Source organism: Thamnophis sirtalis, unplaced genomic scaffold, assembly GCF_051295495.1.
Source record: "Thamnophis sirtalis isolate CommonGarterSnake01/CBP01778 unplaced genomic scaffold, rThaSir2_p1.2 scaffold_7, whole genome shotgun sequence".
Taxonomy (NCBI): domain Eukaryota; kingdom Metazoa; phylum Chordata; class Lepidosauria; order Squamata; family Natricidae; genus Thamnophis; species Thamnophis sirtalis.
In genome coordinates this window covers 72,991,229-73,063,317 of record NW_028261387.1, presented here as the reverse complement: position 1 = coordinate 73,063,317, position 72,089 = coordinate 72,991,229, and the positions used below count along the sequence as shown (strand labels likewise).

The following is a 72,089-nucleotide window of genomic DNA, read 5'->3' as shown; positions in this document are numbered from 1 at the left end:
CTTTCTCAGAAATAAGCAGCATCAGTATATTCTAGAATTGAAACATTAGCACAATTCTTAACCAACTGAGTACCCAAGGGTTTAAAACGATTTAAGCAGAGGATGGCTGATGTCAAATTCTCCTTAATTCTGTAACAGATGTGTCTAGGAAAGGAAAACCTGCTGGAGTCAAAATTAGATGACTATTATGAGGTGGGTAAGTGCAGAAACATGTTAAACTAATAGAAAAGTTGATTGAACCCAAATAATCTGGAGTGTCAAGAAATCTATAAAATACAAGAAGATTGCATTTAAAGAATGCAATAGGAAAAACGTGGCACATTTTCTGTATAAAATATGTAAGGGGAGGAAAAAATTGGCTATTGACATATTTTACATATCTTGGAAATAACTGACACAGCTAGGTATCAAAGAAGCCAAACAATTTGTTATTTGCATAAGTTGTCATATCTCCTGTAACTGTTTCCTAGATGGGGCATGCCATGTTTAGCTCATGTGGCAGATTGTAACAGAGGTGGAGAAAACATTTGGCTGCTACAATCTTTTTTGCAACCCTGTCTGCAGGGTTTGGTCAAAAAGATCAAGAAGGCAATCGTAATGGTGCAATCTAAGTTCTGTTTTTTTTTAATGTGCAATTATTTTTTTAAAAAACATCATATTCTCCGTACATCCCAGTTAGCTCTGTTAGCCAATCCCATCAGTACAATTATCTATCCCTTGTTATCTTTTCATCTGCCTCAGAGAAACAACAACAATAACAAAAATCCATATGGACTATTTTTAAAATCCTGCAGTCTTCTCTTCATTCTAATAAGTTTCTTGGTTTGTACAATTTTCTTTCAACGGAATGCTGTAAAATTTCCACTTCTACTGTATTTCTTGGAATGAGGGATTTTATATTTTATTATTTCTGTATTGTTTTCCTCCTGAGGGAATCTCAAATGGTGCATTAAAAAAAGAACAATATTCATTAAAGCAATTCAATATAACAGCTTACTGTCAAAGAGCAATAAAAGTGGAGTGCTAAACTGTATTTAAAAATCATTTCAGATTCAGTTTCATCCTGGAACAATGTCTTACCAGCAAATGAGGAGTGGCTTGATAGTGATGGATGGCATATAAATTTAATAAGTAAATAAATAAATACCCGTGTGAATATGTATTGCTTTATGTTTCTTGAAACAATGCACCAAAAGGGCTGTCTGGCGCTCCCCCTTCTCTTGATTATGCAACTCTTAGAACATATAGAATAATAGAGTTGGGAGGGACCTTGGAGGTGTTCTAGCCCACCCTTCTGCCCGGGCAGGAGACCCCTATATGATTTCATATAAATGATGTCCAATGTCTTTGAAAGCCTCCAGTGACGGAGCACACACAACCTCTGAAGGCAAGCTGTTCCGTTGGTTGATTGCACTCACTGTTAGAAAAGTTCTCCTTAGTTCTAGGTTGCTTCTCTCCTTGGTTAGTGTCCATTCATTGTTTCTCATCTTGCATTTTGGTGCTTTGAAAAATAGTTTCAGCCCCGTGTCTTTGTAAGGTAAAAGTTTCCCTCGCACATATGTGCTAGTTGTTCCCGACTCTAGCGGGCGATGCTGACCTCCGTTTCAAAGCTGAAGAGCTAGTGCTGTCCGAAGACGTCTCCGTGGTCATGTGACCGGCATGACTAGCACGGAACACTGTTACCTTCCCACCAAAGGTGGTTCCTATTTTTCTACTTGCATTTTTTCGTGCTTTTGAACTGCTAGGTTGGCAGAAGCTGGGACAAATAATGGGAGCTCACTCTGTTACGCAGCACTAGGTATTTGAATCACTGAACTAGAGACCTTTCTGATTGACAAGCTCAGCGTCTTAGCACCGAGGAGTCCCTGAAATATTGGAACATTTCAGTCATGTCTCCTCTAAAACAGAATGACGATCCTCTTAGGGCATCACACTGAGACAGTCCTACTAGAAGTCAATTCCAGACTGCTGGAAGGACTACAAGCAGAGGCTTTCCAGAAAACATTGCTTGCAAGGTATTTAAATAAGAAAATATGTTGTTTTTGTTTGGTTTTTTTGCTTTGTTTTTTGCTTTGATTCTACTCAACTCCCCTCTGTCTCCCACAAAGTAGCAAATATATATCCTCTTGTCTCATAACAGGTAGTGAAGTTTATCAAAGCTTAAAGACTACTGCCACCCAGCCAAATGCCCTTTTCAGTTGGCCCCTAACCAGATAGCAATATCACTTAGACTTATATACTGCTTCACAGTACTTTCCAGGCCTCTCTAAGTAGTTTACAGAGTCAGCAGATTGCCCTCAACAATCTGGGTCCTCATTTTACCAACCTTGGAAGGTGGGAAAGCTGAGTCAACATTGAGCCGGTGAGACCCAAACTGCCAAACTGCTGGTAGCCGGTGATCAGCAGAAATAGCCTGCAGTACTGCATTCTAACCACTGAGCCACTGTGGCTCCGTGGGGACCAAGAGATGGTTGTAAGTGGAGTGTGAATAAGGGCCTGAACTGAAGGTCTGTACATACCACTGTAATTCTTTCTTACAATACTTAAATTTACACAGTTAGTCCTAGATTTACAGCCCCAATTGAGCCTGACATTTCTGTTGATAAGGGAGACAGTTGTTAAATAGGTTTTACTCCACTATACAACCTTTTTTTGCTACAGTTATTAAGTGAATCACTGCAGTTGTTAAGTTAGTAACACTCATAGGTGTGGAAAATGGTCAGACGTCGCTTTTTTTCTGTGCTGCAACATTGAATGTTCACTAAATGAAATGTTATAGGTCAAGGGCTACGTGTAATGAAAGGTACCCGCTATGCTTTAGTACCTGCTGTAATAAAAAGAAGAACATGTATTACATCAAATATGATAGAGTATAATATTTTGTGATTTTGAGGGGTATAATGCTAAATGATGAAAAAAGCAAAAAAAGAGCAAGAAATGTATAATGGATTAGAAGACCTTGACCCTGGCCAATGATGATTCAACTGAGAAAAGAAAAAAGAACAGAGGCAATCATTTTCTTTCAGCGATGTCTTCCTTTGATTTCCATAGCAACAGTTAGATATTATCAGTGCCTTAATGTGTGGCATTTTTCAGATGGCCAGACACCTGAATAAACAAGGAAAAGTTCTAAAATTTCTACATTTGCATACAGTACTTATGTTTCTGAGTTATCAGCAGAGGGCAGCACAGTACTAAAATATACATGGTGTCAATCCTTCAAATGCCTACCTTATTTTGCAAACTTATTGAATTAAAGCTTGTTCGGATATTGAAACTTTTACATCCTTAATTTGCTAATGATATTTATCAATGATAGTTACTGAAAGATGTGTTTCATGGTGCAGATGTGTCTCAAAGGTTCAATGTGCGAAGTCAGGATGGGTTTTTATAGTAGTTTATTCACAACCTTCAAAGTGGGGGAGCATCTATACTATTTTCTTGACAAAATATTGAGTTTCTAGCTTTTCTGGTATTTTTTGTTTGTTGATGAAGTAGATTTAAACCGAGGACACATTTAATCATTCACATTTAACTACCATTCCTTCCTATAGTGAGTCTAGAAGCTCTGTTGGGGGCTATATGAACAGTTAAATCTCTGCATCTTCACCAAACAATTCCTAAGATTCTTTGGAGAAAACCATAACAGCAGTTTAAGTGGTCCAGCATTCTATACATTTATAGCATTGGTTTATAGTGTTGGACTGTATTCTCAGTGCTCCTAGAACCATGATGGCAAACCTATGGCACGCGTGCCACAGGTGGCATGTGGAGGCCTCTCTGTTGGCACGCGAGCCATCGCCCCAGCTAAGCTCTACCACGCATGAGCCTCAGACTTGCCAGCTGATTTTCGGGTCTCTGTGGCACATGTTGTTTAATCAAAATGCAGTTAAAATACTATACATGCCATTGAGAATATAACTATATACACCCAACAGGAACAGGAAGTGCCTCACAGGAGCAGATAGAGGTAAATCCTAGAGAAGCAGGAAATGCATCCCTGAACAATAGAGATAAATGCTAGAGAGGAATAAAGCTGCATACAAAGCAGACATAACACCTGTAACAGTGTAGGCATGCATGGGTGGCAGGGGAAGCGTTAGAGGGCATACCCTGTACATGCATGCACAGGGGCAGGGGTTGATGCATGCATTGTATTCTGCATATGGACACGCGCATGTGCGCTGTTATGTGAACGGACATGCTTTCGGCACACAAGGACAAAAAGCTTAGCCATAAACTACAAATACATTGAGCTGGGTGGTTTGAAAGCCTCTTATTTATTTATTTTCTTACATCATATATAAACCTCAGGATAACAGACATGCCGAACATCACTGATAAAGGTATATGAACTTTCAAAATATCAAAGGATTTCTTTAGAAGAAAAGTGGAATATTGTCTGGCAATAAAAATGAAGCCACTATTTGTCCCAGTAAATATAGGTAGTTCATCACTCAAAGCCCAGAATTACAGTCACAAATCATTGCGGTCGTAAGTAGATGTCATAGTTGTTAACCGAATACCATAGTGAAATATATGCCAGGCTCATTAAGTGAATTAATTTTTGACAATGGACTTTTCTTTTGTCAGAAACCAGAGGCAAATACTGGAAACTGCAATAAATATCCCAAATCATGGTACCTTGACTATGAGTTGCTGCAAATGGCTGTAAAGGCAAGCTGGTTGCCAAACACCCAAAAATGCAATCATGTGACCATGGGGCAGTGATAGTGCAGTTGTTGTAACTTTGAAAATGGGTCATAAGTAACTTTCAATATGCATAGGGAAATTGGGTGCAGAGTTGCTGGAGGGCTGGGGACTTTTAGGAGGAGTTAAGAGGATAATCAACCTGGAATCCTTGGTATTCAGGAAGAAGCGCAAAGCAGACCATCCTTAAATGTTTACAGAATACATCTAATAGTTATGAGCTTGTGCTTTAGTCTGGTAAGATTCTTTCTATGGTTCAGCAGCAATAATGAAACTAATCTGAGTAAATCACAGTGTCATTCTTGGGTAATTGCACCTGACAGGGAGTCTGTCATAACTTTGAACGATTGTTAAGTGACCAGTTTTAAGTCAAGGAGTATCTGTGAGAAATGTTGTATTAATGTTATATTTTTATGGGAAGTATCTCCTTTTGTTCTTCATTGAAAAGTAGTCAACCCCCCCCCCCCCCAAAAAAATCTCATTTGAACACCAAAAGAACAAGAACTCTGATCAATGGCACTTTGGGTCAAATGAATTATAATTGTGGCAAAACCAAGATTTATTTAAACAAAGATGGCATCATTGCCACAAATCCATCTGGGAGATATAATTAGTATCTTTAAAATCTCACTGCTGGCATCTCCAAATGGTACATATTATCTTCTTATTTTGAAATAGTGATGTTCTCTCTCTTGCATTTCCTGATAACAGAGCATCAGGAAAATACAAACAGGGTGCTATTATATTCCATCTTCAGAGGACAAGCTGATCAACTGTTAAAATTTAAAAGTGTTTATTTTGTAATAGCATTATATTAACATGAAACTTTCTTCTCCCATTTTGAAAAAAAAGTTATGAATGCAATCTACCAGACTAAACTGTTGAACTGAACTGCTGCTATATTACTCAATTGAATTAATTGTAGATTTGAGAATGAGGAAAAACTCATGCACAGCCCTGAATAGGATTTGGCTGTTTTGTGGGCATTGTGACTCAAGATCCTTATATTGTTGCAAATGTCTTGGTAATTAAAGGCCATTTCAAATTGGACATGGGTAATAAAATCAGCTGCAGATATTTCCTTTCAACACTTATTGTAATAGGGAGACTTGCACAGTTATGCCATGGAAAATAGATGGCTTTATAAATGGAAGTAATGAATGAATGAACAAACAAATGAAAGAATTCATAAATAACATATATGAATACAGACACTATGATTTCATAGTGCTTTAGACATTTCATTTGTTTTATTCATTAATTCTAAAGAATGTCCTGGTCTTTCCTCCAAGGAGAAAAGTATGTGTGATCTTCATGATGTAGTCAGATCTTGGTTCCAAATCTTTATAACTAAGCCAGACATAAAGATAAATGAAGTGTTTCTGAAGTGGAAACTTTGGACTACAAAAGAGAGATAGTTGCAGTTGCACTGCTTCTGTTGCAGTGACTAAGTTTTAACTCTTTGGACCTAAAGAACAGTGGTGGGATTCAACATTTTTTTATTACTGGTTCTGTGGGCGTGGCTTGGTGGGCATGATGTGGCTTGGTGGGTGTGGCTTGGTAGGCATGGCAGGGGAAGGATACTGTAAAATCTCCATTCCCTCCCCACTCCAGGTGAAGGTTACTGCAAAATCCCCATTGCCTCCTTATCAGCTGGGACTCTGGAGGCAGAGAATAGATGGAGGCAGGGCCAGTCAGAGGTGATATTTACTGGTTCTCCAAAATACTCAAAATTTCTGTTACCATTTCTACAGAACTGGTCAAACCTGCTTAATACCACCTGTGATAAAGGGTATTACTCCATAATTTCACATTTTAATGCTGAATGTTTTCAACTGATTCATATTTATATATCAAATTTGCCTGAGTAGTTTTGTAGCCTTCATTACATTTGAGACCTTTTTATTAGATCAGTTTCTTACAGTAATCAAAACAGTTATCTGTTGCTGGATGAATTCTCTGAAAAATATCTTCAGGCATCATACAATGATTTCTTTTCAAAATGTAGGTAAAGGTAAAAGTTCCCCTCGCACATACATGCTAGTTGTTCCCGACTCTAGGGAGAGGTGCTCATCTCCGTTTCTAAGCTGAAGACCCAGTGCTGACTAATGACAATTCTATAGGGATTTGAACCACTGAACCCCCGACCTTTCTGATCGATATGCTGAGCGTCTTAGCCACTGAGCCACTGTGTCCCCCTTTTCAAAATATGCTTGGGTGAATTGAAGCAACAATTCTTGTCATATCATTTCCCCCCCTCTTTCAGGGTGTTCTTTGTTACATTAATTCACTTGAAGATTATTCTAGGGGGAAAAAGGGAGGAAAAACTTCTGATTAATAGAAAAAAAAATAAGATTGTAGGTTCAACTTTCCCCCTAAAGGGTCTCATGTTTTTACACAATGCACAAAAGTCCAATAAAAACCTATGGCCCCAGAGATATTAGAAACAGAACCTAAGCATGCATAGAAATTCCCATTTGCTAGTTTACATACATGTGCAGGTATTGCCTACATACTAAACAATGTATGTTTTCCCAGGTTCTGATGATTCAGCCTTCTTCTCCTCTCATCTGAACTTATATTTGCCCATTTGTTGCAATTTTTACTAGTGGTAAATGATACAGTACCTTGGTTTTCCCCAGTCTCTTGTTGCCCTTCTATTTATGGGATCAGGACTTTCATCCCCTTTAGCTAACATGATCAAGGATTTCTGAGATGCTGCTATTCTCCAGTTCTCATCTTATTCCCTTTCTCCTTTCCTGTCTTATTTAATTTTTTATTTAATAAGAGTTGCTTTAATAGTTATTATGCCCTCTATACTAATAATTCCCAATACAATATTTTATTCTTTTAGTAGTCCAGGTCATAATTGTCTACTTCCCTGATACATTTGCTTATTGTAAAAAAAGTTCGTATTTCTGTTTAATGTATGAAACATCTTGTTTGCTATAAGCTGAACACTGAGTTCTCTCTGTGTTTGTTTTTGTGCTTTCAAGTCAGTGTTGACTCCTGATGATTGCCTGGAGATTTTCCTGCAATTTTCTTGGCAAGATTTTGAAGTGGTTTGCTACTGCTGGCTTACTAGAATTGGCACAGAGTGACTGTCCTTAGGCCATCTAGATGGTGTCATGTCTAGACTAAACTCACAGTATCCTGGTTTTGGCCTGATGCATTAATCAAAATGGCTCTCAACGTATTGAGTAGATACATTCTCCCTCCCTTTTGTGTAGTTTTCCAAAGTATAAAATGAATATTCTTAGATACCTTCTACCAAATCCACACATCATTTTGCATCATTTTGATATAGGCAGCAAATCTGGATTCCTTTGCAATCAGAGTTAATTTAATGCTCATTAGGTTCTGCACGTTTGCATAGGTAGGTGTTATGGCCCAGCAGGATCCGGTTGAGCTGCTGATGGACTCGGATAGCCAGGAACCATACGAGTCTGCCAGGGAAGATGTGGAGGACCCTGGGCAGGGTTTAGACTCAGAGAAGGGACCAGAGAGGCTGGTTGGCCACCAGGAGGCACCTGAGGCATGGAGCAATGGGGACGATTCAAGGCAGTTTGTTCCTGACCCAAGACTAAGACAGGCGGAGAAATGGAAGCAGCAGCTCCACAGGCAGACTGAGAGATGATAATTAAGCCCAGGTGGTTGTGGCTTGGCCCCTCCCAAGAGAATATATAAGTGAAGAAGTTGGGAGGGGTCATTTGCAGGACACAACCATTTGAAATAGGTTTGGAATACTCTGTCTGTCTTGTATCTGCGCCTGTTGGATTTTGGGCTGCTGCCAACTATTCTTGTATGTGAGTCTTGTCTGGGCCTTCAGCCAAAGGAGTCAATAAATCCGTGATTAAAGAGTAGCAAAAAATCCAAGCCTGTGTCTGGGCGATTTGCAGGATGGGGTGGTGGTGGTGGTGGTGGTGGTTGTCAGAACAGGTAGGTGTCTTATGGGTAGAGTTTCTCTTCTATAATTGATAAAGTGTTCCCAAGAGGGATGCATATTGGCACTTAAATTTCTATTCTTTTCATTTCCCCATTGTCCAACATAATTCTAAGATTTAAAAATTACCAGCAATACAAAATGTACATTTAAAAATGCACTTAGGAAAACTCTTTTTTTTTTAAAATGTGTCACTTTAGTTTTATAATTCTATAAACTAAATAGCCTTAAAAAGGGTGAAAAATATGTATTTTTTCAAAATGAGAATAATTTACTACTAAAATAAATATACAATGACACCAGATTAAAAAATAAAGAAAGAAACAAGAAAGAACTACCAAAAGAATTTGGAATAAATTCTAAAAACCTTATTTAGTAAGAGAGAGGGGAATATACTCTCTGGAATCTATCCTCTTTCATGGGGTTGAAAAAGTTGGGAATTTGGAAATCCAAGGTCTATTTCACCGAAATATTTTCATGATGATACCTTCCCCTTGAATGATGGAAAATGGGAAGGTTGCAGAACTGTAGAGAAATGTGTATAGAGTGAAATGACTGCCATTTTGTAACTAAGCAATACTCAACCCATCCTTTAGAATTTCATCTAAATATTATTATACAATAATACAATACAATAGCAGAGTTGGAAGGGACCTTAGACGTCTTCTAGTCCAACCCCCGGCCTAGGCAGGAAACCTTATACCGTTTCAGACTATCCAACATCTTCTTAAAGACTTCCAGTGTTGGGGCATTTACAACTTCTGGAGGCAAGCTGTTCCACTGATTAATTGTTCTAACTGTCAGGAAATTTCTCCTCAGTTCTAAGTTGCTTCCCTCCTTGATTAGTTTCCATCCATTGCTTCTTGTTCTACTCTCAGGTACCTTGGAAAATAGTTTGACTCCCTCTTCTTTGGGGCAACCCCTGAGATATTGGAACACTGCTATCATGTCTCCACTAGTCCTTATTCTTTGGGTAGGAAGAGATTGGACAACCATTTGTACGAAGTAGCCAGGGGGTTGGACTAGAAGACCTCCAAGGTCTCTTCCAACTCTATTATTCTGTAAAAATGAAAACAATGTCTTTGTCACATACTGCATTACATATTGTACTGCATAAGCTAACAACATTCCTCTTTCCTGACTTAAGCCACTGCTAAATTCCTACTGTTTCTACCCTGTCCCATTTCTCCAAATAGTTCAAAAACAGCCCATAACAATTTTTACATCTGTTGAGCTCAAAATACCAAAAACATGTGGAGATCGTGTGTTCTCTCCAACTGCCCAGTAGAAGAGAAAAAAAGCACTCAGTTAATACTATTTGTCAGGCATCTGAATACAGTAAATGCAAACAGAAAGATTGGTAAGGTCACCTTTTTGGAACTGAAGAAGCTTTTTGAATGAGAAACGAAATGTCTTCAAGAAAAAACAAAGTCCAGTTGCCTTTTGAAAAGCACTTCTGGATCATCTTTTCTCCATTGCAATTAGCAGCCCATGTAGGTTGAGATGGCAAAAACAAACCAACAACTTCATCACAGCATATTTGCAACTATGCACTTCTGTGGTTGCGTATTGTTGTGAGAATTGGAGTACAGGAGAGGGAAGATAATATATAATGCCCTGAAACTTGCCATGCTGGCTATTTTGTATTTAGTACATAGGAAATAACATAAAGCAAGATGTCCCACCAGTCATAAAATAGGCTGATTACAAGCTGCAGTAATGCAAAGGAAGAAAAAAATGTTCTGGAGAGTGACTTTGCCAATTGCAATGGTGAAAAAGTTGCCCAAAGGTGCTTTTTCAAAAGACAACTGGACTTTGTTTTTTCCTTGAAGACATTTCATTTCTCATCCAAAAGGCTTCTTCAGTTATTCTAAACAAGCGCAAGTCGCAGTGGAGGCTGCCCTCCTCCTCCCCTCCTCCTCCTCTCGTGCACACCCTCCTGGCCCCATCACAGCCAGCCAGGGAGTTGTGAGAGGAGGAGGGGGAGGAGGAGGAAGGAAGTCTCTGCCATGGCTTGTACTCATTCCTCAGTCAGCGCAGAACACACACACACACACACACACACACACACACACACACACACACACACACGGAGACTGGCTGACGGGTGAGCATCTTTGGCAAGGGCCCTCCAGCTTTCTTCGACCCTGACCCCTGGGGTGGGTGAGTGAGGTTCGATGGGGTCAGCCCATTTTTCCTGTTGCCCTGAGCTTCTTAAAGCTGCAGCTGGGTGCTGTGGGCCTGTCCCCCTTTCCATCATCCCCTCCTCCCAGATTCCCTTCCCCTCCCCACCAGCTCTTGAGTTAGTGAGACAGGCATTGGTCACGGCTGGGTCAGGCCAGTGTTTCAGGGCAGAGAACAGGTTGTGCATCTTCCTAAGCAACCAAGGCATGCCCAGCGCCAACAAGGGCCGGTAGAAGCTGCAGCAAGAGTGAGGAGCTGGAGAATCAGCCCCAGCTGCTTCTCCATCCCCCGCCACTGCCCTTACCTTCTCAAGCCAGGCAAGGAGTGACTGGGAGGGGAGAGTGAGGGGTGGGCCCAGTGATGGACAGGGAGCCGCAGCAGACATGCATGCTCTAGAGCTGCAGGTTGCTAACACATGGTCTACATTATATACAGTGTTATGTAGAATCCCATAGTCTACATAATATATATATCTGTCCATAGTCATTTTAAAGTTGGGGAAGTATATGAAATGGATTAACCACCACTACCTATCTTGAGTACATGCAGCGTGTTCCTCTGCCAATTTTCATAGAATGTTATTTAATTGAGAACACACCTACATTTGCTTCAGATATCATATCTGAGAGAAGAACAAGAAGACCCACAAGAAGAATGACACTTGGTATATTCATGGTAATAGCAGATCTTAAATCTAATCATTTTCAAGCATTAAATAGGCATCTATATTAGAAGAACTATGCTAGAAAAATATAATATCTTCTCCCATCCTCATACCTAGCATTTTCTTTTTGTAAAGTTGGACTGATTTGTATTTTCAGTCTGCTTGTACAGTGCAGATAACATCCTTTAACTTATTTTCATTTCTATACACTGCTTCATCATACTGGAAACTGTCTGGAATCTCACTGATAATTTATTACAGGCACTCATTTAAGCACTGCAGATTTGATTGGATCAGCTTCACATATTGAACTTGTTCAGTTGCAGAAGTAATAAGAAAACAAAGCCAACAAGGTGAAATAAAATTAAACCTTAATATCAGTTCAATGCAATATAGAGGCTGGGCAGGGTTAAACACAGAATTCCATATTAGAGAAAAAGCAAAAAGCAAAATCAAAGTCTAGATATATTTCAGGGGGCCAAGTATCAGAGACTCAAAATTAATGCTTAGAACAACCAAGTATGTGTATAGACTGCCTCAATGAATTCACTACAGAAGGAAAGCTTCTTTATTGAAGTTTATGGATGATAATCTATCACAATGGTCAAGTGAGAGTTGGTAGATAGATTTAAAAATTAAATTTAAATAATCCACAGTCTGGGGCTGAAAGATTGACTGGACCAAAGTAAGCCAGTTGGTTTCTATACCTAAGGGAGAACTAGAACTTGAGTCTCCCTCAGTGGTGGGTTTCAAAAATTGTTCGAACCTACTCTGTGGGTGTGGCCTCCTTTGTGGGAGTGGCTTGCCACCCATGTGACTGGATGGGAGTGGCTTGCCACCCATGTGACCGGATATGAAGATGCCGACGACACTTGTCAGAACCACCTTAAATTATCTCACACACAGCACTAGCCTGCATAAGAATATGATGTAAACTTGTTTTTTTAAAGGCATCTTTGGTTTGTGTTAAAACAACTTCAATACACGCAATGTTCTGATTGCACCACAAACGCAGTAGTCATCCTTACCTTTCACAGAGGCACTGAGTTTTATAAATATGAGCATGATAGTGTAGAATAATCATATCCAAGGACCAGTGGTGGGTTTCAAAATTTTTTGGAATCTCTTCTGTAGGTGTGGCATGCTTTCCGGATCCACTGGTAGAACCTCTTCTAACCGGTTCGGTAGATTTGACGAACAGGTTCTACCGAATAGGTGTGAACTGGTAGGAACCCACCTCTGGTTTCCCTGTTCTGATCTAGCATCTTGATCACTAAACCTCACCAACTGTCTACCAGATGCCGCGGTGGGCGTCAAAAATTTCAGCAACAGGTTCTCTGCCCAGTTGATGGATAGTCGATCTCCTGCACCATGATGTGTGTGTGTGAGGGGGTGGGTGAGGTGCATTTTCACCTTCCCCAGGCTCTGGAGGCTTTCCCTGAAAAGCTTCCTCCAAAATCTGCCTCTTCCATGCTCTGGAGGCCAGAAACTGGCCTTCTGAAACTTCCAGGAGATCCATTTCCCCCCCTCTCTGAACCTTCACACGGGCCCTGCACTTATCTTGCATCCAAAACAGACCATGTGGGGACTCCTGGGAGGGGCAGGGTGGCCAAGGTGGGATGGCTGGGGCCAGCCAGAGGTGGGATTTGGAGATTCTCCAAACCCGCCATAACGTTAGCTATGGGTTCTCCCGGACCAGGGCAAACCCATAGCACCTCACTGTTAACCAGATGGGTATGTCAATTCACAAATGCCATTCTAGCACTGTCACACAAAATAGAGGATTTAAAAGACAGAATTCCTAAAGTTTAGCCCAGTGCTTTCCAGCTAAGAATCAGGATTATCTGGAAAAGAATTTCTCTCTCTCTATAAATAACTGCTTATTTCTGAGAAACATTATGCTTATCACAAGGTATTTTGCTCAGCCATGTACTTCATTATTTATTCTTACAATATGAATGTCCTGCTTTCTTAAAACCTCTGTTGTCTTCAAAATCACATTCAAGGTTCAATGGATTAGATACTTCCTCACCCTGAAATTGGCAGAAAACTATATTGGCATGAAGTGTCATCTCTAATTCCTATCCATAGTCTGTCTTCCTGGCTTTTAAAAAACTCAATATAAATATCCCAGGACTGGATGACAAGGCAAATTGATTTATACTCTTTGGGACAGTCTTTGAATAATGTCAGAATAAAGGGGGAAATATTGCTTTAATACTGATACAGCTATAGTTTCACTCATAGGCTGGAGATGAGATGGAGTATTTGTGCCTACAGATTTAAACATATTTTTTGCAGGTAGCAATCAACTTCTGCCCTTTATTATCTTGTTTAGTACTAGAGCTGTTGGGAAAAAACAGCTAAATCTTACCATAAATCTTACCATTTCAAACAAAATAAAAAGCTACTTTAGTTCAATTCATTTAATTATTTTCCTTTTCTTTCTATAATTGCTTTGCAATTAAAGAAAGGTGCATAAATAGTGATTAAATTAAACATGGTTTTCAAAAAAATTTCTGTATACACCCCACACAAATCAACCTCCATTACTGTGTGGTATTATTTTTATGTCATAATCTGCCAAAGACTATTGCAGCTATCAATCAGCATCAGCATTTATTTTACTTATTTATTAATTAAAATGTATATGTCACCCACCTCATGAAAAGTAACTCTGGGTGACATACAACAATCCAGCATTGGGCTTCCGGGGAGTGGCCTGTCGCCGGTCGGCAGCTTAACAGAGCTGCCCCCAGAATTCAGGATCGTTATCTACTCAATATCAAGAAGATAACTCTTTTTTTCAGACAAGAAAAAAGCAGTGAGGAATCTCAGCTGGTAAGAATCTTCTTTGAAGCTCACAGTTTGTTTCTTTGTGAGCTGTGGACGGAGGGGGAGAATCAACCCAAAGCTGAGTCATTCAACTCCGACCTGAACTTCGCAGCTGTTATTCACAGCACGAGACAGGATCCCCTCCCCCTCAGGACAATCTTTAGAAAAGAGACTATTAAAAGTCAATACGAGCAAAGACCAACTTGTGAACTTTAAAATCTTTTCTCTATCTGAAATACCAGCTTCAATGTTATAAAAACCTCTTTTGCTTAATTGTCTTCAAAATGGCGTTTACAGCTTCTGCATCTGTTATCTCCGGCTTCCTGCTACAGAGGTAAAGAAATAATCTCTTATAATTTAATTAGAGCTACTCCCTTAAAGCTTTCAAGACTCTTTGTTGACTCAGACACATTCCAAACATTCTAAACGGACTTTCTCTTTTGAAATCCTCCGTAAAACCCCTTGGAAGAAAAAAAAAAAAAAAAAAAGAAGGGGAAAAAGGGGGGGGAGGAATTTCTTTTTCTCCACATAGCACAGTGGATTAGTAATTTAGAATAAATAATTAAAACCAAAATATAATGGCATCCAAATCAACCTCTGTTAAATTACCTCCGAAAACATCTCCCATACCTGGCACAAAGTTGCAGCCCCCACCATCTATGCCCCCTAGTGGAGATGTACTAACAAAAGAATTTTTTCTGGAAATGTTCAAAGAATCCAGAGAACAGAACTTTGAAATGTTTAAAGAATTCAGAGAACAGAATCTAGAAATGATTAAAGATTTCAAAGATGAAATAAGGAATGAGATGGAAGTTCTATATGACAAATTCGATACCAGGGTCACTAAAATGAATGATAATATGATGGGAATTGTAAATGTGATAACAGAATATATTTCTGGAATGGAAGATAATTTAGAAACTCTCAATGAAGCTAAAACTAACCTGATATCCAAAACTGAAGTGGTGGAACAAAAAATTGATAATGCTGAAAAACAAATTATTATGATACAGTACAAGCAGATGGAGCTTGCATTAAGAGTGAGGGGGCTGTGTGAAGAAAAGCAGGAGAACTTAAAGCAAATGTTTTCTGAAGCTTTTGACCATCTGGTGGGAAAACCGGGATCCAATTTTGATTGGCAGATTGACAGGATTTTTCGTGTTAACTCATGGGCGGCAAAACAAAGGCAACTTCCCCGAGACGTGGTAATATACTTTGTTACAAGAGAATCTAGAAATATGATACTACAAGAGTCCTACAATACTAAGCTTCAAATTGGTGGACAGGACCTGATTGTTCTGAAAGAAATACCGCCTCAGATGCTAAGAGCCAGAAGAGATTATGCTTTTCTGGTGGAAGAGCTCAGAAGGCGCCAGATACAGTACAGATGGGATGCCCCATTCGGTATTATAGTTACAATGGACAAACAAAGATATCGTCTCAGCTCTGTATGGAAAGCTCGTGATTTCTATCATAAGATTCTGAAGATGGGATATCCTGAACCTTCGGGATATGGTGAAAAACCACGAGACGAACAAGATAAACAGCAAACCACACAACCATCAGATAAAATGTATCATCTCCCTCTTCCGGAAGGGCAAGGAGTCAAGGAAAAAAGATCCAACCGCAAGACCACCAGACAAACGGATAAACAAGCTACTATGCAACAATCTCAACAATCATTGGCCACTGACCAAGGAGCTACTGCAACAAGCTCAGAAGCTGTGGGAGGAGCCAAACCAAAGGTGAGACAGGCCTTGCGGGAGGCTCTAAAAAAGCTTCAGGCAACCAAAAATGACAACTAAGATTTTGACATGGAATGTTAACGGATTGAACTCTCCACAGAAAAGAAAGAAAATATTTCATTATCTTAAACAGTTTAAGAATGACATAATTTGCTTGCAAGAAACTCATATCAAATCAACCGATCAAAAATATTTGTTTAACCCCAAACTGGGCCAACATTTTGCGACCTCAGCCATGGAAAAGAAAAATGGCATAGTAGTATATTTAAGAAAAGACATTAAAGCTGAGCTAATTGAAGCAGATCCCTTTGGAAGATATATTGCATTAGATTTAATCTTAGAAGGGAAAAAGACGTTACTTTTGGGAATTTATGCTCCTAATCAACAACAAGATGGATTTTATAGAAATCTCCATGCTAAATTAGTACAGTGGGATTTTGAGTCTTGTATATTAATGGGTGACTGGAATGGCGTGATCGACACCAAAAGAGATAAGAAGACAGCTCGCCCGAACACCAAATTTCGAGCTAAGTTACCCAAACCCTTTTTTGACATGCTGGACGACTTTGAATTGCGAGACGCTTGGCGCGAGAGGCACGCAGAAGAATATGACTTTACCTTTTTTTCCAATAGACATCAATCTCTTTCAAGGATTGATTTTATACTAATTACAAATGATTTACTTTGTAGGGTGAAGAAGACAAAGATTATGGCGAGAGTTCTTTCAGACCATAATCCAGTCTGGATGGAATTGGGAAGGGTAGCCCAGGCAAGAAGGTCCTGGAGGTTGAATGAAAACTTATTTAGATATGAAAAGTATGTTAATGATTGTAAAAAATTGCTATCGGAATATTTTGTCTTCAATATGAACAAGGGTACATCTTTGGAATATGTATGGGATGCAAGCAAAGCGTATATGAGAGGAGTATTAATGAATATAAATAAAATACATAGATACAAACAAGGGCAAAAACGAAAAGAATTGGAAGAGGAAATTAAAGGGAAAGAGTCAGAATTAACATTGAATCCAGGAGATACAAAGATTAGGGAAACAATTGCTATATTAAAATCTCAGTTTGATATGCTGATCTCTGACCAGGTAGCTACTAGTTTATTATATGCTAAACATAATACTTTCTGCAATGCAAATAAACCCGGTAGGTGGTTGGCTTATCAGATTAGAAAAAAAAGGAAAGCTCGAAATGTAACCAAATTGTGTCACAGAGGGAAGGAAGTGTTTCAACAGGAAGAGATTCAAAAGGTATTTCGGGAATTTTTTACAGAGTTGTATAAAGGGGATAAAATTAAGGACGGAGACATAGACAAATACCTAGATAAAGAGAAAATCCCCCTACTCAGAGAAGAACATAGGCATAAGCTGAACCAACCTATAACCTCTGGGGAAATTTTGCAGGCAATTAAACAATTAAAGTTAGGGAAAGCACCAGGCACAGATGGTTTAACAGCTGTTTATTATAAATATCTACAGTTAGAAATGGTAGAACCCCTCAGAGAACTATTCAATAAAATTCAATCGGGAGGGAAAGTGCCTCCCTCGTGGAAGACTGCGTTCATATCGTTGATACCCAAAGAAGATCAAGACCTCACCCAACCAAAAAATTACAGACCTATTTCATTACTTAATGTAGATTATAAAATTTTTACTAAAATATTAGCAAATAGGCTAATGGGGGTAACTCAGCAACTGATACATACCGATCAAACTGGTTTTATACAGGGCAGACAGATGAAGGATAACGTTAGATTAATTATCAACGCTTTAGAATACCTGGGAAAGAACAATCAAATCCCGGCCGCATTCATATTTTTGGATGCGGAGAAAGCCTTTGATCGAGTTAATTGGCAATTCCTGCTGAAGACATTGCAAAAAATGCAGATAGGAGATGGCTTTTTACGGTCAATTGGTGCAATATATCAGCAGCAAACAGCCCAGATCATTGTCAATGGAAGTCTGACAGACTCCTTTCAAATTGAAAAAGGTACAAGACAGGGCTGTCCTCTGTCCCCATTATTGTTTATTATAACTTTGGAAATACTGTTGAATAAGATACGGGGCCTGGGCGGTCTAAAAGGGATCAGAATTAGACAGCAAGAATATAAAATTCGTGCATTTGCGGATGATCTGGTTATAATATTGGAACAACCGCAGGAATCTAGTAGGGTATTATTGAATACGATCAATCAATATGGTCAAGTCTCGGGATTTAAAATAAATCTAGGAAAAACCAAAATAATAGCTATAAATATGACTATCAAACAGAAGGAAGAACTGGGGGCGACGCTAAGATGTGAGGTAGTTAAAAAAGTTAAATATCTTGGAGTTAATATCTCAATCTCAAATGGGAAATTATACAAGTATAATTATGAATCACTTTGGCATAGTACACAGTTGGAGTTGAAAAGGTGGGAAAAACTGCATTTGTCCTTGCTGGGTAGAATAGCGGCAGTAAAAATGAACATTTTACCAAAATTTTTATTTCTTTTTCAAATGTTACCAATACTTAAAAGAGATGCGAATCTTTTAGAATGGCAGAAGGGTATCAACAAATTTGTGTGGGCAGGAAAGAAGCCGAGGGTAAAGATGAAAATAATGCAAGATGCACGTGAAAGAGGAGGATTGAAATTACCTAACTTAAAATTATACTATGACGCAGTGGCATTATCTGCAATTAGTGATTGGATTCATCTAACTAATGACAGAATTTTGAATATCGAGGGATATGATTTGTTATATGGTTGGCATGCTTACCTGTTATTTAACAAAAAAACGGATAAGAAATTTAAAAATCACATTTTAAGAAATGCTTTATTGCGGGTTTGGAAAAAATATCAACATAAACTAAATGATAAAGTGCCCATGTGGGCAATTCCTAGACATGCAATTGAAAATATGAATGTAGAACAAAAACACGATAGAACCACCTATAGACAACTTCTTATCTCAGAAAGAGGGGTGATGGAACTAAAATCTTTAGAGGTACTTAAAGAAGAGAAGGTAGTTCAAACGTGGTTTCAGTATGGTCAACTACAAGCTAGGTGGAAAACAGATCAAAAAACTGGCTTTGTAAAAGTTGAGGATAATTTGTTTAAACAAATAAAAGATCAAAGCTCAATGCATATAAAGAGGATATATAATGTATTAGTACAGATGGATTCTGAAACGGAACTGATTAAGGATTGTATGATAAAATGGGCTCAGAATGTCGAGGAACCAATAATGCTTGAAACATGGGAAAGAATCTGGGTAAGGAATGTGAAATTTACACAAGCACAAAACTTGAGAGAAAATTTTTATAAGATGTTTTATAGATGGCACCTAGATCCTAAAAAGCTTGCCTCTATGTATCCAAATGTTCAACCTAAATGTTGGAGATGTGGTTCTTGTGATGCTACATATTTTCATATATGGTGGACATGTCGTAATGTTAAGGCATTTTGGATAAAAATATGGTGGATCCTGCAAAACATCTTTAAAAGAAGGATAAAATTTACCCCCCAGCTGTTTTTACTGGGTATATGCATTGATTTTACAGTAGCAGAGACTAATTTGATCCTGTATTTAATAACGGCAGCAAGACTCTTGGTGGCGCAGTATTGGAAGAAGAAAGATTTACCCACAATTCAAGAATGGACTTTGAAAGTTATGAACTTAGCCGAAATGGCCAAAATCTCAGCATATCTCAAAGAACATTCAAACGAGAGATACAAAAGAGACTGGAAAAAGTGGATTGATTACATAAAAAGTAAATATGGGACTAAAAAACTCCAGATAGCTTATGCTTAGTATCGGTAATAACTTAAATTGTTTAAAATTTGGGTAACAGTAAGAAGCTGAGTTCAATGTAGAGATATTTTAGACTGTGATTGTTCAAAAATTATACCACGTATGGTCTTTGGGAAGTCGGGGGGAGGGAAGGGAGGTGGGGATTTAGGGGGAGGGGGGAGGGGGGAAATACAATATGTGTTAAATTCCATGATTGTATTTGTATACTGTGGCTTTTCAATGTTAGTGCGAAAATAGTACAAACCGAATATACTGGAAGGTAATAGATACCGAAGGAAAGAGTCGAGTGAAAGAAGAAGGAGGGTGGAGAGGGTGAGAGAGAGGAGGAGGAGAAGGGAGGGAGGGAATGGAGAGGGAGTGATAGGGTTAGAAAGAAGGGGAGGGGAAGTAGGCGTAGAGGGGTGTGTGAGAAGGAAGAATGAAAGTTGGAGGGGGTTGAAAGAGGGTGTATGGCAGGCCAAGGTGGTATACTGGGTTTGTATTGTAGAGGGCATTTTCTATATAAATGAGGGCCGTGTTTATTATTCAATGTTATATGCCCTGATCAAGCACAGTGAATATGTGATTGTATAGAATGAAAACATAATAAAATATACATTAAAAAAAAATGATGAAAAAAACCCAATTAAAAAAAACAAAAATAAAAATAAAAATAAAAAAAAACAACAATCCAGCATTAATAAAAAGCAAGCCTCTCATTCCAAATTGACAGCATCAAAATATGTAGAAAATATATAAAGTTGGGAGCCAACCTTCATACACAATTATGCCTTCCGCCTACACTAGATGGAAGTAGAATTCTGAACCTTCCCCTTTTGCTCCTCACCACAGCATGAACATGCCCTGGCAAACATAAGGCCTCCAGGACATTGCCTTCTTTTCTTTCTTTTACTTTTGTATACTTTTTCTGATGTATATCTTGGGAAATAAAGGTGGAAATAGCTGATAGAAAATCAGTTTCTACAGTACTGTTTTTGATGTAATCAAAGGTTTCCCACTTACAGAGAAACATTTCTTATTTATGGCAGACATCAACCAATCATACATCATTCTTAGTATTCTCACGTTACAGAAAGGGAAGGGAAGATTATTTGGCATACAGCATAAATACCATAAATGAATTATATTCATACTTTTTACATTTATTTAAACAGTCCCAAATTCTGAAGCAATGGAGCTGATATCCTCACAAGAAGAAAGAGAATCATAGCTGCTGGATTAAAGTGTGTATTGTAAATAATAATTCTAAGTGCATCCAAGTATACAGTTTAAACCAGTTTAAATTCAAACTTTTTTTTGCACCATCACCACCACAATTTCTTTCTACAAAAGGTGTTTCATCCAACAGTTAGAGGCACTAGAATGAAAACAATTTTGTCCAAATTTAATAAAAATTCTAGAAACATAGACTATTGATTTCATTTATTTCAATAATGCAGCAACAGAATGTTACTCTAGACCAGTTTCTCAACCTTGGCAACTTGAAGATGTCTGGACTTCAACTCTCAGAATTCCCCAGCCAGTGAATGCTGGCTGGGGAATTTTGGGAGTTGAAGTCCGGACATCTTCAAGTTGCCAAGGTTGAGAAACACTGCTCTAGACATTTATTTGACACAGTATGTTTATATATGTGGAAGCTGAAGATGGAAATGATCAATATCATATAGCTGGAGAGTCATCCTTTAAATTTCCTCCTGGCTATAGACTTGTAGAATAATTTCTAAAATTCCTGATTAATTAATCATTCAAAAATCTTTCTCAGCTTAATGTTGAGGTCTGTTGTTGATGCCTGCATCCATCAATGAAGAAAGAAGTTAGACTAAAAAAAAGAGAGAGAAAGAGATCGAGTACAATACATGATATGTTTATAAATAACTGCTATAAATGGCAAGCATTTATATTCAGTGCTGAGAGCAAGAGGATGTTAAACTTTAACTAACTTAGCCTTCAAAAGCCTACTTATGTTAAGCTCCAAACAAGGTTTGAGAGCCTACTTAGCACAATTAGATGGAATTCTATACTTGAATAAGTTCACATTTAATTTAATGTTTAGAAAGTGCTATCCTTTACAATATTTGTAACAATGTAGATTTGAAGTGCAATATCTACAAATAATAAAGATAATGCATTGTTCTAAAACAAAAAAGAATGAGGAATTATGATATTAAGATGCTGTCTTCCATTTGGAACTATACTATTCAAACCAAGCCAACACCAGTTGAAGGAAATTATATCTTTCCTTCCTGATTAAACACTTTGGGATTAATTTATTCTCTTATTTTATATGAGAATTTGGGAACTATAGTTCAACATTTAAATTGGGGAAGCTGCTATTCAGTTATAGATATAATCTTAACTAGATATTCCAAGTAGGTCAGTGGTGGGATTCAAATAATTTAACAACCAGTTCTCTGCCCTAATGACCAGCAAGGTGGGCGGGGCTCAGTGATCATGTGACTGGGTGGCCGTGGTCAACTCAACATCACTCATGTCAATGTGTGTTTCACCTTAGCTGTTACAATGTAATAAGGGTTAACCAGAGAAGCAGTTTCTGTAAGCAGGGCAATAAAGATTAAGCTACAAACAACACCAGAATGTTTCCTTCCTGGCTTCCTTACAGGATTAGCCCTGTAAAGTGGAAAAAAAACAAAAGGAGATTTCTTCCAACAATCAGTTCTCCGAACTCCTTAGAAAGTTAACAACCAGTTCTCCTGAATAGGTGCGGACTGGCTGAATCCCACCACTGAAATAGGTCTGATATAATCATGGCTAACATTGGTTTTTGACAACAAATATTATTGGCTTCAGGAAATAATGGTCACACTAATGCAATCAATAAAGGAGGGGGAAAAAAAACCTTTCTTGCATTAGTAAGAATTCGACCTTTCCTTACCATTGAGAGAAAAAAAAATCCTACTGTTTCTTCCATTAGTTGCCTTCCTTCTTCAGAATGCTTTGAGCATCTGAGTCTAGAACCTTCATGAGCTGATCACCCATTAGGGTTACCCTGTCCCAGTGGTGGGTTCCGGATCCTGTCGCAACTGGTATGCTGCGATGGGGCCAGGTGTCCACCACAAGCACCCACCCTGTACGCGCATGCATACCCACCACCAGTGACGCTCCAGCTGCTCAGCGTAGTGTTACACAGGTGCTGTACACTCTGTGCGTGTGCGCAAATGGCCTGGTTGGGTCAAATACAGGTAAGGATGGTGGGCAGATGGGCCTTTGGAGCACCGTACAGGAATGGTATTTGGTGCTCCCAGCAGTCACCGGTTCGCCCATACCGGGGCGTACCGCCCGTAACCCATCACTGGCCTGTTCCTTCTTAACATAATAAAAGAAGCTTATGGATTATATTACCTGGTGAGATGCATGTTCTTCCACATGCCCCCGCACAGCATTTTTTGTTTTCTTCACATTGGATATCATGATCACATTTATTAGGAGGATCAACCATCATACATATTATTTTAACATGTGGGCAACGTCCAGGTTTGTCTACAACAGGGAAAACATACAATGAAAAACAAATGCATCATTTCTTTGATCTTAGCAGGTGATGTACAAAGAGCTGATGTAAAACTTTGCCCCCTTAATGTAGTGTTTCTCAATCTCTGGCGCTTTAAGATGTGTGGACTTCAACTTCCAGATTTCCTCAGTCAGCTCTGTGTAACTTCCAGCTCAATTCTGGGAGTTGCGGGTCATATATCTTAAAAGTAGCTAAAATTGCAGAAAACTGCTTTAAAGGGTTTAAAGATGGGGGGAGTAGCTTGCAAATAATATAGTTTCTAAATCTGTATAATATATGAAGCAAAACATAGGGTGGCCAAATACTGAATTTTTCCACATCATCTCTGATCTTTGGCTATAGAAAAAATAATAATTAAAAAGATGAAAGTGTAGCAAAATCTTTTTGGCCATACTATATGTTATAACAGCCCTGGGTAATAGCAATAGCAATGGCAATAGCAGTTAGACGTATATACCACTTCATAGGGCTTTCAGCCCTCTCTAAGCAGTTTACAGAGTCAGCATATTGCCCCCAACAACAATCCGGGTCCTCATTTTACCCGGAAGGATGGAAGGATGGAAGGCTGAGTCAACCCTGAGCCGGCGAGATTTGAACAGCCGAACTGCAGAACTGCAGTCAGCTGAAGTAGCCTGCAGTGCTGCATTTAACCACTGCGCCACTTCAGCTCTATATAATATATAGTGCATTGTCAGATTGAAATTCTAATAATGTCTGACTTTTTCCCCCAAATCAATAGGATTAGATGGAGTTGCAGTCCAATAGTCTCTATGAGGCCACATACTTGCACTCTTTCTGGCACAAAGTGTCAGGCCTGCAATTATATTCCTTTTAGAATTTTGGCCTGACACACTTTTTCTTATTTCATTATGCTGTTTCTTTAGTATAGTTGATGGGAGGGGGGAATAGACAGGAGTGCGATTGTGGAATGTATTGTTTTCATTCTTTACTAGAAGCCAAGGTCATCCTTTGTCTCCGCACCAGTACACCTGACCAGAAGAAGCTTGGTGTGGATGCCAGTGTGGAAGAAGAAGATTGAACCATGTGATGGATTGTGGGTGTGGGGACAAGATCATGAACTTTTAACTGGGTGGAATTCTGATGTCATTTCCAGTACTGGGATTAACACAGATGTGCCTAAGATGTCTGCTTTATTAAATTGGAACCAAAAGGATTGTTTTGCCTTGGACTCTGATTTAATTCTACATGATATTAGGAACGCTGACACAAAATTTGCATTCAGATTTTTTGAGTTCATCTTGAACTTTAATAACTCTAACAATTTAATAAATCTAATAAATATGGTCAATATTCAAAGAGGATACCTTTTGGCTTCTGGCAGACCTTGGAACAAGTCCGATAACAGCACTTTAAGAATCCAGGGCAGTCATAGTCAATATTGCACTCGTGTCTTCCTGGTTTAAGGCATCGAGTTAATGGTGAGGGGCAAGTCCCAATTTTGTCTGAAAAAAACCCACCCAAGAATGTTAATATTAACACTCAGGGACTGAACCTGACAGCAATATTTTGAGATTAAATGAAACAGTTGCCTGTTTGATTGGTGGGTAGACAGAAGAAATAAATGAAATGGAGGGTTCAGAAAACTCACATCTTTACGTTTTGTATACAAGCTTAGTTTCTGATCTAATGTAACTTGGATTCATTTCAGGGGAACAATTTTAAGTGCTTGCCCTTCATGCTGTGGATTGAAAGCTGAAATTTCACTATTAAAGAAAAGCAAAACAGAATTTAAAAAAGAGTCTGTCATCTAAAACAAAATATTGTGACTTCACCTCTTCCATTATGTATTAATTTTCCTCATAAATGTAATTTCCCAGAGTGGAGCACGGCATTAATTAGTATATGATCTTCACCTGCTGTCTCCCATGTTTTTAACCATAGAATTAAATTTTATTAGTATATGTGCTGTTGAAGCAGGCACAAGATTGTATTAAGAGCAGCATGATAGAAGAAGCAATCATAACCAAACTTTATGTTTACTCAAACATCATCTACATAATTCATAAGGCAGGCTCCTGTTAAATATCTGTGTGAAACCACTAGGAAAGGTCCTCTGCTGACATGCAAGGAAGATGGTATTCAGACATGCCTCTTGATACCAGGCCAATCAAGTGATGCTCATTTTTGGTGAATGATCTATAAGGGCCTGGATGAGAAAGAAGAGGTTTCCAGGCAAGATTGATTACTGTGGTCATTAGTCCCCCTCCCCCAAGGTGGTAACAGCTGCCACCCATTCCTTAGACAGAAGTCGTGAGTCCAGGAGAACCTCCAAATTGTGTATTGCTTGTGTTTTTGGTAGTTAGTTTGAGCTGGTCAGTGCTAAAGATGTCAAATCTTCAGATCTCTTTTGGAGTAGGGCAGCCCCTGAGTTTTGGTGGTATGATAAAGCCTATTAATTTGTGTTTCAGACCTTGTTATGAAGCTATAAATAATTTGGATTAGAATAAGAGGTGATATGATGCAAATAGCAAACAACTGTTTTCTATTCTTCTCTGTCTTTCTCTAATTACAATAATAAAAGGGAATGTTAATGCATATCTTGGAGATTATCAACTAGACATTTTAATTTGGATTAGAAATGGCAAACAATTTTTTTTTCTGTCTTTCAACTATAAAAACAAAAGGGAAGGTTAACATATACTTTGGTGATTATTAACCAGAAATGTCAACATTTTTCCTTTTCCCTTTAGATTGTCTTAGACTTTAAATGGTCATTTTGTTAACACATATTAATAGATTGTTGTTTAGAGATTGTTGCTTTTTGTGTTTGTGGAGAGAAAAATGTAAATAACTCCTAGTTAACTATAATAATAATAAAGATATGTTAGAGAGAGGAAACCTTAGATGTCCTACTAATTGACTTTTTTCCCTTAGAATATGTTATAAAGGTATAAAGATATGGCAGATTGACTGGAACTGGGGGAAGGGGGAAAAATGCCAGCAGGTGGCTGTGTTTTTGAATCTTAACTAAATGAAAATTGTGGTATGGTGATAGTAAAATATATAAATTTTTAACATATATAATTTAAACTGAATGGAATATATGTGATTGTGGACAGAACACACGAAATGTACTTGTGACCAATGGATACGCTTTCTACAAGATGTAATGAAAGATGATGCTTTTCTTTTTGTGTTTTTTTCTGTAATAAAACTAATAAAAAAATTTATATATAAAAAAAACCCTAAATATCATCCTGCTTTTTAAGCATCTAGCAATGCATTTCTTCTTGAGCAGTTTTTCTCCAGGATGTATCGCTTCCCTAATAAGTGCTTAACTGCAAGTTAACCAGCTTTGCTTGTGCCCTTAATTAGTTGATTAGTATCCTCCCATCGGCTTGCTGCCTCAAATGACAAGGCCTTAATATTATACCCTTAAGGGTTTTGCCTTTAACTGGTTCTACCACATTCCTAAGACTAAAAAAAAATCAGTTTTTCTGATTTTTTACTAGAAAAAATAATTTCATTTCCCTGTAGGCCTATTTTTTTGTTTCTCACTATAATTTTTGTTGCAGATACCAAGGAAGTTAAATAATTACTGTTATTATTATTCCTGTTCAGATACCTGGCATAATTTCTAGATTATTTATGCTTGCAATGGGAGACTATGTCCTTTTAACCTAACCCTTAAAAAAGTTATCTAACCAGAAAATCTATTTAGAAAAGATCCTAACTGAGCAAAGGATACTCCAAAAAGAATCCAAACACATCAATGGCAATGAAATTCTGGAGAAAATGGGATGAAATGGAAGTAGAAAGGGATATCTTAGTGAAGGGCATCATAGACTGAATGGAACCGAATACTCCCTACTACAACTTTGTTAAGAAGTAAAATTTAAGTAGAAAAAAAATAACTAAAGTTAGTTTCTTTAGAATTTACCTTTTGGAGGCATGCTAGAAGCAGATGGCACCTGTGTACAAAGGGTCAGGAATTCCACAAGGAGGAAAGCACATGTGATCTTCATGATGTATTCAGAGAGTAGATCCAAATGTTTTAAAGTGAACCAGATTTATATTTAAGTTTCTAAAGGGGAGGGATTGATTCATAAAAGGAAAGAATCATACTTCATCTTTGTCAGAAAGACTTCCTTCAATCTCTCAATTTTACGTCACCTATATCCCATTCATTTTTTGGAGAACTGATATCTGACCTATGACATAAATCAGCCCAAAAACTGGACAGTACCCTATTATTAAGTAGTGTTAATTATGGGTTTAGGAACAGGAATCAACTGCTTTTTAGATGCCTGGACTTTGACAATCATTACATTGTCAAAGTGACTCAGCAATTAGTGGTTACTCCAAGTCAGACCAGGAATAGCATAGATGATAGTATCTCCTGTAGAAAGACCTTGGCTTATCCTTCAACATACTTCAGAACCTTGCAAAATCCGAACACCAGATATATGCACGAAAGAGAATGATTCCATATGGCTATATGTGTTTCATTTATTTTATTCATTAATTTTGAGATCTGTTCTAACATTTTTTCTAAAGTATATTATCCTATTAAGATTGTGCAGCATGTAGATAAATAAACTGGATAGAAAAGTTTTCTTCAGATGAACAAAACTAAGGATATGTTAATTTATTTGGTAGAAAAAATATTTTGTTTACATTATTTATATTTTTATTGAGTCAGAATCATAGAATTGGAAAGGGTTTTCTAGACTGCTGAGACTACATCCAACATAGTAATCCAAATTCATTTTTGTCCTTTCTTTACAAACAAAATACTTAATAATAACGCTAGTGTGGGTCGCTGGAACTGGCAGCAACCCAGGCCTGCCACGCCCCCGAACAGGTTCTCTGGTTGGCACCGTTGGCACCGCCATCTTGTTTTTAAGTTCTGCGCATGCGCAGAACAAGTTCAATTGAATTGTGCTTGTGCATGCACATGCAGCACACACACAAGCAAACAAGCATTAAAGCTGGCCGGAACCCACCCCTGTCTTCATTGGCTACCGACTTAATATCACCACTGTCACAAAGATTAGAATCATGGAAATCATGCATTCCTTGTGATACTTTGTGGAAGTGAAAGTTGGTCTTTAAAGAAACAGGATAGGGCATTGATGACTTTGGTCTTTGGATTTGAGAAAATTCCTGAGAATATAATGGACAGCCAAGAAAACAATTAAATGATCATTGAATAAATCAACCCAGAGTTCTCAGTTGAGGCTCAGATGACCAGGCTCATTTGGATGAATTATAGAAGATCTAGCGCTCTGGAAAATGCTCTAATGCCAGGAAAGACAGAAGGAAAGAGACGAAGAGGGTGACCAGCAACAAGCAACAGAAATTACAGAGGCAATGGAGGCACTGTTGGAAGATCTGAAGGAACATATTAGGAATAGATAATCCTCAAAAAAATGTAGATATATTTCACTAGGAGTTGAAATTGGCTAGATGGTACATAGCCAAAACTACTGTAAAGTAATACAGAACAGTTTTGATGATCTATGTATGTGACATTTGTTTAAGAATTTTCATAGGTTCTTGTCTTTGTGTCTAACCATGTATTGTTCTTTTTTATACTTGTTCTGCTCATAGTTACATATAGTTAGGTGTAATGTTATTGGTTCCACATCTCTGCCTAAAAACTGTGTTTACCAGAGAACAATAGTTTATTCCCATGATGGCGAACCTATGGCATGAGCTTGCAGAACCCTCTCTGTGGGTACATGCGTCAGCTGCTCTTCCAGGTTCTGTTGCACGCATGCATACCGGTCAGCTGGTCTTCATGAAGACCAGCTGGCTGGCACACATGCGCGCAATGGAACCCAGAAAAGAGCAGCTGGCCAGGGTGCATGTGCATTGGACCAGCTGCTCTCTTCCGTGTTCCGGCGCTGCGGTGTGCACACATGAACATGCGCTCCAGTTTCGGCATTCGGTGCTGAAAAGGTTAACCATCACTGGTTTATTTGCATTTTTACTGCCTGCTTCATCAGGAATGAAGATAAGATCATAAGCAGTGGAACCTGAAGTTCCATGAGGTTAGTAACAGGACATTTATAATGGGCCAAAGCTCTTGAATAATAGTGTCAAAGTTTATCTAATGATCTCTTTCTGCTTTTAAAAGCCATAACAATGTTTAAATGAATGCTTAATAGCCCTGTTAGGTGTCCTTGAAAACACTGGAACTCAAACTTAATCAGCAGCATTTTTTTTTCTAGAAAGGATAAAGAAGAACTTATATATTTAATGTTTCAACAAGCAAGGAAGAATCATTAGCGTCAAATAAAATGATTTAGAGAGCAGAATCAATCTTATACCAGCATAGTTGTCTTATGATGTATTATTAAAGTCAAACTTAATTTCATTGTAAGTAGCAACTAAATTGGCACATGATTACAAAATTTTATGACTAGTCCTACGATTATGAATCCACTTCAATGGTGGGATTTTTACTACTGGCTCTGTGAGCATGGCTCGGTGGGCATGGGGTGGGGGGAAGGATACCACAAAACCACCATTCCTTCCCCACCCCACTAACCTCTTTTCCAGCTCTTTTCTCCTGTTCAGGGCAACAAAAGAAGATCAGCTGGGAGGCAGTGGGGGTGGAGCCAGCCTATTTTCCGGTTCTCCGAATTACTCAAATTTTCCGCTACCGGTTCTCCAGAACCTGTCGGAATTGGCTGAATACCACATCTGGTCCACTTATATAGTTGAGCATTCTGCTTTCTTTCTCTTAACCTCACACACTATTCAGTGAGACTTCTTTCCCTGTTTTCCCTTAGGCAACAAATAGAGAGCAGCATGAATCTTTCAGAAAAGTTATGAGCACACAGTAACCCAAAGGCTACAAACCTTTATTGAAAAAGAATGTTCTTTGCCCTCGTCTCATTCCTCCTTTCATTCACTAGACTTTTGTGACTCAGGGTTGACCCGCTGTCTGTCTCAAAAACAGACAGAGCAGCTCCATTAAAATCCCTTTGTTTTAAGACTTTTACAGTGTTGCTATTTGCTGGGCTAATTGCTTTGCACAATCTTGATTTTCATGGTGTCTCTTTAAAGCTAGCATCTTCATTGTTCTGGGATCTGTTTTTCTAATCTCAGGAGGTTGGTTATGCCATCTATCTGATATGAGTGTCTTTCTCAATTCCAGATAATGATTTCTTGGGCTCTCTTTTATAGACATGAGCTCTAACAGTTGTCTGATTCTAACTTCTTTTAAATGACACATTTGTTCATGCATTAAATTTCAAATGTCTGAATATATGCATGTGTATTAGAGTCACCCTTCATTTACATCTCATTCCAAACTGTTCTGGTGGCAGCACTGACAACACTAGTTTAACTTCCTTTTCTCTGGGAAAAGTAGAGTTTCCCACGATTTATGAAATGTTGGAATGTCAGCATGTCAGCTGAAAAATTCTGGGCGTTGAAGTCCACATATTTTAAAGTTGCCAAATTTGAAAAACACTGCTTTATATGCACAATCATGAGTCAATCATTTTATTGGTAATAAAGAATTGGTTAAAGAGAATTTTATTGGTGAATAATTTCATCTTGAGAGAACCAAAAGTTTGGGATAAAAAACAAAAGAATATTTTGATCAGTTATTAAGCATTGTGTATCTATAAATTCATGGAGGTCAACCAGGCTGAATGTAATGATTGCTTGTCTCACGTGATCCCTGCAAAGACCCATTAGCTTCTTCAACATATCAGATCAGTTTAGGACAAGTTGATCTGAGCATTTATCTCTCTATTGACGCTTGTTACCTTGGTCACCAGAACATGTAGTCATGGCTGGGTTATTAGATCTTTTTTGTTATTATCACTGCTCTCTGTAATGTTTTTCCACTCTTAAGATAAAATACCCTTTTTGTAACATATTTGACTACTGTAGTAGATGGATCTCCTTGTTTTAATTTTCCAGTGACATTTAATGCTGTTTTAACATTTTAAAAAATATATATGAGATGCTTTAATTGATAATTTCTCATACCGTTGTTTTATTTTGCCTTGTATTTTAAATTATTGTGGTTTGCAATTGATATGGGTCAATGAATATATTCGGGGTGGATAAGTATGTATGCATATGCATAGGTATTTATTAATTTCATTCCTATCTCATTTTTCCTCTGGTTCAAAGATAGTTCAAAGATAGTTCAACTATATATAGGTGTGTGCAAGTGCATGTGTGTGTGTGTTGTTGTTGTTGTTTATTGGATCTATATGTCACCCTTCTCCCAAAGGACTCAGGGTGGCGTACAACATTAAAAAAAACACATATTACAAAAGTTAAAAGGAAATTAGATAGAGTATCCAAAAACAAACCCAATTAATATTAACAAAACATTTTAAAAATTAGATTAAAATTAACAATTTAATCAATCATTTATTTTATTCTGTTCAGGCCAGGCCATCTTGCTGGAAAAGCCAACTTTTTAGGGCACGTCGGAAGGACCGGAGGTCGGGGATTATGCGAAGCTCCAGGGGCAGTTCATTCCAGAAGGAAGGTGCTCCCACAGAGAAGACTCTCTCCCTGGGGGTTGCTAGCCGACACTGTCTGGCTGACGGCACCCTGAGGAGGCCAACTCTTGGGATCGCACTGGATGGTGGGAGGCTACTGGTGGCAGTAGGTGGTCTCGCAGGTACCCTGGACCTAAGCCATGGAGCGCTTTAAAGGCCATAAGTAGTACCTTGAATCGCACCTGGAAAACAACCGGCAACCAGTGCAGGCCGCCTAAAAGGGGTGTAACATGGGAGAATCATGTTGTGTGTGTGTGTTTCTGTGTACATAAATACATGTACATTATCATTTCTTTCTTCACAACAGCCTTTTGAAGTAGATTAGCCTGTTAATATTAAGTAAACATCACTAGTCCACCACTTTAAGCACTACAACATGTTGGCTGTCTTTTGAAGATGCTAATCAACAAATCATCCAAATGGATTTGCCTTCTGCAGATGCGATAAATGTTTGGCTGTTGACTCTTCACCTCAAGAATGCGCGTGGGTGAAGCACTGTTGATGTTAGGTATCCTTCAGAGTAGCAGGTCATTATCCTAAAAGGAAAAAACAAGGTGTCTGTTGAATTAAAAGGCTATCATTACACTCCAGAAATATAGATTGGAAACTAGTTTCAATTGTTTGGGTGAGTTATGCAGTTTGCAAACTCTGTCTGAAGGGTATGGTTTAATTTCTAATCTGTAATATTTAAAAGCAAAAACTGTCCATAAGGAGGATATGCTTCAGGTTGCCTCTTTTAAAACTTGTCAATTTATGGGACTTAGAAGATATGACTTTGGTGATTGCCTCCTGCTTTTCTCCCAAACATTAGGGGCCATTTGAGTGAGAATCCCCTTTATTTGCTGGTTGCCATTATATGCTTTACATTTTGTATTTATTGTTGTATTGTGATTTCTCCCCCTTTTTTGATTTATTTTTTGTTTTTTATGCTGTACACTACCCAGAATCCCATTGTTTAAGCTGGGTGGCTTTATAAATCTTGAAAATAAATAAACAAGGTAAAAGGTAAAGGTTCCCCTCACAAATATGTGCTAGTCATTCCCAACTCTAGTGGTTGGTGCTCATCTCCGTTTCAAAGCCAAAGAGCCAGCATTGTCTGAAGACGTCTCCGTGATCATGTGGCCGGCATGACTAAATGCCAAAGGCACATGGAACGCTGCTACCTTCCTACCAAAGGTGGTCCCTATTTTTCTATTTGCATTTTTTACATGCTTTCGAACTGCTAGATTGGTATTTAGGTATTTAGGTATTTATTGGGATTTATATGCCGCCCTTTTCCCTGAGGGGACTCAGGGCGGCTTACAACCACAGGGGAGGGGAGGTGCAAGGTCAAAACAAAACAATATGTGAACAACAGAAAAATAATAAAACCCAACTTTCATTCAGCAATCAAACACTCGGGCGGGTAATTAGGAGCCTATCCCCAGGCCTGCTGGGAGAGCCAGATCTTGAGGGCTGCGCGGAAGGTCTGGATAGTGGTGAGGGTGCGGATCTCCATGGGGAGCTCGTTCCATAGGGTCGGGGCAGCAACAGAAAAGGCTCTCCTCCGTGTGGTCGCCAGTCGGCATTGACTGGCAGATGGAATTCGGAGGAGGCCCAGTCTGTGCGATCTAATTGGTCGATTTAGGGAGGTAATCGGCAGAAGGCGGTCTCTCAAGTACCCAGATCCACTACCATGGAGTGCTTTAAAGATGGTCATCAGTATCCTGAAGCGCACCCGGAGACCAACAGGTAGCCAGTGCAGCTCGCGGAGGACAGGTGTAACGTGGGCGAACCGCGGTGCGCCCACTATCACTCGCGCGGCTGCATTTTGGACTAGCTGTAGTCGCCGGATGCACTTCAGGGGCAACCCCATGTAGAGCCCATTGCAGTATTCCAGTCTAGAGATCACAAGGGCTCGAGTGACTGTTGTGAGAGCCCCCCGATCTAAGTAGGGCCGCAACTGACGGACCAGGCGAACTTGGCAGAAGCTGGGACAAATAACAGGAGCTCAATCCATTACGTGGCACTAGGGATTCAAACCGCTGAACTGCCGACCTTTTTGATCGACAAGCTCAGCAACTTAGCCATTTAGCCACTCCGTCCCTAAATAAATAAGCAAACATACAGATAAGTAGATAAACAAAGAAATAGTGACATAATTAAAACATAATTCTAATACATAATAAAACAATAAAAAGTAAAATACCTGCCTAAGAACAGTGGAGGCTGAATTCAGTAGAAATATAGTAGAACTACTAAAAATATTATTGGTACAAGCAAAAGAAATGAGCACTTTTTTTTAAAAAAAAAAACCCTTTGAAGAATGAAAGAGTTTTGAAAGGATAAAGGATCTTCTCAGTTCTTGTTGTGACATGGACACATCCAGGTTGTTTTCCTGGGAACAATATGAAATCGATTTGCCTTTAGGATCTTCCAAGACAGCTTTTTAACATCTGATCAATCTATTCCCAAAGATTTCTTGGTGGTATCCCATCCAAATACTAAGGAGTTAATTGCTTCTTATCCTTTTTGAGTTTATCCAAGCTCCACTAGATGCATGCACCTCTTGAACATAGCAAAGGTATCACACAAACTCAAAGGGAACAAAGCTGTACAAAGTTGTGAGTTTACTACTGAAAAAACCTACTCCACATAGCCACTTACCATGGTTCAGTAAGTTTTGCAGTGAATCCAATGCTCAGATAAGATTGTATTATTGATTTTAGCAGCCCCAGTACATAAAAAATGGATCATTCTTGTAACATCTCACAGTTCTGGAATATACCCGAGAAGCTAGAAAACAGCAAAAGCATAAATGAAAAATTTAAATAATAACACATTTGGATTCATAGCTGGATTGAGTTTATTGCAAAAGAATCTGGAATATATTACAATATAATAGCAATAGCTCTTAGATTTATGTACTCTCCATTGTGTTTTACAACACTCTCTGAGCAGTTTACAATGTCAGCATATTAACCTTAATAATTTGACCCTAACATCATTTTACCGACCTCAGAAAGACGGAGAGCCGAGGTGGCGCAGTGATTAGAATACAGTACTGCAGGCTACTTCAGCTGACTGCTAGCTGCAGTTCAGCAGTTCAAATCTCACTGGCTCAAGGTTGACTCAGCCTTTCATCCTTCCAAGGTGGGTAAAATGAGGACCTAGATTGTTGGGGGCAATATGCTGACTCTGTAAACTGCTTAGAGAGGACTGTAAAAGCACTATGAAGTGGTATATAAGTCTAAGTGCTATTGCTATGGCAGGCTGAGTCAAACACAAGCCCCCTTAAAATCAAAATCCAGATTATGGACAAAGTTAGCTTGCAATATTGCATTCTAACCACTGCACAACCAATGTTCCTAATATAGAAGATTAATGAACAATCACGACTTGCCCTATAAGGAAAAGCTAAGATGAATTCAGGTTAACACTAGGATACTTCTTTTTGTATTTAGTTTGATAGTAGCCAACCTGACATTAGCCTTAAATATGTGTCCTTCTCTGAATGTGAAAATTAATTATACATCTTAAATGTAGTAACATTTGAAATCACTCCAAAATATGATTGGCCCAACCTTCAAATTCATTCAAAGGAACAATTCAAATGACTCATTATTAAAAAAAGAAGAAGCTTTGGGACTACAATTTTTTTTTCTATCAGATATTTTGTCCATGTTGTATTTCATAGTCCTGATTCTTATGATAATAGTTTAGGGCTCTAAGATTTCGTGGTACTTATTTAATATTCAATTTTAAATGTAAGCAATCTCAAGGACCTTGTCAAAATGAAAAGACAGATTGTAAATATTTTAAAATATGTTTCTTATTTAGAAACATATTGACTGCTTAGTTTTTGCAGTATTGCCTCTTAATCAATAATCAAGATTATATGAATAATATGAATGTGAATTACTCATTTGTCAATGCATTCATAAGGCAAAGATTAACACGTAATCCCAAACTTAATTGGAGTGATTATGTGCATACGGGCTATTCATAGTCATGGAATTAATGCAGAAAGCATTACTGGATCTAGGTAAGGGGAAAAAAACCCACACAAATGCCTAAGAGGCCATAAACTATGATGCCCAAGATAGGCTTTAGAACTATGATTTCAAACAACATGTCATGTAAAGCTAATAAAAATGACTCTTCTCTACTAATAGTTATAAAGTGTTGTATACCATTATGTCTCTTCTACTTAGAACTACCATTTGGAACAGCACTATTTCCTATTTTCAGGCTCATTTTCCTTTGTAGGAATAGTCTATGTCATGGTGACATAGACTATTCTATGGTGAAAAGGGAGCGCATGCGCTTTGCTCATCTGCTCATCTGGGCCGCAACTCAGAAGAGGAGCTGTCCTGGGGGCATGCACATGCTAGAAAATGAATTGGTTTCTGGTGCATGCCTGCACACTGACAAGCTAGTTAGCCGGTTTCAGGTGTGCAAGTGCATGTGACAATCAACTAGCTGGCACGCATGTTCATGCCAGAAAATGGAAGACATGTGCGATAGGTTCGCCATCACGGGTCTATGTCTTTCATGTATAGATCAATCCTAGAATCATTGGCAAAATCTTGTCTGTCTCACATCTTATAAGACCATAATCTCAGTGCATACTGTACCATATACTGGTGGAAGACACTCCCTCCCACATATCCCTTCACAACACTTCAGGTTGCCAACGCATTCGAAGTCATAATCACAGTAATTGGGTGGATTGAGCATCCGACATTTTTCACGAATAAATGGACAGAATCCTGGTTTCTCTACAATACAGGACAGGGGGAAAAAAGATGTGACATTGAAGACAAGTTTGCATGTTAGTGCTTCTTGAATTCACCTTGAGTGCTAAAACCTGTGCCAGAAGTATTCCATCTTGAAGCTTTCCTCACATAAACCACAAACCCCTAAATCAGAAGGACAAATTATTTTGACCCCTAATTGGAGTCCCCAAAACACATCATCAGTGGAACATAAAAAGGTAAAGGTTAAAGATTCCTCTCACACATATGTGCTACTTGTTCCTGACTCTAGGCTAGGGGGCGGTGCTCATCTCCATTTCAAAGCTGAAGAAGCAGCGCTGTCCAAAGACTTCTCTGTGGTCATGTGGCCGGAATGACTTAACGCCAAAGGCATACGGAACCTTGTTACCTCCCCAACAATGTTTTTCTACTTGCATTTTTACATGCTTTCAAACTGCTAGGTTGGCAGAAGCTGGGACAAGTAAAGGGAGGTCACTTCATTACGCGGCACTAGGGATTCGAACCGCTGAACTGCTGACCTTTCGGATGGACAAGCTCAGTGTCTTAGCCACCGAGCCATCACATTCCTTTCAGTGGAACATACCTTCATGTTAAATGCCAATTTCATAACGAAGACAACATTATTTTGTATGCTAAATTATATGGCTATAATTTCCAGAATATTAGACTGGGCCATTGTAGCACTTTTGTTGTTTTGTTCCTGTCTAAAACCTAAACTGGAGAAAAGCTAATCCTTTTCAAGCCCTCCCAGAGTGTGGTTACAGAATAGTAATTATGCTACTTTATTTTTATTTTTTTTAATTATCTTGAACCCAGGATAATTAAACTTCTAATAACATACTCCACCCATCTAAAGCTGTTCCCTAATCCATCAAATTACAGTAAATAAAGGGAATGTAATTCCTGTCAATTCCAGGTCATAGTGGGCATGAGGTGGCACATTTTGGCAGTGGAATTCAGGAGTTTCTGGTGGTTAAATACATTTTTTTCAGCATATAAGAAGCTTAGTTTGAAATACCTTAAAAAACAAAACATGTCCAGAGCTATTTCACAAGAAGAGTACTCCACTCCTCTGCTCACAATATAATCCTTTATCCACCAGGCTCGAACTTTTGAGCTTGGATAATGTGGAATTATGCCGTCTATGGTCTAACCTAAGCATAGTACACAAAATTGTCTGCTACACGTCCTACCTGCCAATGACTATTTCAGTGTCAACCTCAATAAAACACAGGCAAACAATAGATACAAACTCAAGGTAAACCGCTCCAAACTCCATTGCAGAAAATACGACTTCAGCAACAGAATGGTCAATACCTGGAATGCTCTACCTGACTCGGTTGTTACATCCTCAAACTCCCACAGCTTCAACCTTAAACTGTCTATTGTAGGCTTCACCCCATTCCTAAGAGGTCCGTAAAGGGGGCATGCATAAGTGTACCAATATGCCTACCGTTCCTGCCCTACTGTCCCGATTTACAATACAATACAATACAATAGCAGAGTTGGAAGGGACCTTGGAGGTCTTCTAATCCAACCCCCTGACCAGGCAGGAAACCCTACACCACTTCAGACAAATGGTTATCCAATCTCTTCTTAAAGACTTCCAGTGTTGGGGCATTCACAACTTCTGGAGGCAAGCTGTTCAACTGATTAATTGTTCTAACTGTCAGGAAAATTCTCCTTCATTCTAAGTTGCATTTCTCCTTGATTAGTTTCTACCTATTGCTTCTTGTTCTGCCCTCAGGTGCTTTGGAGAATAGTTTTGACTCCCTCTTCTTTGTGGCAACCCCTGAGATATTGGAACACTGCTATCATGTCTCCCCAAGTCCTTCTTTCTATTAAACTAGACATACTCAGTATGTCTATTTTTACTTATTTCCTTTGTTCATATCCATGTTTATACTTATACCTGTTATTTTGTACATTAACTAACTAACTAACTAACCAACTAAATAAATAAATAAATAAATAAATAAAATAAGCAAACAAACAAATAAAAATAAAATAATAAATAAAATAAAAATAAAATAAAAAATAATAAATAATAAATAAAATAAATAAACAAATAATAAAATAAATAAATAAACAATAAAATAAATAAATAAACAATAAAATAAATAAATAATAAAATGAATAAATAGTAAAATAAATAAATAATAAAATAAATAATAATAAAATAAATAAATAATAAAATAAATAAATAATAAAATAAATCAAACAAACAAACAAAATATGGGCTCATCAATTGGGGTGGATTTGAAGCCACAAAAGGGATGCTAATGGCCACATTTTTTAGTAAACTTCTTGCTTCTACCTTCTAAAATACACCACTATGATTCCAGACCTAAGCATAATGGATTGATATTTTTCCTCCATAGGCCACATACTGTTTTACATAAACTACATATTGACCACTCACCCTATTAGAATAAAATGTCTACCTCTTTAATTGAAAAAAACACAATACTCTGACCTAAATTTGGAAATATAGGTTTTGATACTTACCTCTGAAAATCCTTGTTCCAGATGCAGATGATATCTCTGAGCAAAGGACAAGAAAGCCTATAAGAAGGGATATACCAAATGGCTTCATGGTACTGTACCAGATGTTGATGCCTAAAACAGAGATAGGCTGTTATTTATATTGGTAGGACTGGATCAGATGATCATGATTGTCTTCTCCCATTTAGGTAATAATTAGCTTTTCACATCCTCATAGCTAGCCAGTGCATCTTAATTCCATTGTTCAACATGTTCCATGTATGCCTTTTTTTTCTACTACCATGGATAATGGAATAAATGGAGGATAAACTGTAGGCTTTCCAATTAACTTTGGATCAGATTTGTTATGTCCCAGATTTTCCTAGACAATATGGCCAGCAGTAAAAAATGATCCAGGACAAATATTTAGTTCTGTTATTTAGAAATTCTGGTCAAAATAGAGATATACCATATGAACAAATAAAGGGAAAAAAGATTATAACATAAAATTTTTCCTTTAATTAAGAATCTGGAAAAACCTGAACTATAATCATCATTTTGGTGAAAAAAGGAGATACACAGAAGTGAACAATTTCTGGATTTCTGAAAATGACACAGAACATATGTGGAACAACAGGAATACATAGAATATTTTGTGGAAGACAAACAGGATGTGGTAAAGAGGCACTAGAGAATGACAACTATCACTTGGTATCTTAATGTTGAACTTCATACCGCAGGAAAAGGTGGAGGGAAATTCCTGGGAGAAGTACTAAAAAAATCTGGCAGGAGTTGGCCAGAATCACAGAGCCTTAATAACCAGCAATGTAACATTGAGCCAAGGCAGCGCAGTGGTTAGAGTGCAGTACTGCAGGCTACTTCAACTGACTGCTAACTACAGTTCGGCAGTTCAAATCTCATCGGCTCAAGGTTGACGCAGCCTTCCATCCTTCCCAGGTACATAGAATGAGGACCCAAATTGTTGGGGGCAATATGCTGACTCTTACAGAGGGCTGTAAAAGTGCTATGAAGCGGTATATAATTCTAAGTGCTATTGCTATGAACCATTCATACAATCATACAATAAAATCAACTAGTTGAATTTCCTATGCAGCAGATTATAAGATTGATGCCTGACTGATACTCTGAACCCAGAACACAGCAGCATAAGACATATTCATAACAAGTTGTGAAACCCAAATATGGAGTAGAAGGGATTGTTGCTGATTTAATTTTTGATTGGGAGCTTCTCAGAGTTGGCCAAAAGATGGGCAGCTATAAATGACAAATGAAGGCAAATATCCATATCCCAAGATAATGTTGCAGGATCCAATCTGAGGTGATCACTGGGTCCAGAGGTTTAGTATTTCAAGCTTTCAGTTTCACACTGAAGCCCTCCTCAGTGAACTTCTCTCTCTCTCTCCAGAATGTGCTATATAAACAATAATAAATAAATTTTGAGTGCTCAACTCTAGAATTTAAGAAATATGCCTATTTCGGAAGAGCCAGACCTTTCTCACGTTTATAGTGTGACAGCCGGGGGTGAAATCCAGTAGGTTCTGACAGGTTCTGGAGAACAGTAGCGGAAATTTTGAGTAGTTCAGAGAACTGGCAAATGACACCTCTGGCTGGCCCCAAAGTGGGATGGGAATGGAGATTTCACAGTATTCTTCCCCTGCCACGCCCACCATGCCCACCAAGCCATGCCCACAGAACTGGTAGTAAAAAAAGAATTTCACCACTGGTGACAACTATTCTAATATTAATATTGGAATTCCTGGCCCCAGGGCCATGTCATAATTAAGAATTCTGCGAGTAAGTTTCCTTAGTGCTGACCCCACTTCTTTGGAAAAACCTAGCTAGAAATAAGGGGAGCTCCATCGCTGTTGGTGTTCAGGCTCTTTGGGTCTTTTTGGAAGGACCTTTGGAGATAGAATGGAAGTGGAAATGCTCCTGAAAAGTTAGTGCCTGGTTAGTACCAGATGTTATAATGACGATAAGCATATTGGTGGTTTTCTGGATTGTGACTCTATTATATTTCTTTTCTTTTTTTAACCTGATTGCTTTATAAAGGAATTGTAAGTTTCTCAGAGCATCTTATTAAACCCCAAAACATCAATAAATAATGGGAACATTATTAGCTTCTGTTCATAATTGAGTTGTGTAAGGTCCCAGAAGTTTCCCTGAACCGAGATGCCAATGAGAGTGAGACTCAAGATGACAATAACCACTTTTTTTATTTATGGCCAAGGTAAAAAGGCTGGGTGACAAAACTATATACAAAATATACAGACAAAATGCATGTAAGGAATAGCCACACTCCTGCAAGATTCTTAATGTAATTACTGAACAAATAGGACATACAAGTCTTCTCTTTCTTTCCCTTTCTGAAATGGAAGCAACAGTGGAAAAGGACAGTCTTCCTTTCTCAGCACTAGACCAAGAGCCAAACTAAGCAGAAATCTTGTTAGCTGTCTTGTATTAATGTTTAGGTTGACAAATAGAAAGTGTGATTTTGCATGTCACATCAGGACCTTAGTGGGTGGACAAGGCCTTTGACTTATGGTGTCACCCCAGCTCCAGCTAGAACACCTCTAGGGGAATTAACAACATGCAAGCAAATAGTAGCCATTCTATTTAAATAATTTTTGCATTACTATTAAATCATGCTTGTGTTGAGATGGAGTAATAATGTATAACAAATCTCCCAAAAATTGTTACCATCTTCTAGAATTATTACAGGGTGAATGCTTGTTTCCAAGACCAGCTATAGCTGAATTAATCTTTTACTCATTTAGTATTATCTAACTTTTAATACAATAATACATAGCATTCTATAAGCACTGAGACACTACCTAGAATGGATAAACATATGCCATTAAGCTCATGGCCAATGTCACTCTAGTCCAAGGGCAAATAATTCCATTGAGCTTTCCATTCTTTCCATCACCCAATGAGCTTAAAAAGGGGTGGAGAACTGCTGAGAATGCTGTAGAATAAGACTAAACATACCGTATTTTCACGACTATAAGCCGCACTGAAAATCCTAAAATTTGATCAAAAACCGGCAGTGCGGCTTATAGCCCGGTGCGCTTTATATGTGAAAAAAGATTGAAAATCTCTCCCTCCCGATGCTCAAACTTGAAGCTCGCAAGCATGCACACGTCCCTCGGGTCTCTCCCTTCAACCTCGCTACTTTCTGAGTCGGAGACCCGGGGCGAGCAGAGAGCCACCCAGCTCCCAGCCCCTATAAACTGGGCTGTTCCGTCACCCCCGCCGCCGCAAGAAGGGACGACAGACTGGCGCAGCCCTTCATGATTTGCCGGCGCCGAGCACCCCATCCGCCCCGGCAGTCGCCCTGCCTAACTCCGCTCCGCGCCCCAGCCGGCTCTGCGCTGCCGGTCAAGGGCGCGCGGGTGGCCGGTGCGGCGCCGGTCTTCCCAGCACACCACGCCGGCCAGGCAAGAGCCGGGAGAGCAGCGGAGCCCCAAGCCTCCCGCGCCAGAAACGTCCCGCTAGCCTGCCACGTGCGCCCACCCGCCCGCCTCAGGGACCGCAACCCGGGCGCCCTGCCCGCCCCCGTCCCCCCCGCCTGGCTCACCGATGCAGATGACATGGGGCATGCCGCGGCAGGCGTGCAGCCAGAGGACCCAGAGCAGGGCGGCGGCGGCAGCAGTGGAGGCGCAGGAGCGGGCCAGCGGCGGGCGCGGGGCATGGCAGTAGGTCAGCATCCTGGGCGGGCAGGCGGCAGGCAAGGCGCGGGAGGCGAAGAGGACAGAGCAACCGGAGCGCTGCCGCCGCCCGGTTCAGCTTCCCTGGCCGCAGAGCCCCAGGCCCCCGCGCTGGCAATCTCCCGGGGTGGCGAGGCTGCGCGGGGCAGCTCAGCGGAGGAAGGCGGCTGCCTGGCGGGAGAGGCTCGGCCAAAAGGTGCCGGGGCTGGAGCCGCAGAGCCAGGCATGCCTTCCGCCCGGGAAGTCCTGCCCCTTCATCCCCGAAGGCCGGCGCGTGGTGAGGGGGGCCGGCGTGGGGGCGAAAGTACTTTGCACATGCTCCACGGTCACCGCGCTCTCCGTCCCAGCCTTCGCCGAAGCCTCCCGAAGAAGCCAGAAAATGCCCCAACTCGGGCAGACGGAGTTCCAGTTGCAACCTGCGCACGTGATTCGATGAGGAACCAAGGGGAGCCGGGTCTCTGAGCACGGCTTATAACCCGGTGCGCTTTATATGTGAAAAAAGTTTGAAAAATTAACATTAACTGATACTGCGGGCTTATAATACGGTGCGGCTTATGGTCGTGAAAATACGGTAATTGTTTTAACAACACAGGGATGGACTTCAAAAGTTCCAGCAACAGGTTCACTGCCCCATTGCTGGGTGGATGTGGCCATGGTGGCCATGACCTAGTTGGCCTCTTGAACCACGGTGGGGGAGGGGGCTATTTTGCCCTCCCCAGGCTCCAGAGGTGTTCCTTGATGCTGGGGGAAGGGCGGAAACTGCTTACTTCGGGCTCTGGAGCCCCTCCAGAGGCTGGGAACAGGCCTGTTCTTGGACTTCTAGAACCTCCGGTAGGCCCATTTTTTTGCCCTCTCCCAGCCTCTGTATGGGTCCTGCACTTACCTTGCATGATGAATGGGCGTGTTGAGACTCCTCGGATGGGGGTGGGGTGGGGTGAGTGGAGCCAGCCATGGATGGCATTTGGGTAAGGTGGCCAGACTTTCAGATTGGTAAAGAGGGACACCATTGACAGGGGGGGGGGGGCTTGATTACAAATTTTATATTTTGTCAAAAGGTCACCCCAGGACACTGAAACCAGCATAATTACGAATCTGTTGCCAAACAAAATTTTGATCACGTGACCATGAGGATGCTGCAATGGTCGCTAAGTGTGAAAAATGGTTGCAACGGTCGCTAAGTGTGAAAAATGATCATCAGTCACTTTTTTCAATGCCATTGGTCACTAAATGTTTTCCCCCTCCTCGAGACACCTCACTTCTTCCTTCACTCCTCTTGCTTATCTACCTTCACCTTATCCTTCTGCTCTTTTCCTCTCTTCCTTCCTTTCTCCTTCCATCCTCTCTTCTTTCCTCACTCACTCCCTTCCTCCTTTTCTCTTCCTTCCTCCTTCCATTCTTTCAGCTTCATTTCTTTTGCCTATCTACCTTCTATGTCTTTCTGCGCTTTCCATTTCTCTCTTCCTCTTCGCTTCTGTTCCTTCCTCCTTCCATCCTTTCACCTTCCCTCCTTCCTATTTCTTCCTTCTTCCTTCCTTCTGCCTATTTACCTTCACCTTCTCTGTCTTTCTGCTCTTTCCCTGTCTTGTTTCGCTAAAATCTTGTGGCTCATCTTAACTTAAAGTATTCTCTCTTCCTCCAGCCCATTTTTCTTTTCTTTTTTTAAGTTTACAAAGTAATTTTCACCAATTCAGTGGAAAAAAGAAAACAGACAGCCCTCTGTCTCAATACACACATTCCAATAGAGAGAAGTTCCCTAAGGATGGGCTCTCCAGCACAAGTCCCAAAGCTTGGAAGAGTAAACCTCTGGTTCCAGTGAATGATACAGATTGTATTCAGGCAGTTCTCTGTTCCAAAAAATATATATCTTGCAATGGGCTCTCTCCCACCCCCAGCAACAAACATTCAAACATCAGCCTTAGGCACCAAAGTGCTTCCACAAATGGAAAGCTGGCAAAAGGCCAAAGAAACTCCCAGATTTGGAAATACCTGAATACAAACCCAGGCAGTCCTGTGGGCTCAGACTCTCTTCCCTCTCTCCAACTAATTCCCTAAACTGAGGGCAGCAAGTCTGCAATAAACTAGATGGCCAGACACACAAACACACACACACACAGAACAAAACCCATTAAATATGATCAGACTGTAACCAGCTTTAAAACATCCCCACCCCTAATTGAGATACACTGGACAAAGGTCTCTTAAGACCCAAGAAGAGAGTGTGAATGGGGTGGGTGTGTGAAGGAGAGAGAGAAAGGAAGAGTGAGAGTGATTGTGAGTGGTGTGTGTATGTGAGACAGAGAATGACTGAGTGTGTTTGTGTGTGTGAGAGAGAAAGGAAGTTGAGCGTGAGTGGGGTGTTTGTGTGTGTGAAAGAGAGTATGATTGAGTGTGTGTTTGTGTGTGTGTGTGTGAGAGAGGAAGAGTGAGTGTGCATGTGAGAGAGGTGGGGGGAGGAATCCCTGCCCTGAAAAGGGAGCATCCTCCGAAGAGAGCAAACAAGCCCTTTGCGGGCAGGAGGCGGTGAGTGCTGCTTCCCTAAGGAAGCTGCGCGCCTTTTCTTTTGCAAGCGCGTGACACAACTGGCCCGGGAAGCTCTGCCGCCTGTCTGGCCGGTTACCAAAATTTAGGCCCGAAAAGGTGGCTCCCCGCAAGCGAGGACGGGCCTGCCGTCTTAAGTAAGGGCAAGAACTGGGCTCGCCCTGCGCAGCTCCTGAAGACAGTTTGTGAGCCAAGACTTTCCTTAGAGGATCTCCTGCAAGAGCCGCTCGGCAAGGGATCTGCTTAGGTGGCTGGATCTGGGGTGAATGGGAGGCTGGGGTGGGCACGGATGCGCGGGCGGCACGGACGGTTGCAGCCCTGACTTGCCTCGCCCAGTGGCGGCCCGGACTAACTTCCCCTCCCACCTCAGAGGTGCCTCGCTCACCATCTGCCGGTGGGCGTCTCCGACGATCAGGTCCGTGAGCTTGACCGCCCCGCTGACGGCAAAAAAGGCCCAACACCACGTGGAGGGCAGAGAACAGCAGCGCCATCGTCGCCTTCGCTCTTTCTCCCACCTTTCCCTCCCGTTGGAGGAGGTGGAACCGGGGCAGGGGCACAGAAAGGAGGCTGGGAAAGCCGCCCCGGATGGCTTTCTCACACACAGGACAGGCGCGACCTGGGAGACACAGGGAAAGGTGCCTGCTCGCCAGCCCGCCCACCCTTGGGCTCCGGGGGCAGCACCTTCCCAGCGCCGCCGCTGCCACACTGCTTCCTTTGCGCACTGTGGAGGTTCTCGCACACAGGATGGGCGCGACCTGGGAGACACAGGGAAAGGCGCCCGCTCGCCAGCCCGCCCACCCTTGGGCTCCCGGGGCAGCACCTTCCCAGCGCCGTCGCTGCTGCGCTGCTTCCTTCGCGCCCTGCGGAGTTTCTCACACACAGGGCACGACCTGGGAGACAGAGGGAAACTCCGCAGGGCACGAAGGAAGCAACGTGGCAGTGGTGGCGCTGGGAAGGTGCTGCCTCCGGAGCACAAGGGTGGGTGGGCTGGCAAGCTGGTGCCTTTCTCGCACACAGGGAGCCGAATGCTTTTGAGAGGGGACGGGCGCAACCTGGGAGACACAGAGAAACTCCGCAAAGGGGGAGAAGGAGAGGAGGGCCGTCTCCTTCCCCCAGCCGCCCTACTGTGGAGGGACAAAGGCTAGTGGAGGAGGTGGGGCGGGGCGTGAAAGCCAGACCGCGGCCTCCCTAGGGCTAAAGGCCGCTGCCACCCACCTGAAGCGGCAAAGCCTCCCGATTCCCACCGGTACCGTTACTCACCAGTTAAGCAGCAAGCAAACGGCGAAGACAAAATGAAATGGAGACTCGCGCGGCGTACTAAGCTAAGCGGACTCCAGCCAATCAGTGAGCTGGCTGGGATATTTTCCATCCCAGCCAGCTCACTGATTGGCTGGAGTCCAGGCCAATCAGTGAGCGGCAGGCTGGGCTGGCTTAGATTTTTAGTGTAGAACGGAACAAGCGAGCGAGCTAGCAGCTGATGGGCGGGGGAGCGAGTGAGCTGCGAGTGCCAAAATAAAGCGGGGTTTTTTGAGAACGGCCCGGGACCCGGGAAAAATTATGGGAAGGCGTGTCTGTCCCGCCAGATGCGGGACGTCTGATCATCTTACATTTGGGGCTTCACCAAACTGAGCAGAATCCTAGTTAGAGGATTGCCCAAACCCATGTGACTCCCCAGCAGCCCACCCCTGTAACACCACCTCTTTAAGGTGTTTCATGAAATAATGTGATCTCCCTACTTCTAAAGCAAAACTAAGTTGCTGATTGCTTTGCTTTGCTTTACACCAGTATTTTTCAAATTTGGCAAATTTAAAACATGTGAACTTCAATTCTCATAAATCTCAAATTCTGGGAGGTAAAGTCCATATGACTTAATGTTGCCAGGTTTGAAAAACATTGCTTTAGACTACTTTGATTCTACCTGTGCAATTTTCTTTGACACATACATTTTTTTAACTCCAAAGGAGATTTCAAGGTGATTTGAAGCACCTGGTCAAGGCAAATCACATTGTTTCTTAATCTCAGTAAAATACATTTTGTTCACAGAAGAATATACCTCATCAAGTGAGTCAAAATGTTTGTATAAATAGGCTTGTGAAAATTTATGATCCATTATCAACCCTGCATGATGGAAGGAAGGAATTTTTTTTTCAGGGCTGAAGGAGTAGGGGGTCATAATTTTTGGAATTAATATTCCTCTGACAAATAGTGAATCAAGTTTATTTTTTTAATATATTGGTAGCAGAAAATGATTTAGTGCTACTGCTTTTACTGTTAAGGAGAGTACTCTGTCACAAACTTGTCATATGAATCAGTTGCATCACCTTTTCCGGTCTAGAAACTCCCAGATGTATTAGAACTTTTGCAAACAACAAAATTTGTAAATCTTGGTTGAGGCAAATATTTCCAAAGAATATAAACAAACTTTCCTAGACCTGAGGAGGGCAATGGTAGTATGCAGTTTGGAAAATAAGTGTGATTCGAAGAGAAATAGGATTAAGTGAGGAAGAGCTGATTGAAAGGAGGATGGAAATGAATGATTTACGATACCTTCAGTCATGGTCCAAGGTGAAGCACGGAGTGGAATATATTGTTGTTCTTGTGAATCACCTAAGCTATAACTTAGAAGCTTGGTGTGCAGCTTTTTTTGTCTTATTAGATCTCTTGGGGACTTTTGATTCTATCAATCCTAATATGGTTCTGGGCCTCTATAAAAGTTACAATTTGAGGGCATGACATTGTAGGTGTCTACTTAAAATGTAAATTTTAATTTTTATTTTATTTAAAAGATTAAAATCCAAAATACAATTTACAAAGACAAAACAAAAATTTAAAAATTTAAATTAAAATGACAAAAAATGAAACTACATATTATTTCCCCAGCTGAACAATGACAGATATAGTGCAACAATTATAATAAAAAATTCTATATCTATCTGAAATATAATTTGACCTGTCATACATTATATATATGAAGAAAAAATAGTTAACAGGTTAAACAATAGCAACGTTAACCTTTCTAGGCTTCTGTTCACAATGTGACCTTTAAAAGTATTTTTTCAAGCTCTTAATCTTTCCTTCTTAGTGATACCGAAATATGAGACCAACTCACAGTTTAGTGGAATCTACCCTGCCATGGATAGGTATCTTCTTAGGAGAAATATTGTAATTAAATTTTGTCTACCAGAGATTACTAAGATGCATTCTGTAGGTAAATAAAGAACTGAAAACTGAAATTTGAGGTGCTAATTTTATTTATGATAAACAAAAAATTCCATTACAACAAATCATCTTCCTTTATTTTTCATATTTCATTATCACTATAATAAGCTTTGCCCAAGGATGAGAAGGATGGAAGGAAGGAAAGGAGGAAAGAAGGAAAAGTTCTTTGAAATAACCAGGAATAAAACAGTGTAGCTTTCTGTTTTCATCTCTTAATCAAGAAAAACTTCTGAGGCTGATGAAAGGATCAGAAGATGCTGTAAAATTGTTGGAGTTTTACATGGAGTTGCCAAACTATTTTCATCAACCTGTTAACAGATTACAAATTAGATGTTAAAATTTGATAACACAAAAGTAGCTAAACAAGTATCTATGTTTCTAATTACCAAACTAATTCAAGAAGAAACATTTTGCTGGAGGCAGCATCAAGAAAGCAGCCAAATGATATAATTAAGAAAAACTTCTCTCAGCCTAGGCTGGAGGAACCCTAGTTGTCAATGGATGGCTGAAGAATTGGAAATAAATGTTAAGGACCAACTTCTATGGAAATATTGATGAAGTATAACAATGCCAGCAAATTAGGTTTGCATGTGGTTGATCAAAGTTTCTGGTAGCTAATCTGAAGCAAAGGAATCAAAGGCAGGTGAAGTGAAAGCAATATCTGTATTCACCCAAGAAAGAAAGAAAGCAAAGATTGGGGAGAAGATTAGGCTACAAGGCTAAAGGGAAGGGAGTATGGAGGATTTCCTTTTTCATCAAAACTATGATAATATGGAACCCAGTGCATCCTTGAGAAGAAAGTACTACCTGAATCGCTGAACATCTTATTCTGGGTCCACACAGCGCATTGCACAACATTTGTAACAACATTTCTTCTTTTTTTCACAACCATAATCTGTCGAGCACTCGTTAGGCAGAGGACCAGCGCAATCGCAGATATCTATTGGGCACACCCCTGGCTTCTGTTTAACTGGACCTTCTAGAAATGGCAGAGGGGAAACAGGGGGAAAATGTAGTGGAATTATTACATTACATTATTAATTTACAGTATATATTATTAATTCACCATCAGTCAAGGCAGTTTTATTTGGAACAGCTTACATCCTGCAACAATACTTCTAACACCATTGCATCAATTTCCATTCCACTTTAGCTTTTACTTTCCACATCCTCTCTCCTTCTTCAGGCCCTGGTGCTTTTCCAGCTTTTCATACTCTTTCCTGGGGTTGCTGTCACTTGATGGTAAGAGCACTTGTGACTATGACTTCTAGGTTGAGAGAGTCTCCCAAAATCTAGAAATGACATCAAAGCTGGGGGCAATATGCTGACTCTGTAAACCACTTAGAGAGGGCTGTAAAACACTGTGAAGCAGCATATAAGTCTATGTTCTATTGCTATTGCTATTGCTATTGCTATTTCTCTCTCTCTCTCTCTCTCTCTCTCTCTCTCTCTCTCTCTCTCTCTCTCTCTCTCTGTACATGTAATTAGCAGACAAAAAAGTCCTCATCATTTTCAACCTCAAAATTATTACCAAACATTGTTGAATAAAAGCGTTGAACTCATTTTCCAGGAGACTAATAGCAATAGCACTTATACTTATCTACCGCTTAACGATGCTTTACAGCTATCTCTAAGTGGTTTATAGAGTCAGCATATTGCCCCCAACAATCTGGGTCCCCATTTAACTGAGTCAAGCTTTAGCCTGGTGAGATTCAAATGGACAAATTGCAGCTAGCCGACAAAAGTAACATGCACTACTGCCTTCTAACCATTGCACCACCATGACTAATGAAGAGATGACTTAATTAACATCTTCATCCCACACTTTCAGAGTTACCTCAGAAAGGATTTCAATCTGCTGCCAGACTTACGCCTCTTAGAGAGGAAACTCTGAATAATTCCTCCTTCCTAGCTGAAGCCAGAACAATTGGAAAAAAGTCATGGAAAATTATTTCAATATATGATAACTATTGCAAGTATATTATATGCACAGAGAAAGATTCAATGCTACCCACTTTGGGGGAATAGTTGGTAAAGTTGACAAGCAACAAGAAATTTCCCCAGAGATATTGCTCAACATATTGAGCCAAGGTGGCACAGTGGTTAAATGCAGCACTGCAGGCTACTGCTAGATCAGCAGGTCAGCGGTTCAAATCTCACCGGCTCAGGGTTGACTCAGCCTTCCATCCTTCCGAGGTGGGTAAAATGAGGACCCAGATTGTTGGGGGCAATATGCGGCCTCTCTGTAAACCGCTTAGAGAGGCCTGAAAGGCCTATGAAGCGGTATATAAGTCTACTGCTATTGCTACTGCTATTGTCAGTAGGATTCCTAATTCTACCTTTGTTTCAAAGGCCAATTAAACCCACTGATTTTTTCCAACTGCATATTTCATTTAAACCTTATCAAAATGAATTGCAATTTTCTCCAACCTCAAAGACCTGCAATATGTTATAGGTTAAAAAGGTGTCACAACAGCCAATGTGAAGTTGGTTAAGTAATCAGTTTCAACTTTAGAGTTTTTAAAATCATTCTTATTTCTTTTCCAGTGTTATAAAATTAATGTAGATTGACTGGAAATGTGCACCTTCAACTTATTGAGAGAAAATGAAAATTATAGTTGAAAAAGGGTGCCATCTAGAGATGGAGGTAATATCTCTATCTCTATTGCTATAGCTATATGATCTATATCAACTATATCTATCTCAAGGTCCAAAGATTGGTTGAATAATATCAGCACTACAGTAAATTTTATGAAGAGAATCTCCAACAAAATTTAAACATTTGCATTTCTGAAACTGCATTACAGTTTAACGTATGTTATCATAAATTCCCTGATAATAATATTAGCAAAAGCTATATAAATTAATATTCTATTAGCTCTATCAAATAGACAACTTAAAAGTAAAGACAAAGGCATAAAACTCAGTGAGACTTCCTTCTCTTTCCTCCATCATCTCTCTTCACCAAACAGCTATTTTTATGTCTCACTTGTTCTGAGGTCGCTCCCGGTTGTGGTGGGGAATCCCATCCGAAGAGCTAGAAGGCCCACAAGGAGAAAGGTGAAGAGCAACTTCATGCTGTCCTCCAGATTCAGCAAATGACTTAGAATGATCAAAAACTACTCCTGGGTGAAACAACGTATGCACAGAAATGTGGTTAGAGCTACAGTTGCACACAACTGCTATCAGAGTTTGCCAACTGGTTTGTATGTTTCAATTCTTTCTCCGCCCCCAAAAGGAAGCAATTCTTCACATTTTTGTTGAAACAGAAGCTAGGGTTACAACAGGTAGCAGCATTAGTAACTGAAATATTATGGGATAGTCTAGATCATGATCACCCTTCCATGTTTATAAACTCTGACTACCAACAAAAGGAGATGTCCTCTTTTTTTTTGTCCTCGACCTCTGCCTGGTAAGCAGAGTCTTAAATTCTGTCTTTCAGCTCACCCTATGAGCCATCCAGGCAGAAAGTCATTTTTATATTGCCTTTGTTACATTTGTGTTGCATTTGTACTGATAAATAAATAAAGGGAGACTAGTCTCCCTTTATTTATTTATCAGCACAAATGCAAAACACACACACACACACACACACACACACAAACACAAACACAAACAAACAATTTTTGAACCTTTTTGATCATGGTAGTCATTTAAACTTTCATATATAGTGGCCTTGTAAAATGTCTGCTTCTTTCATTTCCTCGTCTGCCATGAGACTCAAGAGCCAAGATTTATTTAATTTATTTCCTGATTCCAGCAATTGGCTTTAATCTGGCCCTTTCAATTCTATGATCATGGTAATCTGCAAATCACACCATATGTTCCTAGGGTGAAATTTGAAAAGTACATCACAGTTGATTCCATCTGAATGCCAGCAATCTTTCTTTCTTTTAGTAATAATTTTGAAATGGCAATTGAAGACAGAAACCACAGAGTCCAGAGGATTTTCTTATTCATTCAATATGTTGATTGGAAAGTATAATCCAGATAAAGAATGGAGGGAGCAAGGAGGGAGGTGGAATTTCCTATTCGTCCATCAACCACCTGCAACATAATAGCATGATACTCTTCCATTGGGGCCCCAAGCCAACTGGCTGAGTCAGGTCTTCTGACTCTTACAGAATGTTAGGAGGATGGTGGAGGCAGATCCTACCTTGGCAGGGAAGATGCTCCCAAGGGCTGTCATAGCAGAGAAGAGTCTTCTCCTGGATCCCATGAGGAATATTACCAAATGATGCCCACAAATGATGGTGAGAATGCCCACAGAGTGGTCTGCCACTACTGGATTATAGGATAAAAGAAACTGGCTATCCCTTGAATCTGTCAAAGAAATAACCATGAGGAATGTTACCAAAGGATGCCAGCTGGCCAAGACTTTGCTGTACCTTCAGCAAGGAAGATAATGTCGATGAACCAAAAAACTAGAACTGTGGAATCCTGCATGTGGCAGATGATCCTTGAAACTTCAGCAACATGTATATAATCTCTAATTATCCTGGATACCCCTCCCCATCTTTTAACAGCATTTATTACTTATTATTGTTCTCATTTTTGTTTCATTCTAATATGTACCAGATGTAATGTTTGTAAGCCGACCAGCGACATCTGTGACGAGATGCACAGTAAATTTAATAGGTAGCTAGCTAGCTAGCTAGCTAGCTAGATATAAATTAGCAACCTATTAGCTTGGCTTGACTTTGGGACATAGATGCACCAAATGGCTATTGTTTCTTATTAGGTCTCTTGACAGTTTGTGGTTAACTGACACTTTCTTGAAACTGAAATGTGGTTAGGTTATTTCACATTCATGCCATCCGCAATATCCTGTTACCTTTCCCATTCAACATCTCAAGCAAAGCAGTTCTTGTCTCCTTCTGATGGGTGGTCCAGTTAACAAACCTTCCTGATCCCGAGGATGCCGAAAAACGGTGATATCAGGTTTAGAAATGTTATATTAGACGAGAATCACAAACATCTAATCTGGGGAAAAACTGACTGAACGGAGGGAAAAAATGTGGAGGCATATGTGATTGCCATTGTGGAGGACTTTATCTATAGCTTATGTGCAGTGGTGGGATTCAAATAATTTAACAACCAGTTCTCTGCCCTAATGATTCCCTCCCAACAATCAGTTCACCAAACTGCTCAGAAAGTTAACAACCGGCTCTCCCGAAGTGGTGCGAAATGGCTGAATCCCACTACTGCTTACGTGGTTGGAGTGCAGCTTTCCTTGTTGTATTAGATCTCTTAAGGACTTTTGATAATATCAATTCTAATATAATTTGGGAATTCAGGGCACAGTATTACAATTATCTTTTTATAAATATGATTCTTTTTCCCACCCAACCCTTAGCTTTTCCTTCTTTGAGGTAGGGAAATGTGAGAATAACGTCACAGTTTTACTGACTACTCTTCTGTCATGGTTGTATTGTCTTTTTCTTTTAAAAAATTGTAAATTAAAAATGACCAAGATGGCATTCTGCAGGTAAATAAAGGAAGAATTGAAAAGTGAAATTTGCAAAAGTAACTTTATTTATGATAGAGATGTAATCATGGGCATTGTAATGAAAAACACATATAGTTTTATTCATTTTTCATTGTCCACTGATTATCCATTGAAAATATGTATATAACAGCAAGCTGTAAGACAGAAAGTGAGACATTCAGCAAAACAGGCAGAAAGAAAAGTTCCCTGAAACAACAAGGAGTAAAGCAGTGTGGCAAATATCTTGCTTTTCTCATCTCTTGTTCAAGAGACATTTTTCAGGCTTATGAAGGGATCAGAAAGATGCTGAAATATTGTTGAATACATTGAACCATCAAACCACTCCCATTAACCAGGAAACCTGTTATGGATTAGAAATGACACATTAAAACTTAAGTAAACTACACTCCAGAAGTCACTACATGAGCATCATATTTCTAACAACCAAACTAGTCTCAAGAGTACAGTACATATTTTACTGAAGAAGTTGTCAAAGAAGATGATACAATAAAAATGTCTGTCAAGTTGGATTGGAGGATTCTAGTTGTAAATAGCTTGCTGAAGAATTTAAATTAAGAGTCAAGGACGGGCTTTATATGGGAATTTTAGTGAAATATAACAATGCCAACAAATTAGGTTGTGCAGTACCCGCAGAGTTCATCCCAAGGAGGGGGAATCAGAGGCAGGCAAGGTGAAAGCAATAGCTATATTCCCCACAGAAAAAAGTAAAGAATGTGGGCAAGATGAGGCTAGAAGGTTAAAGTGAGAGAAAGATGGTGGCTATCATAAAGAAGATGAATCAAGAGTGTCCTTGAGAAAAATGCATATAAAGTACTACCTGAGTCTCAGAACTTCTTACCTTGGATCTACACATTTCTTTACACAACAATTCTCACAACACTTCATCCTTCCTTTACATTCCTTATCTGTCCGGCAAATATAAATTGTAGGAGGAATGCATCTGCAAGTATCGATTGGACACTCCCCCGGTTTCTCTGGACTCTGCTTGTCTGCAATAGAGAAGGATAATGCAGTACAACAGTAGTTAACCTTAAATATAATGTATAGGTAGTAGTCACTTATCAACTGCTTTGTTTAGTGACTAAGCAGTGTTACTATTATGATGAAGAAATAATATCTAAGCCCTGCATTTATGATCTTTGCAGGTTTGTAAAACAGGGGAAAGCTGACCGACAATCACTTTTGCATTCGGTGACTGCTTTGCTTATCAAACAGTTGCTAAAAGAGAATTACCCGCATTAGGAACACATAATTAGCAGCTAAAAACCAACATTATCAATGGCAAAATAATAAAGTTTGTTTAAAAAATGAGCTCTGCTCATTTTCCTGGAGACTAACAAAGAGGAAGTTAATTATCTTCTGTGTTTATTGCACATTTTCAGAGCTACCTCAAAAAAGACTTCGGAAAAGGGAAGCTTTGAACAATGTCTCAGGAAGGAGTTCCTGTTCATTGAATACCTTGTTTTTATTTGGAATGCAATTTTTTTTCTTTGATACTTAGAAAGCATTTCTGGCCACAATCAGCACTGACCAAACAGGAAATTTTGACCCAGTGATTGTTCCACACGTTCTCTTTGGAATTCCTCATCTACCTTCCTTTTGAAGGCAAATCCAATCCACTCACTTTTTCAGGCTTCCAACTTAAATCTATGCTAACAAAATGCAGAGGGAGATGTCCAAATGACATGACCTGTTGCTATCCATGGGTAAATGTGGCTTGTTACTTTATGCTTCAGCTGCTTATATGAACACAGCCATTTAGTCTTCATTCTTCAGCAACTTAACCTGTTCTTCCTTCTCTTCTCACCTCATGCAACACTTACAAACTCTGACAAAATGAACTGAATTGTAATTTTCTCTAACCTGAATAGCCTTCAATGCACTAGATATAAAAAGGTGCTCAGAACAACATTTGTGGAGTAAGTTAAGTAATCAATCAATCAATCAATCAATCAATCTCAGCTTTAGATTTTTTCATTTCTATTTACTTCCTTTCAGATATTGTAAAATTAATATAGAATATTTTTATACTGAAAATGTTCAATATAAATGTAAATCTCCCACTTACTGAAAGAAAATAGAGATATTTGAAAATGTTGCCATCTACAGATGACGCCAATATGTATAGTATGGATATACTGAGTTTGAAAACCCCAACATATCGTAAATTGTGTGTTAATTCAAATTCTATTGGACAAATGGAAAAAAAATGCTGAAGGATTTTCTGCAGATATATTGCTCAACATATTCTCAGTAGGATTCCTAATTCTACTTTTGTTTCAAAGGCTTATTCAATCCACTAACTTTTTCAGGCTTCCAACTGCATATTTCATTTAGACCTTATCTGATGCAACACCTTAAAGCCTTAACAAAATGAATTGCATTTTTCTCTAACCTCAAATGCCTGCAATATGTTATAGGCTAAAAAAAAAAGGTTTCAAAACACTTTTATGAAGTTGATTAAATAATCAATTTCAACTTTAGATTTCTTTACAATTCGTATTTCTTTTCAAGTGCTATACAATTAATATAGATTAGAAATGTGCACCTTCAATTTATTGAGAGAAAATGGAGATTATAGTTGAAAAGGTTGCTCTCTAGAGATGCAAGGGTTATCTCTAGCATGGAGTACCCTGAGTTTGAAATTTCTGATATATACAGTATATAAAAGATGGCAACCTTTTTTGTCAAATATAATCTCAATTTCCCCCCAATAAGATACAGAGAAAGAAAGGGAGAGACACACAGGTCCAATCTGAAGGTTTACAGATTGGTTTAATAATACCAACAGTACAATAAATTGTATGAGGAGCATGTCCAACAAAATGTAATTATTTGTATTTCTGAAATTGCATTACAGTTTAACATATGTTATCATAATTTTCCTGATAATAAGTGGAGTAAAAACTATATAAATTAATATTCTATCTGCTCTATCAAATAGACAATTTAAAAGTAAAGATGAAGGCATAAAACTCAATGAGGCTTCCTTCTCTTTCCTCCATCATCTCTCTTCACCAAACAGCTATGTTTATGTCTCACCTGTTGGGAGGTCACTCCCGGTTGTGGTGGGGAATCCCATCCAAAGAGCTAGAAGGCCCACAAGGAGAAAGGTGGTGAGCAGCTTCATGCTGTCCTCCAAAATCAGCAAACAACTTAGAATGATCAAAAACTACTGCTGGGGAAAACAGTGCAGGAACAGAAATGTAGTTAGGGCTACAGTTGCATCAGAGTTTTACCAAACTGATTTATATGCTTCTGTTTTGTCTCCTCCCCCAGAAAGAAGCAATTATTTGCATTTCTGTTGAAACAGAAACTAGGGTTACAACAGGTAGCAGCATTAGTAACTGCAATATTATGGAATAGTCCTCATCATGATCACTCTTTCCTGTAAGTAAACTCTGATGGCCAACAAAAGCAGATATCCTCTTTTTTGTCCTCGACGTCTGTCTGGCAAGCAGAGTCTTTAAATCATATATATATGATCCCAGTAAGGGTATGGCTAGCTGATGAGAGCTAAATAGCTTGAAATAGATCTATACTAGTCTCCCTTTATTTATTTATCAGCACAAATATAACAAAGGCAACAGTAAAAATATTGGGTTTCTCTTGTGATGGACTCTTGTGACGAGCTGATTGATGGATAATGGAGGCGGTTAGCTTCCTCCCATAATTGGGGCATACCAGGGGTTGTGACACAAACTATATACCTTCCTCCCTGGCTTCAGCTGATAAGGAGGAGGGCCTGTGGCTTAATGGCTAAGACGTCTGCCTAAGATGTAATACACCACAGGTTCGAATCCCAGTAAGGGTATGGCTAGCTGATCAGAGCTAAATAGCTTGAAATAGATCTATACTAGTCTCCCTTTATTTATTTATCAGCACAAATATAATACATACATACATACATACATACATACATACATACATACATATGTGTGTGTGTGCGCGCACACACACACACACACACATGTGTGTACACACATACCTTTTTGTTCAAGGTAGTCATTCAAACTTTTATATATAGTGGCCTTATAAAATATCTGCTTCTTTCATTTCCTCGTCTGCCCATGAGACTCAAGAGCCAAGATTTATTTAAATTATTTCCTGATTCCAGCAATTGACTTTAATCTGGCCCCTTCAATTCTACGATCATGGTAATCTGCAGATCGCACCATATAGTATGTTCCTAGGTGAAAATTTGAAAAGTACATCACAGTTGATTCCATATGAATGCAAGCAATTTTTCTTTCTTTTAGTAATAATTTTGCAATGGCAATTGAAGACAGAAACCACAGAATCCAGAGGATTTTCTTACTCATTCAATATGTTGATTGGAAAGTATAATCCAGATAAAGAATGGAAGGAGCAAGGAGCGAGGTGGAATTTCCTATTCTTCCATCAACCACCTCCAACATAATAGCATGATGCTCTTCTGTTGGGGCTCCAAGCCAACTGGCTGAGTCAAGTCTTCTGACTCTTACAGAAGGTTTGAAGGGTGGAGGCAGATCTTACCATGAAAGGAAAGATGCTCCCAAGGGCTGTCATGGCAGAGAAGAGTCTTCTCCTGGATCCCACCAGCTGGAATTCCTTGACTGACAGGATCCACAACATGCTTCCTCTGCTGGCATGAGGGCATCAGGCCTGTCCCTTTTGGGTAAGATGATTCCTCAAGTAACCTAGAACTATGCCATTCAGTGCTTTGTAGTAATAACCAACACATTGAATTGCATTAGGTCTAGGAAGGATGCCTTTAATATTTGTAAAAGGAGTTAAAAGCATTCGTTGAATTTCACATTTTTTAGTCCATGTGTTTGGACACAAGGGGGGACATTTTGTTTCACATACGGTTACCATGCCTTCTATAACTGAAGAACATTTATATTTATTTGCTACTACAGCAAAATTAAAGTAATTCTAAAAAAGCAGAATGACCACATCTTGGAAGCTTTCTCGCATGTACAGGGCATGGTGCTCTTACTTCAAAAACTCAAAAAATGCAAACTATCTCTCTGGGTTGCAAAAACTCTTTGGATTCTTCTTCTGTATTCTTGGACACAATGCAAATTTGAAGGGCTATTGTCTTTAATCAGTGCTTAGTGCAGTGATTAAACACTTTTCAGTACCAAGTGTCAAAACTGAAATGTCCATGTGCAGATGGCGGCCAGCTGCTTTTTCAGGTTCCAGTGCATGCATTTATGTTGGCCTGCTGGTCCTCACATGAAGAGAGCAGCTGGCCAGTGCACATGCACAAAAAAACAGCTGGCTGCCACGTGCATGTACACCAGACCAGTTGCCTGGCGCACATGTATGTGCTGAAACATTGAGGAGCAGCTGGTGATGGTTTGCATGCCCACAGAGAGGTTTGCCATCACTGGCTTAGTCGATAAAAGAAACTGGCTATCCCTTGAATTTGTCAAAGAAATAACCATGAGGAATGTTACCAAAGGATGCCAACTGGCCAAGACTTTGCTGTACCTTCAGCAAGGAAGATAATGTTGATGAACCAAAAAACTAGAACTGTGGAATCCTGCATGTGGCAGATGATCCTTGAAACTTCAGCCACATGTATATAATCTCTAATTATCCTGATTGCCCCCTCCCCATCTTTTAACAGCATTTATTACTTATTATTGTTCTCATTTTTGTTTCATTCTAATATGTACCAGATGTAATGTTTGTAAGCCGACCAGAGACATCTCTGATGAGATGCACAGTAAATTTAACAGATAGAAAGATAGATAGATAGATAGATAGATAGATAGATAGATAGATAGATAGATAGATAGAAATAAACAACCTATTAGCTTGGCTTGACTTGAGGCACCAAATGGCTATTGTTTCTTATTAGGTCTCTTGACAGTTTGTGGTTAACTGACACTTTCTTAAAACTGAAATGTGGTTAGGTTACTTCACATTCCCTTCATCAGCAATATCCTGTTACCTTTCCCATTCTTGTCTTCTACATTCTGATGGGAGGTCCAGTTGGAAGAACCAATCGACGAACTAAGGATTTGCCCACACTCCTTGTGGTTAATAGTTCCCATATTTAGTCCGGTAATAATATTCAGAATTCTTCAAACACAATCCAGTTTCAAATATAAATTTCACACAGGATATCAACAAACCTGTTAATGCCGAAAAGAGGTGATATCAGTTTTAGAAAAGTTATATTATATTAGAAGAGAATCAGGAACATCTAATCTGGGGAAAAACTGTCTGAAAGGAGGGTCAAAATGTGGAGGCATATGTGATTGCCATTGTGGAGGACTTTATGTATAGTTGATGTGCAGTGGTGGGATTAACAACCGGTTCTCTGTCTGAATTATTTCTTACAACAATCGGTTCACCAAACTGCTCAGAAAGTTAACAACCAGTTCTCCCGAAGTGGTGGGAACTAGCTGAATCCAACCACTGCTTCAGGGGTGGGTTTCAGCCGGTACGGTCCAGTCAGCTCATTCTGGATAGTCAAATTTACCGTGCCTTTCTGTACCCATTGGTCCAGTGGCATTGTACCAGAATGCTCCCTCCCCTGGCCTGCCCCCCTGCTCGCTCCCCCTGCCTGCCCACCCTTTTGGTTGTCGCTTGCTCACCCTGTCCTTTCAGTAGCCGCTTGCTTGCCTCACCCTTTTGGTCGCTGCTCACTTACTTGCCCCACCTGTCCGCTTACCTCACCTACCAATCACTGATTGGCTGGCTCATCATTTGCCCTGCCACTGAGAGCCCTATTTAAACTGCGGTGTATTTACCTCTTTTTCTGTTTGGCTCTTGTGTCGTCACTCGCTAGCTGATCTTCGCTTGCCTTCCCTGGTGCTACTGCTGTCTCCCTCAGGTAAGTAATCAGCAACTAAGGGTGAGGTGGGGGGCAAAAACCAGCTGGAGTGGCCTACCATGGCTCGGCACTGTAGATGAGTCCAGGGATCTCTTGTGGCCTTCGCGAGTTCCCCAGGATCACTTAGACCACTTGGCCGCGAGTAAGCACGGTGGTGGCAGTGACTGTGGCAAGGCAGCTGGAGTGGCCTGCCGCACCTCCTCATTGTAAGCAAGTCCGGGGATCTCTTGTGGCCTTCACGAGGCTTGCTTAGAGCACAGGGCTGCATGGCCGTAAGCATGAGGGTGGTGGCAGCAAGTCAGCTGAAGGGGCCTGCCACAGCCTGCCACGGCTCTGCACTCTAGGCAAGTCCAGGGATTTCTTGCGGCCTTTGTGAGGACCCCAGGCTCGCTTTGACCATGTGGATGCAAGTCAGAGGGGGTGCATATTCCCCAAAAGTCACGTTCTTTAATAAACACTCAATCCATATTGCCCACATTCAACCTCTACCTTCCGATCTCAGTAGGAGCAGCTTTGTTCCCTCGGAAAGAATACCACCTGGCCAAAACAATCCTCAATATCTATTCACTCCCCCCCATGAAAAACCCCCTTACATAGTAAACAGAAAGAAAAAGGAAGAAATGAGTGCAATAGAGAGCTAAATAAAATAGCTACACATATTTCAAATTTGGGCTTGACACTTTGAGCCTGATGAAGGGATCAGAGATATGTTGTAAATGAGTTGAATACATGGAGTTGCCAAAGCACTTTCATCAAACAGGAAGTCTGTTAATAGATTAGAAATTAGATGTTAAACTTAAACAACAATGGAGAAGTAGCTAAAGAAACACCTATGTTTCTAATTTCCAAACTAGTTCAACAGGAAACATTTTGCTAGGGATAGAGTCAGGGATGATATCAAATGATATAATAAAGAAAAACATTTACCAACCTGGGTTGGAGAATCATAGTTGTAAATGGATGGCTGAAGAATTTAAGAATCAATTTAAGTTTGCCTGTGAGCGGCCTGCATTCTAGGCGAGCCTGGGGACCTTGCAAAGGCCTTGTGAAGCACGTGGGGGGGGGGCAGGAAGCCAGCTGGAGCGGCCTGCCATGCCTCTGCACTCTGGGTGAGTCCGGGGATCCCTTACGGCCTTCGTTCCAGCAGATCCCCGAGGTCACGTAGATTATAGGACCGCTTGGTGCTTGGCTGAGGCCTTTCTTACCCCCCACCCCAGTCCCCAGCCTCGCCTGGCTGGCTAAGCCTGCCAGGCGGGCGTAGCTGACTCAATTGTCCCTGTGTCCCTATAGTCTAGCTTACCTGATGCCTGGTCACCTGCCTGCTTCCTGTATCCATTGCATCAGAGAGCTGCTGATTCCTTCTGCTGGTAAGTGACTCGGGTTTTTTTCTTTATGCTTTTAATGTTTTTTTAAAGGATATTTTATTTATTGTTTATAGAATTTTTTAAAATGGTTTTTAGGGAGGGAATGACATTTTTAATTATTGTTTATATAATGTTTTTTTTAATGGTTTTTAGGGAATTTTTATTTATTTATTTTTATAGAATATGTTTATTAGAAGAAATGTTATTACTTTTTGCAAATGTTTTATTTGTGATGCAATGTGTTGCTTTTGAGTGTGCAGGTTGGTACATGGTTTTTGAGATTTTGTGTGTTTCTATAGTGAATTCACTACATCCCAAACATCATAATCTGGCACTGCTTGAACCACTGCCTCCAACTTGTGCTGAATGATGTGATAAAAGAAATAAAGCAAGTTAACCACTTCAAGATATTCCTTGATAAGGTACACACCACTTTCCAGAAATCCTGAAAAAGCCAGAATGAACTTTTCCAAATATCTCAACAGCTGGGCATTGAAATTGTGAAGATTGGCAGAGTTTTGGGACCAAGATGGACTGCCTGTAGTTTAAAGTCAACCATAGCTATGTGGTATGCTTATCCAGTGCTACATCAGTTTTTTCTGGGCAATGAAAGATTTTCAGGCATGTCTTCCCATTTTGAAAATTTAAATTTTTTGAAGGATTTGACCCTCATGATCGATATTCTAAATGAAATTTCTCTTCTGTCAAATGCCCTGCAGGGGAGAAACACAGATATCAAGGCCGAAAAATTAGTATTGCAATCAATTAAAGCATTTGAAATGCTTAGAAGGGGAAAGGGCCCATATGAAAAAAAGGTTGATGCAATGCTAGCTTCAGAAGCCTTCAAAAACATAAAATTAGTTCCAAATCAACGATTTATTGTCCTTCCTTGTGAAAACATTCTGTCAAGCATCATCACCAATTTGAATAAAAGGCTGATGGATTGCGATCATCTAAAAATAGATAGCCAATTGCCAGATGCAAACACTTTATTACATATTTGGAGCTGGATTACTGGAACATTCAAGATATAGTTGTTCCATGGGCAGAAGCAGAGGCAGCATTGATTGAATTTGGTGAAATTTTGAATTATAAAATTGATTTAAACGACTACAGAGATTTTTTGGGAAAATGTGATGAAAGATCCAAAAACCTACAAAATTCCTGACAGTATCAAAAAAGCTAGAGATATTGTCAGGGCAATTGCTGTTAGTTCAGCAGAGGCAGAAAGGGGGTTCTCAAAAATGAACCTCATGTTCAGAGCAAAGAACCTGCCATTACTTATGTTCCAAACATAAGTAATCTGATGATGATAAGTTTTGTTGGCATGCCTGTTGAGAGATGGGACCCAATTCCTTCAGTGAAAAAGTGACTCAGAGCACACCATCACACGGCTGATGATCCATGAATAAAAACCAATAAAAGTGCAACTGAGGAGTCTGGAAGCCTAACAACAATCTGGAAATATCTTCAATCACAAAACCAATAACACAAGAAAGTACTTGAGTGTATCTCTTTCATTGTTTTATTCTTACGTAAGGTGTAAGTGTGTGCAATTAAAGTCTTCCTTTTTCTTCTTTGTGCAGGTTATTGGAGCAAGGTGGTGAGGTGGTGGTGTAGAAGATTATATTCTCCAAGTAGGAAATGCTCACAATGAAACTTCTGCTCCTATATAACAGAATGCACTGAAAACTTTCTCAAGATATGGACTTTCTTGCATAAGGGTTTAATGGCCTGGCCTGGCTGCCATTCTGCTTTCACCTGACGAAAAGGAGAAAAAGCAGCTCACAATTGGCATTAAAGGCCTGCTATGCTGTCACATACATGATGTGCTGTCCTCCCTATTGCTGGGGCTGGTGTGGGGAGATTTTGAGTCAGAAGTCCCATAGGTGCAGTGTAATTTTTAAGTGATGGGGACTCATGACTGATAACATGCTTGACCCCTCCCTCAGGCTCAGTCAGGTTTTTTCTCATGGGTTCTTCTATGCCGCTTTTCCCTTGTGTCTTCAAAGTCTGAGTTCTCATGGAACTTGGCAAGAGCAGAAGGGAAGCAGTCTCAAAGGAATCCCCCTCCCCCTCCCCTGAAGCAGCTGGCGAGTCAAGTAGTGGTTGCTGTAACACAAAAACACAGTTAGAAGTTCCCTCCCTTCCCCTCCAGCAATTTAAGGCCAGATGTGGAAGGTCCATCTTAGGTGAATATCCTCCCTCCATCTGGAGGAATGCAGGGGCTGCAACATCTTTGGAGACAAATGTTTGGTGAAATATTGCATGCATCTTCTTTAAAGTGGGTAAAGGAAGGCTACAGGGTTGATTGACAGAGAATTTTGAAGGGTTCCACACATTTATCATCTACTTTCTTGGAAAGGTTTGTAGGGGCTAAAAACTTTTGTCTCCTACTGTTATGATGGGCCGTCCTGCTGATGGGAACCTACTGCTTTCTTGTAAATCTGTCTCGCTTGGTTGAGGTGCTGTTTCTGAAGGTCTTGGCCTGCAATTTGCTCCTATAAGAAGTCAACTGCCCCTGTGACAGTTGAGTCCAGGGCATGGTGGCCTGGAAACCTTTTAGGGTGTGTGCATTATATGGCATGAAATGGCATCATTTAAGTCAATGAGTGCAGCAAATTGGGGGAGATGGTCTTTGTTAGGAACAATTGTTTGCTTTGTCATGCACTCCCCTGGCTTTGGAAAAACTCAGCCTTAACTTGTGTTTCAGTTGTGGACTTGCCTTGCTGAATGGACCTTGACTCTGGACCTTGCCCCATGAGCCTACACCTTGTCTTTGGACTTCGTCTCTGCCTTTCAAATTGGTTTGTTGCTGACTGGCTTTTGTTTGTGGGACTGAAGGCCTTCTGGGAAGTGTGGAGTGGAGCCTTACTGGCCAATGGAGGGTTGTTTGCTGTGGCATTTAACAGAGCAATAAAGGACTCTATTGAAGACTGCCTCTCCTAGGCGACCTGGGACATAACAATATGTATAAGGTCTTCTGCATATGGTATATGTAATCCTTATGTTTGGCCTTGGCTTTGAGGCATGGATATACTAAGTGGCTTTTTCTAATTAACTTTTTTGACAGTTTTTGGTTAACCAATTGTTCCTTTGAACAACAATGTGGTTAGCTCATTTCACTCTCAAATTGTTAGCAATATCTTGTCCCTTTCCTTTCCTGTTCAACGTCTCAAGCAAAGCAATTCTTGTTTCCTACATTCTAATGTGAGGTTCAGTTGGAAGAACCAAAGAATGTAGCAATGATCCACTCACACGCTTTGTGGTTAATAGTTCCCATATTTACTCTAGTAATAACATTCAGAATTCCCCAAATGCAGTCCAGTTTGGAATATCAGAAAATTTCCAAAGGATATAAGTAAACTTTCCTGGACCTGAGGTGGACAACAGGAGGTGATATGCAGTTTGGAAGGTAAGTGTGATTTGAAGAGAAATTGCATTAGCTGGGGAAGAGCTGACTGAAAAGAGGATTGAAATGAATGAGTTAAAGCTCTTTCAGTCAGGGTTCAAGCTGAAGCATGAGGTGGAGGCAGATATTGTTACTCTCGTGAATGAACTAAGTTGTAACTTAGATGCTTGGAGTGCAGCTTTCCTTAAAGTAGGGGTGTCAAAGTCGCGGTGTCATGTTTTTGTCATGTGACCTAATGTGACTTTCTCCCTTTTGCTAAACCAGGGAGTGGGTGGGTGTGGCCAGCACATGATGCATTCACTCTGCGGGCCTTGAATTTGACACCCCTGTCATAAAGGAAATCTTGTAATTAAATCACCATGATGGCATTCTTTAGATAAATAAAAGAAGAAATAAAAAGTGAAATCTGAGAAGCTAATTTTTATTTATGATAGAGAAAGAACAATTTCCATTACAATGAATAATCTTTATTTTTCATAGTATTTCCTTATAATACTAATCTGTGCCTACCCAAAAGAAGGAGGGAAGGAAGAAAGGAAGGTTGGTTCTCTAGACATCAAATTTGCAAAATCTGTTGTAATTCCGGATCTGACACAAACTGGTAATCTGACACCACACAATATTGTAATTTAGAAACATACCCCAAAAGTCACATTCTTCAATAAACACTCAATCCACATTTCCCAGTGTCTTCAACCTCTACCTTCCGATCTCAGCAGGAGCAGCCTCTGTTCCCTCGGAAAGAAGGCCACCTAGCCAAAACAATCCTCACTATCTATTTGCTCCTCCCCCTGAAAAAAACCCCCTTACATAGTAAACAGAAAGAAAAAGGAAGAAATGAGTATAATAGAGAGCTAAATAAAATGGCTACACATATTTCAAATTTGGGCTCAACACTTTGAGCCTGATGAAGGGATCAGAGAGATGTTGTAACTGAGTTGAATACATGGAGTTGCCAAAGCACTTTCATCAAACGGGAAGCCTGTTAATAGATTAGAAATTAGTTGTTAAACTTAAACAACAATAGAGAAGTAGCTAAAGAAGCACCTATGTTTCCAATTTCTAAACTAGTTCAACAGGAACTTGCTGGGGATAGAGTCAGGGATGACATCAAATGATATAATAAAGAAAAACATGCGAAGAAGATTAGACTACAGAGCTGAAGGGAGCATCAATGATATTTCCTTTTTCACTATGATAACATTAAAGCCAGTGCATCCTTTAGAAGAAAGTATATGTAAAGTACTACCTGAATCCCAGAGCTTCTTATGCTGGATCCACACAGTTCATTGAACAACAGTAGTAACAACACTTCTTATTTTTTTCACACTCATGATCCTTCTGGCACTTATCAGATTCAGGTTGAATGCAGTTGCAATCATTGAATGGACACACACCCGGTTTCTGTTGGATTGGATGTTCTGGTAATGGAAGAGGACAGTAAGGGGGCAAAAGTAGAATCAATCAATATGTATTACTCTCGCCTGCCTGCCTGCCTGCCTGCCTGCCTGCCTGCCTGCCTGCCTGCCTGCCTGCCTGCCTGCCTGCCTGCCTGCCTGCCTGCCTGCCTGCCTGCCTGCCTGCCTATCTATCTATCTATCTATCTATCTATCTATCTATCTATCTATCTATCTATCTATCTATCTATCTATCTATCTATCTATCTATCTATCTATCTGTGGCTTTTCCCCTTATGGATAAGAGGCCTGGGAGTTTGAGGGTTCTGTCCTTCCATTGATCACTTTGGCCTCTACTATCAGCTTCTTATACTCCTTCCTGATGTTGCTCTCATTTGGTGGCAAGAGTGCTTGGGGCTGTGATTCCTAAGCTGGGAGAGAGAGTCTCCAACATCAGTGTTTGCTATCTGATGGGTGCAGACCAGGGGTGGGTTGGTCCCGGTTCGCACCGGTATGCCAGAAGGGGTTTGTCAAATTTACCATACCTTTTAGAACCCTTTCGTCTGCTGGGACAGTACCAGAACTATTCCTCCCACCTGCCCCCCTTGCTTGCCCCCACCCATCCAGTTGCCACTCGCTTGCTTGCCCTGCCCATCTGCACCATGATTTTCCCACCCATCGCTCACTGATTGGTTGGCTCACCAATTGTCCTGCCCCTGAGAGGCAATGGGGGGGGGGTTAGGGCTTTCTCGCATGCCTTCTTTCTTTCTCTGAAAGAAAGAACATGTGAACTGTGAAGGAAGGAAGATGCAGGGTCATTTGCCTCGGCTATGCAATCTCCTTTCATTTTCCATCTGCCTCATTCATTCATTCGGGCAGCAGAGAACAAAAGGAGGTCGCATAGCCGATGGCAAATGAGCCTGCAGCCTCCGTCATTCTTTCCTTCCTTCAGCACCCACCAAAGCGCTGCTGCCGCTCAACTGCCATTACTGCCACCATGGCTACTGCTCCTGGGCTAGCTGTGGGTCGTGCTGCTCAGCGGGCAGTGCCCCGACTCCCCCGCCACTACTGCTGTGCCACCTCAGCAGCAGCACCTCTCACCCACAGAACCAAGGCAGGGAAGAAGATTGAGAGACGTGGAGCCACAGACTCCCACCTTTTCCCCGCCCCACAGCTCGCCTCCCTGGGTAGGACCAGGGAGCGTGCAGGGTGAGTGGAGTTTGCAACCAACTTTAAAGTGAATGGGGCTGTTTGTGACTAAATGGGACAGAGAACATTGAGAGATGCAGGTAATCTAGTCCAACCCCTTCCCAAGGCAGGAGTCCTTCTTTCTCTTTGAGAGCTGACAGTGGCAGACATGAGGGAAATGGTGTGTGTGTGTATGAGAGTGAGAGAGAAAAAGAAAGAATGAGAAAGAGAAAGAAAGAAAGTTGGAGAGAGAGATAGGAAGGAAGGAAGGAAGGAAGGAAGAGAAAGAAAGAAAATAAGTGGGGGAGAGAGATAAAAGAAGGAAGGAAGGAAGGAAGGAAGGAAGGAAGAAAGAAAGAAAGAAAGAAAGAAAGAAAGAAAGAAAGAACGAACTTATGATCACAATTGAGTCCAAAATTTTGGTTGCTAAGCAAGAGCATTGTTAAGTGAGTTTCACCACACTTTCCAACTTGGCCATGCCCACCTGGCCACACAACCTCCAGGCCACTCCCACTCAGTCACATGACCGCCAAGCCACTCCCACAAAACAAGCCACACCTACAGAATAGGTTCTAAAAATTTTTGAAACCCATCACTGCTGCAGACCTAAGAACAGCTAGGTTTCTGCAGAGAACCTTCAAACTCCCAGGTCCCTCTAGTTGAGGAGCAGAGACTGAGGAAGACACAACCACCATAGGAGTGAGAAGGAAAATTTCATATGTATGCATGCATGTATGTATGTATATAATTATACTTATTATATACCTTGCACCTTAAAATATTATATACTGCTAGTGCTAGATTATCAACTGCCTTGTTTAGTGACCATGCACAGTTAGTACAATAAGGAAAAACTAACTTTATGACCAGTCCATGAATTTATGATCCTCACAAGTCTATAAAGCAAAGAAAAGCTGACAAAAATTTAAAAGCATATTTCACTTAGTGCTTGCTTTGTTTATCAACCAATCTGATTGTCCCAATTATAGTTGCTCAACAAGGACTACTTGTATTCACTACATATTTCAACAGTAAAACTATTACCCAAGTTGTGGAAAAAAAGAGCTGAACATATTTTCCTGGGGACTAACAAAGAGGAAATTAATTAGCCTCCGTGTTTGTTCCACACATTCAGAGCTACTCAGGGTTTCTATCTACTGTGAGACTTACACCTCTGAGAAGCGAAATTCTGAACAATTCTTTCTTCCTTATTGAAGCCAGAACTTCTCTTTTTAGGAATAATGGTTAAACAATTGGAAAAAAGCCAGGAAAGATTATTTCAATATGTGATTACTGTTACAAGTTTATTATATGCAGTGAGAAAGACTCAATGCTACCCATTTTGGAGGAATGATTGGTGAAATTGACAAGGAGCAGCAGGAAATTTCTTCACAGAAATTGTTCAACAAATCTTGGTAGAATTCCCAATTTTATCTTTACTTCAAAGGCCAATACAATCCACTCACTTTCAGGCTTCCCACCGCAAATTTTACTTAAAGCTTATGTTAATTTACTTTACTTTACTTTAATATTGTATTTATTATTTTATCTATTATTTCATTTTAGTTATTTTATTATTTGTTTCTTTTGTTTTCTATGGCCATCTATCTCAGTAAATGAGTCTTGGTGGCTTATTTTTTTTTTTAAAAAATATTAAAAAAAAAACAATCAGAAGAGTAAAAATCATTCAAACATCTCATTCAAAGTACACAGCAAAGTATCTGGGCCCCTTAACCATGTTGCCAGGAGCGAATGGCCAGTTTAGAGCTTTACAAAAGCTTGTATGGTTCAGCAGCTTCTATTGACAAAGGCACTTTGCCGTTACCCTTCAGCAATATAGTTTGTTTTTTGTTTCCTCCTTTCCTGCAACAACCCTGTCTGATGCAATACCTAAAAGCTTTAATGCAATGAATTGTAATTTTCTCCAACTTAAAAGTCCTGCAGTGTGCAATATGTTAAAAAAAGTGCTCAGAGCCACAAATATGAAGTTGGGTTAAGTTATTGATGTCAACTTTAGATTTCTTTATCATTCTTATTTCTATTCAAGTGTTATAAAAACAATATAGATTGATTTTACACTGCAAATGTGCATTTTCAACTTATTGAGAGAAAATGAAGATTGCCATCTGCAAATGCAGCTATTATCTGTAGCATGGAGTAGATTGAGTTTACAGTCTCCAACAGAATTGTGAATTGTCCCAAAATCTATTGGATAAATTGATATATGGAAAAACTCTCAAGGTCCACAGATTGATTGAATAATAAAAAAAAACCTAGATTAAATTGTACTGCATAACAGGTTAGAATATGCAAACATATTTCCATGGTAATAATGGCATTACAAGCTATGTAAATTAATATTCTATCAGCTCTATCAAATAGACAATTTAAAAGTAAAGATGAAGGCACAAAACTCAATGAGGCTTCCTTTTCTTTCTTCTATTGTCTCTCTTCACCAACCAGCTACTTTTATGTCTCACCTGTTGTGGATTTCTTCTGTGCTTCAGAGGGGAATCCCATCCAAAGAGCTAGAAAGCCCACAAGGAGAAAAGTGGTGAGCAGCTTCATGCTGTCCTCCAGATTCAGCAAATGACTTAGAATGATCAAAAACTACTGCTGGGGAAAACAGTGCAGGAACAGAAATGTGGTTAGGGCTACAGTTGCACAGAACTGCTATCAGAGTTTTACCAAACTCTGGAGACCAGTTTTGTCTCCTCCCCCAAATGTAAGCAATAATCTGTGCCCACCCAAAAGAAGGAAGGAAGGAAGGAAGGAAGGAAGGAAGGAAGGAAGGAAGGAAGGAAGGAAGGAAGGTTCTCTGAAATAACGAGGAATACAAGAGGTAGCAAATATCTTGCTGTTCTGATCGCTCAAACAAGAAACACTTTGTGTCAGGTTTCCAAGTGATGAAACCCATTCAAAAAAGAAATATACAAAGTCCATCTTCAAAAACAAATTTATTTAGGTAGACATCAAATTGGTAAAATCTGTTGTAATTCTGGATCTGACACAAACCGGAATTACACCACATAATATTGTAATTTAGAAACATCCCCCAAAAGTCACATTCTTCAATAAACACTCAGTCCACATTTCCCAGTGTCTTCAACCTCTACCTTCTAATCTCAGCAGGAACAGCCTCTGTTCCCACAGAAAGAAGGCCACCTAGCCAAAACAATCCTCACTATCTATTCGCTCCTCCCCCTGAAAAAACCCCTTACATAGTAAACAGAAAGAAAAATGAAGAAATGTGTGCAATAGAGAGCTAAATAAAATGGCTCGACATTTTGAGGCTGATGAAGGGATTAGAAATATGTTGTAAATTAGTTGAATACTAAGTTGCCAAAGCACTTTCATCAAATGGGAAGTCTGTCAAAAGATTACAAATTATGTGTTAAAATTAAACAGCAATGGAGAAGCTAAAGAAGCTCCTATGTTTCTAATTTCCAAACTAGTTCAACAGGAAACATTTTGCTAGGGATAGAGTCATGAATGCCACCAAATGATATAATAAAGAAAAACATCAATCAACCTGGGTTGGAGGAATCCTAGTTGTAAATGGACGGCTGAAGAATTTAAAAGAAAAATCAAGGACCAGCTGTCATGGGAAGTTGAATGTACTCTAAAAAGGCCAGTAAATTAAGTTTACCTGTGGTTGCTCAAAGTTAATGGCAGCTGATCCTATGCAAAGGGAATCAAAAGCAGGTGAAGTGAAAGCAATATCTGTATTCCCCAGAGAAGG

General features: G+C 39.9%; 1 protein-coding gene, 1 long non-coding RNA gene and 1 pseudogene across 4 annotated transcripts in view; 1 reads left to right on the top strand and 2 right to left on the bottom strand.

Annotated features, from left to right (window-relative positions):
* LOC148044721 (uncharacterized) overlaps positions 1-1,034 on the top strand; it is a 15,437-nt gene extending 14,403 nt beyond the window's left edge. For both annotated transcript variants that reach the window (XM_087720832.1, XM_087720831.1), the window contains exon 5: positions 1-1,034. This exon is cut by the window's left edge. The gene's annotated coding sequence lies outside the window, so the exon portion shown is untranslated.
* Positions 1,035-23,211: 22,177 nt separating this feature from the next.
* LOC106544214 (waprin-Phi3 pseudogene) lies at positions 23,212-39,287 on the bottom strand (annotated as a pseudogene). The gene is made up of 3 exons (XR_015697416.1): positions 39,182-39,287; positions 36,533-36,676; positions 23,212-23,384 (listed from the first exon to the last, which is right to left on the bottom strand). The product of XR_015697416.1 is annotated as a waprin-Phi3 pseudogene (transcript).
* A 14,870-nt stretch (positions 39,288-54,157) lies between these two features.
* LOC106544220 (uncharacterized) lies at positions 54,158-57,375 on the bottom strand. Its single transcript, XR_015697354.1, has 3 exons — positions 57,197-57,375; positions 54,993-55,143; positions 54,158-54,494 (listed from the first exon to the last, which is right to left on the bottom strand). It is a non-coding gene; the product is annotated as an uncharacterized LOC106544220 (long non-coding RNA).
* Between the last annotated feature and the right edge of the window lie 14,714 nt (positions 57,376-72,089).